A 72,089-nucleotide genomic window follows, 5' to 3' on the forward strand; every position below is an offset into this window, starting at 1 on the left:
TGCCGACACCGTCAAGAATTAGTTGCACGTATACACTTATGCAGTTAATCACGTCTTGATTAGCATACTGGCTTAACATCCATGTCGGCCTTTTTCCGGCCACGTGGAGAGCTGCTTCAGGCCACGTAGGCCCCTGCTGCCTACAAGGTCGGTCTGCCACCTATGTTGATAGGTGGCACCAGCTTGGTTATCTTCCTATAAATACCCAAGCATATTTTCATTATAAGGTACAATCTCTCTCTCTCTCTCTCTCTCTCTCTCTCTCTCTCTCTCTTTATCTTTATCTCTATCTCTTTCTCTCTTCAGAAATATTGTCTTACCTTCTCATTTATTCTTCTCATCAAATTGCTAACTTTAGCATCGGAGCGGTTATTCCCGGATAACCCCCGGGTTAGCTAATTATGCTGACTGTGCAGGGGCTGAATTGGACGATAAACCTTTACCAACCCTCAAGGATTTACGGTACCGGAGCTCACCCGGAACACTTTATATATTAAATCATCTGTTAAGTCAGTAGATTTGGTTGCATATAGTACGTCTTTGCAATTTCAGAGCAATTGAAAAGTAAATAAGTACTTTTTTAGGATTTTTTTTTTTAACAATTTGTTTTGATCTTGAAGGTTTGAAACACCCTTCTTTGCATATAAGCTCTTCCAAATCGTTGTTTTCTTTCCCGATAGCATATATCCATTTAGACAACAATCAATCTTACGATGCGGAATTTTAAGTCTATCGAGCAATTTTCAAGTCTTATAGAAATTATCGGTCATCCTATATTTTCTTTTTTTTAATGGTAAAGAGAAAGACTCTGACCGTACCTCAACCCTCACGGTTTTTTTTGATCCGGTATTTGCGGGTCAGACACTTTGAGAGTGAGGGGGAAGGATAAGAGATCCGCACCCTCAAAATGTTCCTAGTAGGGATTGAACCCCGCCTCAAGGTTAGAAGGTGAAAATCTTACCACTAGACCAAGCTTAGCTTGGTATCGTATATTTTCTTTTGGACACATATTTTTCATTAAGGAGGTGACACTATGCTCTGTGAGGTATGTTATATTCACACTTAATATATGTTATTATCCCTGCCTGATAACAAAGACAAGGTTAAACCTTGGTCTCTCAGTTGCAGCTAAACTATCAAAGAACTTCTTTTGCTCATAACATTAACCATAACATATTTAGGTCCAAGTGCATCAATTACCATATTCGTATAGGGGTTAGACTCATCTCGTGTAGAGGTGGACTCTATACTTAGAAATTCATTTAAAATGTAGTAGTCTTTCCCATAGCAGGTCCATTGGTAATAATGTGCTCGAAAACCATTCTTATAAAATGGTATTTGACGGTGTCTACATTTCGGTATGGAATATTTTCACACTTCGAACAAGTACATTTGATTAACCTGTCAATCAAAACATTTTCTTGCCCATTAACAAGATTAAGGAATTCTTCAACTTTATTAGCAAAGATTGAGCAAAGAAACTTTCCATCAAGCCTATTATACATTCACTCTCTATTTGAGCTCATAGTACTGCAAATCAATAGATCTTTTAGTTTGTTCCAATTACTTGAAAAAGAAAAAAAGAAAAAAAAAGACTTGTATATGAAAATAAATTATTCATATAACAAATTTATTGAATTTAAAAGTGTCAATTAGGAATCAGGAGACATGGTTTATTTGATAAGTAAATAAAAGTGATGAAACTTTTTTAAAACTTTAAACATAATGGATAATAAATTAATAATTACAAGTAGTATTTGTACTTCGACACAACATATCGTTACTTGTTATCTAGTTATACTTCCTCCGTTTCTATTTAGTTGACGCATTTGATTTAGGCACATATATTAAGGAGATGAGAGAGAGTGAGAGAGAATGAAAAAGCAAGTGGGGTAGCTTGTAAATGCAAGGTAAAAAAGTTACCTTAAAAGGAAACATGTCAACTAAAAAAAACTTCCTAAAAAGGAATACGTGTCAACTAAAAAGAAACGGAGGTAATATGATTTTATTTTCCAGAAAGTATTCCCTTATGTTATAGCTACATGATTTTTTATGCTCCTTCTATCCTTCAACCCGACCCCAAATTTAATATAAGGGCCAATTCTCATTGACTAACTGAATTGAACTTATTAGAGCTGAACTGAACTGAAATGAATATTTTATGAGAGAAGGAAATTAGGAGCTGAATTGAACTGAACTTATGAAAGCTGAACTAAATTGAACCGAACTGAAAATAATCTGATGAGAACAAGGTCTAAGTCTTATTTTTCCCAAAAATTTGTTTCTAAATAAATAGTCTTATTTCACTTTTATCATTATTCTTATTTACTTCAATTTTAATCAACCATACCCCTCTTATATTTTTCTTTTGTATTCATATTCAATCAATTTGTATTCACTCTCAATCAATCATGCCCCTACTTTGACTTGTCTCATAAAATTAAATATTCATATATATGAGAAGAACAAAATTAAAGGAAATTTGATTTTTTATTCTATGTAAATAACCTACAAATAAAAATTTAATTAAGCTTTGATGTTTCAATGACAAAATTTGCTTAAACTAAAGAGTGGTAGAATGTATTAACCAATTTGCTTAGAATATTTATACAGTCGTTTAAAAATTACAGAGTATCATGCAATTTTAATTATTTTCGGCCTTAATCAATTCACCTTAAAAAAATGTATTCAATAAAAAATAAATTTCATTTCACTAACATAATTTCATTTCAGCAAATAATTTCAGTTCATCAAAAATAAGTTCAGTTCATTTAAAATAATTTTAGTTCAGTAAAAAAATCAGTAACTTTAAAAAAGAAATATATTAGAGAATCAGTAAAAATAATTTCAGTCCTGTAAAAGAAATTTCAATTCAATAAAAAATAATTTAAGTTCAACAAAAATAATTTCTATTCGGTAAAATTAATAAACTTCAGTTAGACAAAAATATGGTAAAGTGTACAGGGCCTTACGGGATACATTAGTTAAATACTTAAATGTGTACGTTTTTTAACCACTAATTTAATGCCCTTGACATTGTTTTTTTTTTCTCGCTTTCAAATCTCACGAAAATAACGCCTTTGTATATATTATAGGAAAATTTGCCAAAAATAACACCACCTTTGGGCGGTCTTCCCATAATAGCACCACCTTTTGATTATTCCTGAATAACACCACCTTTCACATGGATTTGCCAAAAAATGAAACAAAACCGGTTGGTAACCTGTAAAACAGGGTACTTGTGCACGTGTCACAATGTCATTGGTCAATTTTATTTATTTAATTTTTTTAAAAAACCTAAGTAATTAAAAAACAAAGTTTAAATTAAAAAATAAAAAGAACCCACCACCAAACCGGCTAGCCCCCCTGCCAACCTCTCCCTGCCCAGCCCCCACCCCGTACCCACCCTCGCCGCCGCCCCTCCCCCTCCCCATCCTCGCCCCCGATCAACCTCCCCAGCCTTCCCCCTCCCCTAAACGACACCCCTCCACCCATTCCCCCGCCCTAAACACCCCTACACCCATTCTCCCTTCCCTTATCCATTTCTGGTGCCCCCTTCCCTTCCCCATTTTCGATGCCCCTACCCATCCCTTCTCCATTTTCGATACCCCCTCCCTTTCCCTTCCCAATTTCCGGCCCCTACCACCTATCTTCTTCCCCCGAAACCATAACCAGTCGAAAATGTTGGTTTTGTAAAGGGAAAAGGCTCAAAATTGGGGACGATGAAGGGAGGGGGGATTGAATCTGCTACGGGGAGGAGAGGTGGGGGCTGAAATCGAGAACGGGGAAGGGAGGAGCCCGAAATCAAGGTGGTGGTTCTCGGTGAAAGGGGGGGGTTTTAATTTTTTTGGTTTCAGGTGATTGGTCTTGGTGGGGGTGGTGGATGCCGGTGAAAGGGGGTGGGCAAAGAGGCTGGGAAAGTGGGAAGGGGGGGTTTAATTTTTTTTTTTTTAAGTTTTTTCAAAATTAAAAATAAAAATAATAAATTAACCATTCAAATTAGAACACGTGTCCCAAGGTTACCTGAAAAACAAGTTACCGGTTTTTTGTTTCATTTTTGGCAAATACACGTGAAATGTGGTGTTATTGTGGAATAATCAAAAGGTGATGTTAGTATGGGAATACCGCCGAAAGGTGGTGTTATTTTTGGCAAATTTTCCTATATTATATACAATTAACATTTACTATTCAATCATAATAATAAATATTAATACAAAGTACCACTATTTTTTTTAAAAAAAAAAACTTTTCTTTGTGTGGGATTGTCATTAAATGAGTTTATATATGGTTGAACAAAATTAAATCAATTAATTCTTGAAGAAAAAATACAAAGAAAATAAAATATGGAAAACTATATGTATATGTTTAACTAGAATTTTTTCAAATTGTGTACATAATAAAAATAAATCACCTTAATCACTTTAGTCGCTAATTATTCTAGTTTAATTTATTATTAAGTTACATAAACTCACACCCTGATCAAGTTTTAAAAATGTTTCTTTCTGTTGGATTGACATTAAATGGGTGTATATAGGATTGAAATAATTTTAAATTTAAAGTGGTGATAAATTTTTATCATTAGATATGATAAACAATATAATCTTTTAGACAAATAAATGATAAATGATCAAAATTTTTTTCAAAATAAAGAATTTTTTTTTTCAAAGATTTTTATTATTTTTGTATCTTATCCAAAATTGATAGGTTTTTTTTTATTCAACATAGTTTCCTTTTTTTATTAGTTAATTTTTATATATATATTTTTTATTATAATCACTTCTCATATTTCATTATTTTCTTTACCTAATTCATTTTTCTTAAATTTATCAATTGAACGTCATTCATTTTTTATGTTTAACATTTTTTTGAACGTGTTTAACTTTTTTTTAATTAAATATATGATGTAATTATCTTTTTTTTTATCTAATCAAAAATTGAACATTTTTTTAATTTTAATTATATTGATCGTGGTTTTCATAACTTTCAATTTAATAGTTTCTTTAAAAAAAAATAAAAAAAATGTATATAGTGACATGGAAATTCTAGGTTTGTATATATATTTCTTATGGTCTCTTAATTTCTTAAATTTTTTATTTTATTTAAATTTTTTATCATAAATTTCTTATTGTATTATAATTTAAAAATAATACAAAATATCATCTCATTCATTTGAAATTTTTTTCTTGTATTATAAGTTATAAATTATTTTTATAAAAATATCATCTCATTCATTTGATATTTAAATAAAAAACCATTAATATCAAAAGATAATATTTAGTTTTTTTTTAACAATTTTAATCCTAATATCAAAATATAATTTTTAGTTTTTTTTAAATAATTTAAATCCTAAAATCTAAAGATAATTTTTCTTTAAAAAAGTGGATAATTATTATGTTTTTAAATAATTTAAATCCTAATAAATCACTATTCGTTGTTTTTACATACGTGGAAAAATTCTTAAATATCATTCGTCAATTTTGCTTAGGTGGCAAGCGAATTTTTTATTTCTAAAATAAAATACAAATCTAAATTTTAATTGGTCGAAATAATACCTTTACCTATGTGGCGCCGAATGCTCTCGAAAAATGCCTATTTTATTTGAATATATATATTAGATTATATTAAGGAATTGTAATTAAGTTTTCTCTATATTATTATTGAGCCACATCCAAGAAAATAGTCGTGCAAATTCAAATAAAAGTTCTCCTAGATCCAAAATCCTAAATTTACCCTTTCGTTGAAAAAAAAAATTAATTCACCCTTATTGCTCAATGATATTCAACTTTCAGCCCGTCTTGTGTGTGACTGGCCACGCCTTATAGCCACTTATAAAAGAACAAAGTAATACATATAACCCTGACTGAGTAACCCCTATAGCACTGACTGAATAACCCCTATAACACTAACTGAGTAACCCTATAACACTGACGAAGTAACTTGTTTAACACTAATCAAGTACCCCCTATTAAACTAACGAAGTAATCCCTGCCACACGGTGTAGCCAGCCACATATAAGACTTTGTGTTCAACCTTTTCGTCCTCCCTCATCCCGTCATATAATGGAAAGCCAATAAAGCACGCATATATTATTTAGTTGATTCTCTATAATTTGAATACCAACTTGTACAAGTTGATTTTTTTTATTAAATTTTTCCTTGAGCTTGCTTTTTGTTTACATGAAAAATTATGATCCATTGACGAGTTATTAACGCTCCTTATGCATTGACAAAAAATTATTCTTGAGAGAGTGAGAGATAGTTTAAGTGGTTAGAGATGCTTACCATATTTATATTGGATAATCTCTATTAGGTATTTAGATAAGTTCCCGTCAAAAAAAAAAAAATGTATTTAGGTAAGTTTTGTATCCTAATTTTGATCTGACCAAAATTTTGTTAATCTATAAGATAAGTAGTATACAAGAATGACCTAAAGTACATTAAGAACTACAGGTATATCTATATTCTAGCATCTAATCGATCAATTGATAATTAGTTTAATAAGTCTTGTATAAGACGGACTTATGTTGATTTTATTATAAGGCGGTCAACTTAAGGGTAACTTGAACAATTTTTATGGTAACTCTAATTCATTTAAGGGTAACTTTTAATTTATAATGAGTTTGATTGTATTTTAATGTGTAATTTTCCAATGGATACATGCTACGAAGGCTAGCATGATTAATCCAAATTATAAGTGTGTTTTAAGGGTACAACTTATGTTAGTAACATAGTAACTTTTGTAGTATAGAAGGGTAATTTTAAATGTTTTTAGGGTAACTTTAACCCGTCTTACAATAACTTAATGGAAGTCCGTCTTAATCAAGAATTTATATACACTACCACAAAAACAAGAATAAGTAACACACAATACACAACGGTCAAGTCGCATTGGCGATCTCTAGAATTATATAGAGAGCCTATCTATGATAAGCGCCTTGTATGTTTAGCCTATAGAGCGCCTGTCAAAGGTAACCGCTCTTTTTGATACATACAAATTTTACAGTAGACTATATAGAGCGCCTCTCTTAGTTAGGCGTTCTATAAGTATTACAAAAAAAAAAAAAAAAAAAAAAAAAGAAAAATCGCATATACGATATACCACTAACCCTAACGCAAGAGCTAGCCGTCACTTATCTAATTTCATACTTGTAATTTGTTCCCCATCTCCCTCCTCTAAACCCTTACCCTCCTTCTCTCTCTTCTAAATTCTAACTTCCATCCCTCAATTAACCATGAATCTGTAGCCATCTCCACCACTCCAAGGCTCCAACTCGCAGTAGATTAAAGTCAACCCCCAAACTCTCGTTAGTTAGGATTCTGGTGCTGAAACTACTGGATTTTTGTCTTTCCTTGGTGTGACTACTAGGAATGATGCGTTTTCTGCTGCTCCTGCTGTTGCCGCTTCCCGTGTTTGATCTCGGTTCGAATCGGATTGGATTTGGGTAATTTCTTGATCGTCTTTGGGAATTTCATATCAGATCGATGTTATTTTTTATGTTATTTTTTGTTTGTTTTATAATTGAGATCTTAGAATAGGGAAATTTTCCTTAATTTGTATCAACCTAATTACGGATCTGTTATAGTAGTACATATGAATATGAATTTTTTTTGTTGGATGTTCATATTACCTGGTTTAGTAATCTGTTGAATGATATTTACACGTTTAGGTGATTTACTGATTTTAATTTAATTTGTTTCATGAAATTATTGATTTTCGTTGAACGAATTCATTGCATTGATTATATGTGTGCGAATTGTTAATTGTGAAGAATCAAGAAACATAATCAAGAAACATAATCGAGAATTGGAATAAAGTGCATTAGGAATTTGGAATCTCAAGTTTGTATTTCTATTAATCAAATTGAGGGTGCAGTTTTCTCCTCTTCTGATCTAACTAGTACTCGTAGTTCTTCAACTAATTGGTTTAATTTGTTGGTTTTAATACTCATTTATTTCTAAGTTCTTTATGTTAATTTTTTTTTTCTTTAGGATATGGATACTTGAAAGATGATGTTCACAAGGCGTATTAAGCTCGTTGAGTACAGAGTTTGTTTTTTTTTTTTTTTGTCGATGACGGTGATGATTTTAGCTTTATTGTATCAAATTCAAAATTAATGTAATCAAATATTTCATATATTTTTTTTTGGAATGATTGTAATCAAATGTAATTCTATCATACAAGTATATATTGGTGTTTATGTATCACGAAATTATTATTATTATTATTATTATTATTATTATTATTATTATTATTATTATATCTCAAAAACAAAAGTCATACAACCTACAATAAATTAGTGGGAAGCCGAGATACAATCTGGGCCCCCACTCCTCTAGCTATAGCAAAACCTACCCTAGATTATTATTATTATTATTATTATTATTATTATTATAACAAAACCTACAGAGTCAATAAATTTACAAGAAATTGGTAGGGAGCCGAGATACAATCTGGGCCCCCACCCCTCTAGCTATAGCGAACCCGATCCTACTGAAGATGTGAGCAGCTGCACGAGCACCAATATCCTGAGACTTAGCGAACGCCTGAACCCGCTTCAGCAACGCAATAGCATCCTTGTCTAATTCCCCTAATGAAGAAAAGGAGAAAGGAATAAAACCATAGCCAATAGCCCTACAACGTGCCCCATACTTGTCCCGCTTTCGCTGAGCCGCCGCCGACACAACACGACCAGGAACGAAGTCAGACAACCCCGAATGTGTCAAAGGTGAAGACCCCGTCAAGTCGACACATACATCACGACCTCTATCCCAGGAATAAAGCAACACATCTGCTGGTCGTAGCGCCCCCTCGTTCCCACCAGTCAACCCAACGTTAACCTCCTTTCGAGCAGAAATCCCAAACCGAAAACAAATATCAACAAGGGTGTCACGAACAACGTTGTGCCGATGTTTAATACCTACTATCCCAGCACAAGATACTGCATGATCCCCATAAATATCTCCATCAAAAACCCTTGAGCAAGTAGAACACGGTGCTGAAACGGAGAACAATGGAACACCCAATCGATAGCAAAGAACACTACGGTAAGTCTTACCATTCATAGTCTGACCTAAACCCGATATCGGGACCGTTCGCAACCAGGCCGAAGAGTGATTCCCCTGTTGGGACTTCCATAAGGCAACCTAACGCGGAGATAAGGAGAAAGTGGAATCCACAGATGCAGTGACCTTCGTGAAATATATATCTGCCAATTTTTTCATGAGTCTGGGGGCAGCGATCTCACTAGGGTTACTCAAAAGGTCAGTCTCCACAGTCCTGTTAAAAAGACTAAGAGCACCATCAAAGGCCGATCCCGGACCAACAATACCAGAATCGCGAAGAAGCGTAGCCTGAAGACCAGAAGACTGGAGACGCGACGCAAGGAAAACGTAATGCCGAACATCACCCGCCGAATAGACACCCAAACCACCATAAGAAAAAGGTAAGGTGGCAAGTCGCCATTGCCAATCACCAAAACCAGGCCCCGAAGCAGTTACAATACGTTCCAAAGAAGCTCGAAGGGCCACGTCAAATGAAACCTGCGCCGTTTCAAAAAGACGAGGAGGACAAGTGCGCATAGCAAAGTAGAGTTTTGAAACCCCAGTGCACGCACGAAGAAGTAACAACTCGCATTGGGGATCATCGAGCTTAGTAACAGCATCCATTAGCACAATGGTCTTCGACACTCTCTGCGAAACAAGCTCACCACAGAAAGAGGAAACAGCACTGACAGGACCACCCAATAACTTAACACCATGCACAGGACGACCGACGAGACGGCTACGAGGGTCCTCCGAGGGCCAGAATACTTCCGTTTTCTCAACGTTGACATGGAGTCCGAGACGAGGTCCCTCCGCCAAAATCAACTCCAAAACTTTCCCTACCACTAAGGTATCACCAATAATAGTACCATCATCTAAATACCAAGCTTGCAAACATAAGTCAAAAGAATCCCTGATTTGGCACACTAACGGGTGAAGAACCAAAGCAAAAAGCAAAGGACCTAGAGGGTCACCTTGTTGCACCCCCTGACATGACCATAAGATATGCTCCCCGTAAAACAACCTGGCTGGAGTAGAGTAACAGAATTCAACCCAACGAGAGAGAGAAGGACATCGGAGACGAACCTCACGCAACAATGCCGACCGGTCTACCAAATTAAAGGCATTCTGGAAATCCACTAACAACATGGAGAGGCCAGCATCACCACCACGCGCCTCAACCAAACGATTAACTGCATGAAGAATAGCCTCACCACCCGCCGGCACCCCAACACCAAATTGAAGACCTCCTAGATAACTTCCCAGATGCGGACCAATCAAAGCAGCACCAACCTTTGAAACCAGACGCCTCCAAACAGTACCCACAGCAATAGGCCGAATACCACCACCAGGCTTAACAAGTGGCGTAAGCGAAGCACTCGCAATGTATTCTCCCAACACAGCAGGACATTTCCCAGCGAGAAAAAGATTAACCACTTGAGTAATAGAGTCCACCAACTCATCCGAAATAGCAACTGCAGCACCACTCAAACAATCCATAAGGTGTTGAGCACGCAAGCCGTCTCTACCGCATGACGTACCTCGCGGAAAACCCCTAATCTAATCCAAAACAACAGCAGGAGTAGCAATAAGGTGCTGATCAACGGGAATATCCGGGAAGATAGGAGCCGGAAAAGAAGGGTGCTTAGCTTGTAAATCAGCAAGAGTAGCGTCATTGTAAGGGGCAAGACCAGAAGACGAAAGAACCCTAACCGCAGCAGTGTAATGTCCGTCAGAAATCTTTCTCTTACACTGCTTAATATTACGCTCAGACAAATCATGGTCCTCATCAGCATCCAACAAAGGTGGAGACACATCAGCCAATGTGTCACGCACAAGCTGCACAGAACCACCAGGCTCACACCAAGAAAGAATAGCAGAGGTGATACTCTCTTCCTGTCGCTGACGCCTGACACCCGAAGAACACTCTCGACTACTCCTTGGGAAAAGGTTTTAAGGACACAGAGAGGCAACACAAGCAATTGAACCCAACAAGAGATGTCATCAGGCTTGCAAATCACCTTATCAAGGGCCCCTTTGAGAACCCGAGAAAAACCCAAGCGACACTTAGGAGGGATAGATTTCACTGAACGAAACCGCTTAGATAGCAAACTATCAAGAAGAGCAACATCAAAAGCAAAATGAGGCTCAAGAGGCCCTCCAGGAGATACCACCGAAGGAACCTGCGGTTTAGGAAAACCGAAAAGAACAAACCGAACAACACCATCTCCCAAGTCAGGAGGGGCCACAAAATCATCTGGACCAGGACCATGCCGACACTTCATACGAAGAGAATGCGTCTTGAAACACTCCCCACAAAGCCAAATGCCCATACGACGGAAGGTCGTCTCGGCCTCCAGGAAAATAGCCAAATCCGAAGTAAGAGAGTGTCGGGTCAAATCCCGCGCATCTTCACAACAATGACGGTCACGAAGATGAGTGATCAAAGGGGTTTTAGTGAGCCCATTACCCCTGCCATCTTGACACCCATTAAGACCCACAAACGGGCAATGAAAGAGAACAGAAGGAGCCATAATATCAACCACAACTTGCCACAAGAGAACCGCAACACAACACAACGCAAAGTGCACCCAAAATAGCACCCAAAACAGCACCCAAAACAGCAACAAATACAGCAACAAATGCACCCAAAACAGCACTAAAAACGTCCCAAAACAGCACCAAATTAACACCAAAATTGCACCCAATACTGCACCCAAAACAGCAACAAATGCACACCAAAACTGCACCAAAACCACACCAAAACTGCACCCAAAACAGCAGCAATTGAACACCAAGACAGCACTAAAAACAGCACCAAATGTACTCCAAAACTGCACCGAAAACAACCCGCAAAACTGCACTAAAAACAACCAGAAAATGCAGCAGAAAAACCCCCAGAAAATGCAGCAACACGGCACCCAGAAACTGCCCAGAAATCGCAACAGAAAAAGGACCCAAACAACCCTTAAAACAGCAAGAACAAACAACCGAAAAACCTACCAAAATCACGCTGAAAACAAAGCAGAACACCACGAGCAAAAAACTGAATGAACAACGACCGGAACCTCGACCAGAAACACGCCCGAAACACCTCTAGATGAAGCCTAAAAACAACCTGAGATCGGAGCCGGAAAACCTGAGCACTAATGCAACCAATCTGCCTTGGAAAACCAACGGAAAACCACCCTCGAGGACTGCACTAGAGGAGCCCGATTCCACCCGGAATTCGCCCAAAAAGAAGCACCTAAGACGCCTGAAACCACCGAACCTGAATGCACAGCCACCGAGACACTGAAGCCACCGGAAAATACGCCGAAAAATGACGTGGAACCCTACCCAACCCTGCCCTAATCGCCTTAAAAAACTTGATGAAGAGCGTAAGTGACAAAAAATATGTCTAGCGATCCTTATTATTATTATTATTACTATTATTATTAAAATAATAGTAATAATAATAATAATATTTTTTTATTAAAAAAGGTGAGGAATAGAGAGCGCCTATCTATGATAGGCGTTCTGTTTTTATGTAGCTAGAGAGCGCCTATGCGAAGATGGGCGCTCTATTTTCCTAGTTTTTTAGTTACTTTTTATATAAAATATGAAGCGCCTATCTTAGATAGGCTCTGTATGAAGTTAGATATAGATCGCCTCAAAGAGGCGTTCTATAGACTTTATAGGGCACCCCTCAAAGGAGCGCCCTACAGGCGATCTATATTGCTTGTTTTAGGCGATCTCTATTCCTTATTTTGTGGTAGTGATAATTAGTTAGGTAGATCGCATTTTATAAATACTTGTTTAAAAGTTTTCAAATTACATTGTAATAAGTTGAAAATACAATTCACTCACTTCAAAAATTCAAACATGTATCACTGCGTGCTTGCATGTAAAATTAGTAAAAATAACATACTAACCTAGATTCACATGCATCAATGCATCTTGTGCCAAAAAAAAAAAAAAAAAAAATTCACTCACACTCAAACTCCTACTTTGTGGTGGACTATGTTAGTTACAAAAATTCAAACTCTTAGTCACGTTTTTTTGCCAATACATTTCAATATACTCTGTCTATCCACAGATAATCTTTTTGTGTATTAAGTTTGATTCAAAAATGTAAATTAAGAAATTATATAATTAAGGTGGATAAAAATGTGGAAAAGAAGGATAGTGAAAGGATCCATATCATATAATACAAAATATTATTTGTGAATTATTTATGGACAGAGGAAGTATGGCAGAAATGCCATGCGGCTAGCAATACGACTATGCCTAATCATGTGGTTGGGTCGTATAAAGTTATAAACCATAGAATAGCTCCCCTCCACTCGATACATCGGCTGCTATGATAGATATGATGAGCTTTGATACATATATTAAACAAATTATAAACACCCATTTGCATGGCTGATGAATTACACATGTGACAGCAACATATACCACCCGTTACAAAGTACACCAATTCAACAAATAAACAACACCAATTTTATGACATCAATTTGGTCATCAAATATAAAGACTACTATGACTATAATTTATGTATGGTATGTATCCAAGTTCTCTGCATCATCATTCAATCTCTAAGAAAATCTCTATTTAATTTGTCTGGACTTGGAGTTTTGAGCGTGGGGCTTCATCAGCCAGTTAAGGAATAATTTTGAAATTTCTATGCGAATGAAAACAACTTGAATCAAGATCAGAGAACATGAACGAACAAAATTTACAACTGGCGCAAAAGTTGGAGAATGAATGCATTATGCATACATCTATTGTCCAAATATCTTTTAATCTTGTGTTTATTATCTTATAATCTCGTATTTTATAGAGAATATTACGTGAATATTCTACATATAGGTATAGGATGTATTATACGGATCAGAGTATGTACAGATTATTGTATTTTGACAGATTTCCTAACAAAGTTAAATAAAGAATGTCGACTTGTCGTGCATATTATTGCAACCTCTATAAATATTGTAAATGATATACATTTTGATAATCATGGAGTTAATTTTACAAATAAGTGTATCTAAAAGTGTGTACACTACTCAAAGCTATTTTTTTACTCATTTGATTTACCATATACATACCGAGTTACAAATTTAAATGTATGGATCTCGTCTATTATTATTTATAAAATTATATCGAGAACTGATCTTGTTACGATGACACCACAAACAATGTAATCCTAACATATATCACGTACATGGAAGAGCTGATTGTTCGCATTTTATGTCGATATTACAGCAATATTACGAGGAATTTTAAAGGGAGGAATGTTAGGCATGTAGAAATGCATAACAAGGGGTATTCATGTAATTATACATATGCACAAGTGAATGCATATTCTGGTATTATTGGATGATCAAATGGTACCATTGAATATACAGTGATACTATATATGCACATAATGGTATTATATATGCATTCAGTTGTACTAAATTTATACATAAATAGTACCACTGAGAATTCAATGGTACTATATTAACTTTCAGTGGACAATCAACATGTGGTCCCCCATCACGCCTAAAAACCGACCAAAAAATAGGTGGGGTCCACCTATAAACCTCTCTCTTCCTATCTCTCTCCTCTTTTCTCTCTCTACCATGTGTTTTTAAAATATTTTAATCAATGTTATGTATTTACAATTGCATAACATTCCTCCATTTCCACTTCCTCGCAATGTTACATCATATGTATTAAAGTGAGAAAATTAATAGGCCGATTTAGATTGAGATCTACTTAAATATATCCTCCATCCAACCAAAGCCATCCAAATCACATTAATTCTATGATGGAATTTATGAAAACTTCATTCGAATAACTTAAATTCATTCTACGTACACACAAGTTTATCTAAAAGTATGTACACTACTCAAAGCAATTTTCTTAGTAATTTAATAAATTGAGTTATAAATTTGAATGTATGAATCTCATCTATTATATATATATTAGTATTAATAAACTATACTGAGTATTGATCTTGTTGTGATGAAACCAGAAACAATGTAACCCCAACACATTTCTATAGTACATGAAGGATTTAGGTTGGTTTTACCGCAACGTTACATCATATGTATTAAAATGAGAAAAGCTAGAGGCCGGTTTGAACCAAAATCAACTTGTTGAATCTATCCTCCATTCAACCAAAGCCATCCAAATCACATTAATTCTACGATGGGATTAATGAAACTTCATTCACACAACTTAAATTCATTTTACACACAAGTGTATCTAAAAGTATGTACACTGCTCCAAGCAACTTTCTTACTCATTTGATATGTTGAGTTACAAATTTGAATGTACAAATCTCATTTACTATGTATATATTATTGTATAATTTACTCATATAAACTATATTGAGTGTTGATCTTGTTGCGATGACATCACAAACAATGTATCCCTCACAAAGAGCTGGTTAATTATTTACATACGAAGTCGAGTTTATAACAACGTTACATCATCTGTATTAATGTGAGAAAATTTATAGGTCGGTTCGTGCTTGATATTTCCTCCATTCAATCAAAGTCATCAAAATCACATTAATTCTACGATGGCATTAAATTCCAAATGTACCCTTCACAAAATCAAATCCTAAAACCCTATTGGAACAATAGCCTCTAAAAATCAATCCCCACTTGACTTAGCTTAACCAACAACCGTACCCCCCTCAATACTAAAATCAACATCAACCTCACAATCCCTCCAAAAATCCCATGCAAAGCAACCCCATTTGCTTAACACCTCTCTTTTTTTTTCTTTTTCTTATTTATATTTATATTTATTAATTTCAATTATTTTTCAAATTTCCCTTTATTTTGGGCCCTTTTAGTTTTGTAAAACTTGAACTAAACCACACAAATTAGAATCCCACAAATCTAAAAGAAGACACGTAAAAATGTCACTTGCCATACAAAAAAGAAACAATATTTTGGAATGACGTGTAAACTAACACCCCCACTTATATTTACTCCTTTCTCTCCTCTCAATTCCTTTTATTCTCCCCGACTCCCCGTCAAAAAAAAAAAAAAAAAATTCCTTTTATTCTCCCTCACACTTTCATATTTCTCCTCTATTCCATACAAAATAAAAAATCTGATCATAAAAACACAGGAATCCTTAGTATAAAAACATAGCATCCCAAATTTATGAAATCAATGGAAGAATTAAAACCCACAATGCAAATTCAAGAATCTCATCAAATACCCACCTCCTCATTAGTCCAAGAAAAACCCGGGCTCGCCTCGCCCGAGCTTGATGATCAACTACCACAACAACAACCACAACAGCAGCAGCAACAACAACAACAACAACAACAACAGCAGCAGCAACAAAAGCGGCCGAATGAAGGCAATAGTGATGAAGAAGAGGGGAAATCGACGAATACCCGCGACTGCGAAAGTGGCGGGAAACATGAGGAAGAACAAAAGGAGAATACAACGGGTGATCATGGTAATAATGAGGGTGTTACAGGGCCAAGAGAGAGATTGAAGAGGCATAGAAGAGAGGTAGCAGGGCAAGTATGGATACCAGATATGTGGGGCCAAGAAGATTTCATGAAAGATTGGATTGATTGTTCAGCATTTGATGCATCATTGGTTCCTCAAGGTATTATGTTAGCTCGAGCTTCTTTAATGGAGGAAGGAAGAAGATCTAATTCTAATACTCTCAGAGTAGAAAATAGCTGTTAGAAAACTTTTATTTTACTGCCCTTTTTTTTTTTTTTTAATTTTATTTTATTTTTCCCTTTTTATTTTGGGGGTTTATGTGAGATGTTCATATTAAAATTGTTTACAATGAGGCCAAAGAAGAAAAAAAAATATATATATAAAATTTAAAAACTATTGTTAGTATTTATGTGTATTAGATGTTGATAGTTAGAGGAACAAGAAGCAAAGGCCTAGTTTACAACAACATTTTCTTATTTCAGTGGTTCAATAATAATTAATCTCTTTGTGGAGGCAATTACTTCTCTTTCCTTGTTAGTTATTATTATTGTTATTATTATTATTTTTTATTTTTTTTTTGGTGCAATGGAGGGGCAAACCCCTATTGTTATTATTATTATTGTTTGTAAATAATTAAATCGGCTATATAATTAAAGAATATATAAAGATCTAAATTTTTTTTCGAAAAATTAAAAAAAAATAATGTAGATTTATATCTAATAAGGTTTAGATGTGATGTAGGTTTAATTATGTTAACTAGGTCAAACAACTTGATCGTCCTCTCTCTTCTCAATACTTATTTCCTTCTTTTCTTGTCTATTCGATTTCTATTACATATTTTTATGGACCATGACTCTTAAGGAATAATGTGGGCATGATCCAACTTCATCATCTTCGATAGGCATCTTTGTGTAATACATAATTGACTTTGTACTAAATTCTAGCTAGTTCAATTTTCTCTAGTGAGATAATTAGTACTTTCTCGTGGAAAAGTTCGATTGGTCAAGTAAAGTTTTGTTAAAAGGATTGAATGCTATAATCTCGCAGTTTGGGTACGATTTAGACCGCATTTTGAACAGCCCGGTGACCACCACGCAACCCCCTTATTGGCGACCCACCACCTAATCGCGGATGGGGAGGTTTTTTTTTTTTTTTTTTTTTTTTTGGGTGGCCCAGTCAATTAACCTGCGGCCAAAATAGGTTGTATTGGTGGCCAAAATCGGTCTAGTCGGTGGCTAAACCGATACCGACTAGACTGATTTTCGGTACCAGCTCAACCACTGATTAGTTTTCATTACAACCTGTATTGGCCTCCGGTTGCCTAGGACGCCCAAAATAAAAATAAAAAAACTGACCACCTCCTCGTCAATGTTTGGAGGTGGTGGGTTGCAGTGAGGGGTAGCGTGGGGGGGGGGGTCGTCAATAAGGGAGAGGTGGTAGGATGGTGGTGAGAAGGATTATTGGTAGGTCATTGGTGAGGGGGAAGTGTTGGCAAGGTGGTGGTGAAGTAGTTAGGGCATGATAGCCGTCCATATACACCAAATGGCGGCGTTAATGATAAAAAAAATATGTTGCCGGTGTTTAACAATTCCCTTTCTTGATTGTATAACTCAGACTCCTATCACGAGATCCCAAAATGATTTAGAGTCGGCTAATATGAATCGTCATAAGAAATCGTACGATATAAAGAGAGGGGCATATCAAGATATCAGTTGAAATAGTTTGAAAAAAGATGAATAGAGTAAGCAAACGAAATAATGTGTAGAATATAATAATATTAAAGGGAATAATACAATGTCTGCAAATATAATTGTTGTTGATCAACTCAAATGAATTTTTATTGCGAAAAATACGTTTGTGCATTTTAGATTATTCAATATTGTTTTGCCTTTCATTTTTACCATATTGTTTGAGTTAAGGTCAAACTTGTAGATTTTTTACAACAAATTCTCAACAAAATAAACATCAAAATGTTATGACTTGGGGTCTGTTCTCTTCAACTTAATTTCAGTTCAGTTCAACTCCAATCACTTTAGTTTAGTTTAGTTCAATTCAGTTCTTAATTTCCTTCTCTTATAAACAATTCAATTCAGCTCTATTCAGTTCAGTTCAGTTCAGCTCCAATAAGTTCAGCTCAGTTCAGTGAATCAAAACATGCCCTTAGATGTTGAAATTCCATCTCAATATAAATTTTAATAACCTATCTCTAATAAATTCCAACCAATTCATTTACTAAATTAAAGAAAGAATATGGGGATCGGAATCAACAAAGACGAAGGTTAGATCTATTGAAGCTTGATTCATTTAAAAGGCAATATTGTTAGTGATGGACTAATTTATCAATCTAATTGAGTTTATAAAACTCAACCTAATATGAATCCAAGTTAAACCTGATATAACCTAGTTAGACCATATTTATATCTAATTACTTGACCAATATCAACAAGAACTAGATATGTCCGACCTTCGTTACAACCCTACTTGATTATTACAATTGACCCGATATGAAAACTTTAATTTAACCCACCTAGTCTTGTTTTCATTTTTACCTATATACTTTAACTAGGGTTAGATATGTATCCCTCTAATTACAACCTGGATCGATATGAACCCCAAACCCACTTTAATCCATTTTCAACCTGGCTTATCTCAACTCATACTAATGTGACTCACCTTGATTATTCCCAACTTAATTTTAAATCGTACAAAAAATATTCTAACTGAATCATTATACTAATTGTCTTTAAAATTAATCCAAACCAACTTGCCACCCATCACCCTAACCATCTATTTCAAACCAACCCGTTTTCTACCCGAAACCAAACCATTAACCCGAATTAACACTGTTTTACGTGCCACGTCCACGTGTACACCGCCGGATGTCGGCATGATCACCCTTTACATGATGAAGTAGTTTGCCGTGACTGTCTAAAATATGGATTTAATAATTCAAACAAACGATACGCAATCAATTGATTAACTCCGTATAAAACTCTTGAAACTGCCAGCATTTACAAGGTGTCCTCTTTTCTTAACAAAGAGGAGAAACGAAGAAAACTCTCATCTTTTTTTGACTTCTTATTGTTATCTCTCCTCCTTATTTCCCCCTAAAATCCTCTCTATCTTTCAATTCAACCTATATTTTTCGATTTTTCTCCCAATTCTTCAATCAATCGATTGATTAAGCATCGTTTTTACGATTAGGGCTTGTATAATCGGCGAAAATGTCCTACGCTTACCTTTTCAAATACATCATCATCGGAGATACTGGTAATTGATTCTTCATCTGTTTGATGATTTTGCAAATTTTGTTTTCATGATTATTAATTCGCTTTTAATTGATTTTATCTGTGTGATTAAGCCCTAGCACGTTGATTGTTGGAGGAATTTCTCTAAATTTTTGTTGATGATTTAATTTTTTAATTGAAAAGTTTTTAGGGTTATTGTTGTGTTATTTGCATGGAATTAAGATTAATTGAAATTAAGCGCAGGTTTAGGTTGTTAGTAGTTTATCACTGCATGATTTGGTTATTTGATGATAATTTTTTGGGTTTAAACATTAATTCTGGTAGATCTTGGGTTATTTTGATGACCGTTTATTCAGTGAGAGGTTGGTTAAGAGGTTTATGCTGAGAATACGCACGGTTGGACGGTCCTAGTTCGGAATTTTTGAGAAAATGTAACTAAAACTGCTGCGTTAATGGTTTTCTGGGTTAATCAAATGATGCATTGATTTGGCTTTAGGTGAGAACTGTCCTAAAGATATTCATACTTGGAGAAAATTACGCTTTATATTGGCATTCGTACTAGACTGACACTCTGACAGTAACCAGTCTAGGTTCTTTTTTGATCATCTTAGTGATTGTGAGAATGAGGTGTGGAAGTGTATGGAATCTGATGTTATTTGTGTTAAAGGGAAAGGATCAAATGTAGTTACTTTCATAGGTTTAGTAATTATTTTACAGTTTGTTTGGGAAGGATGGTGGTGGAGTTTGGGGGAGTTTGGTGCATTGGAACAGGATGGATACTGGGTAGTTTGGTCTGGAATACGAAATTAGCCTATGGACAGAAAATTATTAGTTGATACTCTTTCCCCTCGATCTTTTGTTTGAATGGATGCAATGCTGCTTCATGATGACATTGATGACATTATGATTAGATGGCTTCAATCATTAATTTGTCAATTCTTCCATAGAGGTATGTGTGATTAGATCCTTTTTACTAAGGAACACATGCAACAAAAACATTCCGTTTGGTCCTTGTCTATGCTCTTCTTGATTAAAGAATGAAGAAGAAATCTTAATTTGTAATCCCAATTGATAATTTTTTGGAAGCATACTGTTTCGATCCCTTATAAATGTTCCTCATTTGGTAAACATCCTAGTCAAGCAGAACATAAATGATTTGTAATAGATTTTTATTAGAGTACAAATATCTTATTTATTCAATTCATTTAAGATGACATTTAATTTTATGATGAAATACTAAAACTAAAGATATAAAAGTTGTTCATTGAATGATGTTTAGGAACATTCGAATGTTAGTTTGGATATTTGTAAATGGTGATTTTATTCCAAGTTTGGTGGAAGTGATTATTGGTTTTCTCTTTTAACTATTTCAAGAGCTTAGGTTAACTTTTATTATCTAGCCCCGAAGAATGATGGATCACTTATGAGTTTTCCCACAACCGTGGTTTATAAGATTTGTCTATAGTCATTTTTTCTTACCATATTACATTTGTAGAGGCCCTAGAGGGCATTTAAATTCTACGTGCTCAATTTTTAGTAAGGTTATTATTGATTTTTAAAGGAGTGGGTGCTTAGGTATATATAAACTAGTTTTTGAGAATACTTTTGTATAGGTTCATTTGGAATTTTTGAAAAAAGTGATGGATGAGATTAATTTTAGGTTCGGTTTTGGTTAGAGCTGAATAAGTGCTTATTGCTGTTCCCGGTGCTTGACTAAGAGGTGGCTTGAGGCTTCTTGTGGTCCTTTCTTCTTCTTTCTTGTTCAAGTCATGTTTTGAGTTTGGGTATGCTCTTATAAGTATTGCAAAGTTAATATGTCCTCTATGTTTCTCAGTCCTTTAAGTTGCTCTCATATCTTAAGGATCTATTTGTCCAAGTTTTATTTCACCGGTAGTAAGCAGCCCATGTCAAAGATAAATTTGCTTCCTTATGGAGGTTACTATGGTATCTCTTGAAAAATCTCAATTACTTTAGTCTTCTTTTAGGGATAATCCCTTAGTAGTAGTCCTGGGAATCGGTCATTAAGAAGGTTTATAGGAGTTAGTTAGACGAAGAACTTGTGACTTTTTGAGGGGACATATGACCCTTTTTAATTTATTGTTTAATAGTAGTATTCCATGTTCTATGTTATCCCTTTTAAGTTTCTTATGGGGGTAGTTAATATGCTAGAGAGGGTTATTTTTTATGTAGCACAAAAACTGCTCGGTTCGGGAAATTGTTTGGAAAACCTCAAGTCCTAACCAATTATGTTCTTCGTGAGCACAAGATCTATAAGGTTTTGAAAACAAGGGTATCTCAGGTCCCAAAAGTTTATGTGCTTCCTAGTTTATTTGGTTATGAAATACTTTTTTTAAAGTTGAGACTTGGGTGGGTGTTTATAAGCTTCTAGAAGCTTGGTTCTGGTGTTTTCTACAAAAATATGGGGCTAGGGCATAGGATGATGATTCTACAAGAGGAATGAATTGGATGAAATAAAGGACTTGTGTTAATTTCACTAGCCTATAGAAGTTTCTTTCATATCTTAAATATTGTTCCAAGTTTTTAGGAAATTTTGGGCAAGGTAGGAAGGTTCTAGTATTCTTTTCCACCCTTATATAGATTGTCCACCATTCATTAGGCTTTTAATTTTCTTTCTTGGTGGGATTTAGTGCTACTTCATCATTGGAATATTTATCGCAGATGATCTGTATGATCAGGAGTAGGGGAGCTGACTAACTTGCTAAACATCCTTTTAGTCCACACCTCAGGTGTCATTCTTTTATAACCATATAAATTATAGATACATACTTTATATTTATATGAGAGGCATTTTGCTATGAAGGTTGTGATGATATTTTTAATTGACAAATTTATTGGGGCTTGTAACTTTCTAGCCTAACTATCCTAGTTACATAGTTAAAAGAGAAGCGTGTGTGGTAATAAAAGAGATAGTGGCTTCCTTAGTTCCTTTTTTATTAGTCTAGTTTTGTTGTTGGCTACCCATTTGTAATTCCTCAAAACACGAGAATATGCAAATTTTTAATAAGATATGAATTTTTCTCCAAAGCTTTTCGCCTAAAGTTGATAATGCATGTGTCTCCATCTCATGCCTTGTTCGGTTGTAGCTTGAATTTTGAGGACACCTTGTTGCCTTTTTTGGTTGTACCTTGGATTTTGAGGACACCTTGTTGCCTTTTTTGGTTGTACCTTGGATTTTGAGGACACCTTGTTGCCTTTTTTGGTTGTACCTTAGATTTTGAGGACACCTTGCTCCCTTGTTGGTTTTTTTTGTTCCTTTGAACACCCATTTAGAAAAATAAGGGTGAAAAAGGTGGGAGAATGGCAAAGTTGCTTTTATGATAAGTGATGCAGACATTAGTGCACGCCTTTGAACATCAATTACCTGTTCTACCCATTAATAAATTTTTAGGAAGAAATTAGCTTGTGAATGTTTTAATGCCCCTTTCTTCTTATGTGTTTTGTTTTGTTTGCTACACAGCATGAGGTTACGGCGTAGCTTTAAGGATCCTACTAACCAAACAAATTTAACTGAATTCTTTATTCTTCGTCATATTATAATGTATTTGGGTTATCTATAGCCTAAAAATAACTTGAGTTCTGAGTATGAGAATAGCCAAATTCTGTTGTCTAATGAATCAGTTGAGAGACTTTTGGTTGTAATTTATTTTGGATTTTGGCTAGATGGCTTCTGAAAAGAAGGGAGATTAGAGTCATTAGACTAGTGAATGGAACGTTTTTATTAATGAATGAAGCCTTGGAGGATATTGTGCTGTTCTTACTTGTGCTCTTAAAGATGTCATGAATTTTTGTGTTTACTAGACATGGATTCATGTATATGCCATTGTACAATGACTACAGACTATACTTGTATGTTTTACTTTTTATTTACTTGTGATAGAGGCTAGGTCGAAATTAATACTATCATCTTTTGTTCTACAGGAGTGGGGAAGTCATGTCTTCTTTTGCAATTTACAGACAAGAGGTTTCAGCCTGTGCATGACTTGACCATTGGTGTTGAATTCGGGGCCAGAATGATTACAATTGATAACAAGCCAATTAAGTTACAAATATGGGATACGGTTTGTATCAATCTCTTCAAATAGTTGGATAATTCTATCTGCATAAGTTCTGACAGTGGCTGTATTCTGCTTTAGGCTGGTCAAGAATCATTTAGGTCTATTACAAGATCCTATTATCGAGGAGCTGCAGGCGCACTTCTGGTGTATGACATCACCAGGTAACGGCGTATCCAAGATTCTCCTAATGCAGTTTTCTGGTTTTCACAGCATGTCTTTCTACCATTAGCAATTATGGTTGACTTCATTACAGTCTACAAATCATCTTATTATGGACCCAACCCCTTGCCCCCATTAAAATGTCATTTAAGCTCTCGATTAGAATCTCTAGTTTTTGAATAACAATTTAGAAAAGTTTAAAAGGAACTCATAGTATGAACATGCACTCCGAATACTGGCACAAAAAAGTTATATTCAGTGCTGGAGAGTGAATGCTATATGCTTTTGGATAGTTGCTTGAGTTTTCTGTAGAGTTAAGAGATATCAGCTCCATGCATGAAATTTTTGTTGGTGGTACAGGGTTAGTTTCCAGTGGGTTGTTATACCATCTGCCATTGTTTGTGCAGGAGGGAGACTTTTAATCACCTTGCAAGTTGGCTGGAGGATGCAAGGCAACATGCTAATGCAAATATGACAATCATGCTAATTGGTAACAAATGTGATCTTGCTCATAGGAGGGCAGTAAGTACCGAGGAAGGTGAACAGTTTGCCAAGGAACATGGATTGATATTCATGGAGTGTTCAGCAAAAACTGCTCAAAATGTCGAGGAGGTACTGGCCTTTCTCGAATGTTGTAATGAGTATGATAAGTTCACTTAAAAAATGCCCAATTCTTTATAACTTAATTTTTTTTTGTAAACCTGGTTATGTGTAGGCATTCATAAAAACTGCTGCTACAATCTACAAGAAGATTCAGGATGGAGTGTTTGATGTATCTAATGAGGTAGGTATCCTTGTATGGATCATCTTTGATTTTATGCTTAGACACTGGAAGATTCTTATGACCACTTTAGCTGATGCCTCTCCTCCCCCATCATATGTTCTTTTAGATTTTCCATTTTGAAAGTGTTAAATCTAAGTGATCTCATACATCTATTTTAGCATATAGTGTGTTGTCACCTTTCAAATACATGTCACTGTCATAAATGCTCATAACATTGGCTGGCTGATAAACTTATCTTTAACAAAAAACTTTAAGAAAAATGAGCAAAATAGGAGTTACTAATCCTCAAATCCAAGATCAATCTCTTGTAAACTGTACTTCAAGCAAGATCGGTGATAGTAACACCAGGATACCTTATACAGAAATTAATGGCAAAATTGTGATCTACCCTGCTATCACAATAATTCCAAACTCCAAAAATTTATAATACACTAAGCATATACCGCATACTTTTCTTTGCTCTTCTGCCTCTGCACACCGTCTATGCCTCAAAACCTCAATGGATGATGGATCATAGTTGGGCCTAGTGTGGTCCCTATGATTGCAACTGTATCAGGATCAGTAGGGAGGTTCAAGCTAGCAATATAAAGATCTTGAAATGAAGATCAAATACATATACAAATTACAAGTGACAAACATGTGAACAAATTACTGACGATATCTGATTAATTTATCACGTCAAAAAGGCAGGTGGGGTATAAAAAAGGAAAGTTATGTTACCAAGCTAAGATATTTTAACCAGGAAGTCATATAGGAAAAACACTGGCAGACAAAAGATGATGTGAAGTGGGGCAAGTACACTTATAAGCCTCACGAGGAGGAGGGGAGGTGGGGTTTTGGGGGAGGGTGGAAATTTGCTTTGGGCCATATGCATGTATCCTAGAATTTGGGCTTTGGTGAATATGTCATGTCACTTCTTGTTTTTTTTGGGTCCTTCACATTTTTTCTTTTTTTATTTTTGGCTTCTTATCAATAATAATTAATAATGGTCATGAGGTCATCCATAAAGTGGTGTGATATTTATTTGGTGTTAATGCATTGTAAAAGTGTGGAGTATATGATTGGAACAGAATGGCTTAATTTTTGATGGAGCTGCTGTCTTGTGTGATTTTCTCTGGGACAAAGTAAATTTGTTGGTGTTATCGTGGGCAAAGGCTGCTGGGGCTTTTAAGAATTAATGGAGTGATATAAAGGAATTGGATAAAATAATTTGTCTTTCGTTATTCTTTCCTCGTGATATGTACCTTTCTTGGTTGATTGATATGGTGTACCTTTTCTTATCCAGAATATAGTATAATATTTATAAAATTGGTGCAATATGTTTTCGTCACTTCCTCATCGCATCTATTGCTTTGACATATTGAATTTAGTCATCTTAAATGCCTTATTTCAGGCATATTTAGGAACTTATATTGACATTCCAAAATCCTAATACAATGGTCTTTGTTTAACCCTACTTGAAACCCTTTGGACTCTTGGGCTTTTCAAATAAGTTGTAGCTTTCAAAGTATCGGTATTGCTTACATTGCAAACTTATTTTGGCATGTAACTAAATTGATTTCCTGAGATATATGCATTTTTCTTTATTCTTCTCTAAATCCAATTTTGAAAGTTAAGACTTAACGTCCCTGCTGTAGCAACTTTGCATCGTAGCAGAATTGATATGTTTATATAAAGTTGGATTCTTGACATGTTTTTAGATAAAAGTTGCTTACGATGCCTCTCTCCCTAATTGTTAGTTGTGTTTCTAGTTTCTATTAGTTTTTATTGTAAATGTCTTATATCTGATTTCTCTTCTAAATATCCTCATTCCTTTTGTCCCACAAGTTGAATGTTTGGTAGTCCAATTGTTGGGCAAGTGATTTTATCGACCAGTAGCTGGTACACATACTTAGCATCTTATGCTAGTTTCCTTGTACATTGTCACCAAACTCCAACATACGCATGACACCCTTGCTCTTCAGGAAAAGAGTTACATGTTACTCGTATTGTTTATATCTTTATTTTGGGGTCTCTGTATATGATACGTACTTGCATCACGCCAAGATCCAATGTGGAAGCTGAATAAAATAATCATTGGTGTAATCTAATGTGATTTTGGATTCGTATCAAGTACAATATCATTTAGGATCCTGTGTAGAGTACTACTTCGTATTTGTTTAAATCCTTGGCTTTTGGTTTGTATGCTCTTACCAAGTTACCATTAATTGTACTAGAGTTTGCCACTAAGTTTTTTTTTGTCTGTGTAGTCTTATGGCATCAAAGTTGGATATGGAGGTATACAAGGAAATGCTGCTGGTAGAGATGCATCAACTTCTCAAAGCGGGGCCTGCTGTGGTTAAAGTTCCATCTAATGTTGGCGCTGGAATTCTGCTCTTCTTCAGTGGTTTGATAGTGGGGTTTGTTTGTTAATTTAGTTCGACATTTGTGATTACTTATGCACATATTCCTGTTTCACCATCTCTATGTAAAATCTCGCTTCCTTGAAATTTAGCCGTAGGAGACCTAATATATTATAATTTGTTATTTCTTTCAATGATTTATGTTCATTTGCCCGTGCAAGGCATGGATTGCTAAGCTTTGTGATTCTGTATTTGTTTGATATTATATAATACTCCCACTATTCGTTGTATCCACTTTACAAATTTTTAGTGACAATTGTTTTTTGATGAATATGAGGAGCAAGCCCCAAAGACGAAGAAACTACAAGCCACAAACTAGAAAGAAAACCGACAGATTAGTTGCTTGTATTATTCTACGGCACCATCCTGAGTCTCAATAAGAGCGGCTTGAAGATCCTTTATGACAGCTTCAAAGTGGACCAATTTCTTAGCTGACGAGATGCCATAGTTACATTTGTTGCTTCCAATTGATTTTGCGGTGTTTGATTAGGAGAGGTTTGGGGCAAAAGAGAGGTTAACTAATTCAAATCTCTAACGTGCCTGCTTGGTTGAGAGAGGGCTTAAGAGGAGGGCTTAAGATATAAAAAAACGGAAGGATTTGTTTTGACATGAAATGGATATATCCATATATCGTTGACTTATTTTTATGAGATGAAAAAATATGGCAAAACCTATACCCAAAATTGGTTCACGTAGAAATGGACGTATTAATTCGCGTAAAAGTGCAAGTAAAATACCAAAGGGAATTATTCATGTTCAAGCAAGTTTCAATAATACCATTGTGACTGTTACAGATGTACGGGGTCGAGTAGTTTCTTGGTCTTCTTCCAGTACTTGTGGATTCAGGGGTACAAAAAGAGGGACACCGTTTGCGGCTCAAACTGCAGTAGGAAATGCTATTCCAGTATTGGAACAAGGTATGCAACGTGCCGAAGTCATGAAAAAGGGTGTTGAATACAATAAGCTAATATTGAAAAGGCTTAATGATCTTATACAATAAACAAACTTAATACATCTAAAGTACTCTACAAAGACAACTCACAATGTTTTGTACTGAATATGATTTTAGTCTTATACAAGAAACAAACTTCAATGTTTTGTACTGTATATGATTTTAGACACGCATTTATAAATCAATCAATAATAATAAAAATAATAATAGTAATAATAATAGTAATAATAAGCATAATCTATCTATTTATACATATACTAAAACAGAGGGCACTCGAAGCTCTACTCTAACTATACTTTGACACGTGTTGAGTTATTGTTAAAAATTTTCCCACTTCATTTTTCACTCCTAAATCTATTAACTAATACTAAAACAAAACTTTGCTGACATCATGCCTTTCCCAAATTGTACACATGTCACTTTGACATAAATTTTTTTCCCGCCAATTTGCTTTGATAATGTCATTATTTTCTATTTTTATATTTTTTTACTTTTGCCTATTTTTTTTATTTTTTATTATTATCTAATATAGTTTACCTTTCATATGTTTTATCCTTTGTCCTCATCGACTCCCTTTTTTTTTAAGTATATTAATATTTCAATGTTCAAAAGTGTTCATTGTGATTTTTTTTAATTTTATAAATAACTAGATTAAACTCGTGCGCTGCACGATTTAAATAATTTTATTATTGTGCATAAAAAAATTATTATTTATGTAAAAGAGTGATTATTATTTTTTGTTTGAAAATTAATGTATAATGTAGATTAAAGAAAAAGTTAATAATTGATGACAACATTCATAGAAATTTTTCAGAAATTTTTTAATGTGAGAATGACACGTAAAATAGATTAGAGGTTGGTGATGTCAGCAATATTTTGTTTTAGTAATAGTTAATAGATATACTACAGTGTACACAAAAAATTAACGGAGTAGAAAACTTTCTTTCTCCCCATTATAAACAAATGTCATAATATGTTTGTTTAAAATCGTGCATCGCACGGGAACTAAACTAGTATAGCAACTAAATCAAAGTTTATATGTTATAAAATAATATAAATATTTTATACTCATTTACCTATTACCATAATCTACCTACTTCCTTCTTATGATAATGCATGTAAAATCACAATATAATCTCTGATTATACTTATAATATTATACATCTAAATATTTTTATTATCTTGATCTTAATATTTAATCTTAAGATTTTTTTTTTTTTTTGAATAGCAATATTTGATATTTGAATGGTTTAAGTGTACTACGAGCATGTATTTTTTAACAATGGGTCATGGGTTTGCACTTCATCGTTATTATTTTTAAAATATACTCCCTCTGTTTTTAAATACTTGCTCCATTTCTCCATGCATGGAGTTTTAGGAGAATTGGAGAAAGTAATAAAATATAGTGGGGTGGGTGAAAGAATAAAAAACTGTATAAAGTAAAAATAGTGAAGAGAATTGAAGGTGAGAGAATATGAAATTAATAAAATATGATTTATGTTGGGTCCACTAGGTGAGAGAAATTAACTAAATATTGTAAAAGCTTTCCAAAAAAGGAAATGGAGCAAGTATTTCAAAAAGACCGAAAAAGCAAAATGGAGCAAGTAGTTAAAAACGGAGGGAGTATACATTATAAGAATTTTTAAAACAGTGCAATTTATTTTTCTAAAACTGTGAAAATTATATTAGATATATTTTTCTAAAACATTGTGGTCTGGGATAACGAGTAAGTGTTTTAATGTTGATTAAACCTAAACTACACATTTTAAAGGTAATCATAAACTTTCATATGTTAGGTGCTATAAAATCAGTTAAGCCACATTTTTATCAACTCAATCAATATTTAAACTGAACATTACTTGTATCAATTATAGTATGATTAAGTTGGAGAAGAAATGAAGAATGGAGGAAATAATTATTTTAATTTTACTTTTTATTTATTTATTTATTTTTTTTGGCTTTTTTTTTACCTGGTTTATTTTCACCCTCGTTACTTATCATAAGCACAAATTTAGTTTTATACAAAGTATTTTATTAGATTCGTATCAATATTTAATTTCAAAATAATAATTTTAAATTGGCATAAGTACTTTCTTTTATACAATTGACAACATAATCAATTTTAAAATTGGGCCTAAATATTGGACCTGAAATCCATAAACACGTTCATATTCTAACATTCAATATTCATCCGCTGAAACAAATTTCTGTTTTTCTCATCCACATTCCATTTCCCAGAAACTCCAATTTCGCTGGTTTTTGTTCAACTCCGTCTATGTCACCTTCGTCATCGCCGGCGCTTTCGTCGGTGAACGAGTATGCTTTCTTCGACAATCTTTGATTTCAATTTTCTTTCCTGATTTTCTGATCTGATTTGATTTGTTGTTTTTCCATGTTTGTGCTTTTCAATTGTTGCGATTTTTTGCTTTTTTTGTTTGTAATTTGCAATTCAATTTGATGATTTATGAGTTCCTGGATCTGATTGAACTGATTGTATAACGATGTGAGGATCGATTTTTGATTTTTGGCAAAAATTCCTCAACTCTTTTTTTTTTTTTTTTGATTTTTGATTTTTGATTCTTAACCATAGGAGGTATAATTAATTAATCAAAGGCACCTTGTCAGAACCAACAAGGGGATTAACAGAAGCAGGGCAATCCGAGATAGAGAAAGATTAGCCATGGAGTGTGCCACTTTGTTACATAATCTAGGACAAAAACAAATCCAAACAAAATCAAAACTACGAGAATATCTGTTACAATCAGTTGAGTAGGAGAATTCTGATGCTTAGAATCATCAAACGCTGTTCTTATGCCGAAAAGGAGAGCTACAGCCTCGGTTTCACTAATGCTGCCACTGCCATTGAGTGATTTACCCCCTGTCATCATTACATCACCAATGCTGTCCCTGACCACCATACCCTTCCGTCCTTCGAAACCGATGCATCTCAGATGCCGGGGGAATCCAGTGGGCTCCCTTAAGTTCGGAGCAACATATTAGCCAAAAAAGTTCAGAGTTTTTGAATGGATCAACTCTCACCTTCTCAAATAACCATTTGTTCCTCAACTTAATTTGGCTTTTATCAGGTTATGGATTATTATCTATTCAGATAAATCTAGATAGTATTTATGGAATATATTTATGTTAAGATATACAAGTATTATGTAAAATAGGATATATTATTTCCTAATAATCTTCTATCTCTAGGATTTCCACAAGATACAATTTCTATAGAGTTAGGAATCGTAGAATATTTGTAATATATATATCAGGCCTTTGCTGCTAAACTGATCAGAATATTCAGCATTCATCTAAACTTTACATCATCTCTCCTCCTTATTTCCCCCTAAAATGTCATACACTTACCTTTTCAAATACATCATCATCGGAGATACCTGTAATTGATTCTTCATTTGTTTTCATGATTATGAATTCTCTTTATATTGATTTTTTTTTGTCTGTTTGATTACGCCCTATCATGTTGATTGTTGGAGAAATTTCTCTTGATTTTTGTTGTTAATTTAATTTTATAATTGGAACTTTTTTAATTAATGAGTGAAACCTTGGGGGATATTGTGCTGTTTTTACTTGTGCTCTTAAAGATGTCATGAATGTTCGTGTTACTAGACATGAATTTATGTATGCCATTGTACAATGATTACAGACTATACTTGTATAGTTTACTTAGTATTTACTTGTGATAGAGTCTAAGTCAAAATTAATACTGTCATCTTTTGTTCTACAGGAGTGGGGAAGTCATGTCTTCTTTTGCAATTTACAGACAAGAGGTTTCAGCCTGTGCATGACTTGACCATTGGTGTTGAATTTGGGGCCAGAATGATTACAATTGATAACAAGCCAATTAAGCTTCAAATATGGGATACGGTTTGTATCAATCTCTTCAAATAGTTGGATAACTATATGTGCATAAGTTCTGACATTGGCTGTATTCTGCTTTAGGCTGGTCAAGAAACATTTAGGTCTATAACAAGATCCTACTATCGAGGAGCTGCAGGCGCGCTTCTGGTTTACGACATCACCAGGTAATGGCGTAACCAAGATTCTCCTAATGCAGTTTTCTGGTTTTCACAGCATGTCTTACTATCATTAGCAATTATGGAGACTTCATTACAGTCTCTACAAATCATCTTATTATGGACCCAACCCTTGCCCCCATTAAATGTCATTAAAGCTCTCTGATTAGAATCTCTAGTTTTTGAATAACAATTCTAGAAAAGTTTTAAAAGGAACTCATAGTATGAACATGTACTCCGAATACTGTCACAAAAAAAGTACTATCCAGTGCTGGAGAGTGAATGCTATTTGTTTTATTTTTATTTTCTTTTGGATGGTTGCTTGAGTTTTCTGTAGAGTTAAGAGATATCAGCTCCATGCATGAAATTTTTGTTGGTGGTACAGGGTTGGTTTCCAGTGGGTTATAATACCATCTGCCATTGTTTTGTGCAGGAGGGAGACTTTTAATCACCTTGCAAGTTGGCTGGAGGATGCAAGGCAACGTGCCAATGCAAATATGGTTATCATGCTAATTGGTAACAAATGTGATCTTGCTCACAGGAGGGCAGTGAGTACTGAGGAAGGTGAACAGTTCGCCAAGGAACATGGATTGATATTCATGGAGTGTTCAGCAATAACTGCTCAAAATGTCAAGGAGGTACTGGCCTTTCTTGAATGTTGTAATGATTATGATAAGTTCATTTAAATAAATGCCTAATTCTTTATAACCTATTTTTTTGAAAACTCGGTTATGTGTAGGCATTCATAAAAATTGCTGCTACAATCTACAAGAAGATTCAGGATGGAGTGTTTGATATATCTAATGAGGTAAGGTTTTCCTTGCATGTTCGACACTGGAAGATTCTTATGACCACTTTAGCTGATGCCATTTTGAACGTGTTAATTCTAAGTGATCTTATACATCTATTTTAGCATGTATTGTTTAGTCACCTTTCAAATACATGTCACTCTCATAAATGCTCATAACATTGGCTGGTTGTTTAACTTACCTTCAACAATAAAAATCAAGAAATATGAGAAAATAGAAGTCACTAATCCTCAAATCCATGATCAATCTCTTGTAAACTGTACTTCAAGCAAGATTGGTGATACTAACACCAAGATACCTTGTAAAGAAATTAATGGTAAAATTGTGATCTACCCTAGTATGAGTTTGCTAATACAACAATTCAGAACTCCAAAAATTTACTAATACGCTAACGTATACCGTATACCTTTTGTTTTTTTTTTGCTCTTCTGCCTCTGCACACTGTCCATGCCTCAAAAACTCAATGGATCATAGTTTGGCACTTGGGCCTAGTGTGGTCCCTATGTTTGCAACTGTACTCTTTTATAATCAGGATCAGTAGGGAGGTTCAAGCTAGTAACATAAATATCTTGAAAGGAAGATCAATTGAACATTTACAAGTAACAAATATGTGAACAAATTACTAAAGATTGTATCTGATTAATTTATCATTTCAAAAAGGCAGGTGGGGTATTAAAAAGGGAAGTTATGTTATCAAGCTAAGGTATTTTCACCAGGAAGTCATATAAGAAAAACACAGGCACAGAAAAGATGATGTGAGGTGGGGCAAGCACCCTTATAAGCCTCATGAGGGGGAGGGGAGGTGAGGTTGGGGGAGAGGGTGGAAATTTGCTTTGGGCCATATGCATGAATCTTAGAATTTGGACTTTTGTGAATTATGTTATGTCACTTCTCCTTGTTTTTCTTGGGTTCTTCACATTTTTTCTTTCTTTTCTTTCTTTCTTTCTTTCTTTCTTTCTTTATTTCTTTTTTTATTTCTTCTAATTTTTGGCTTCTTATCTATAATAATTAATAAAGGTCATGAGGTCATCCATAAAGTGGTGTGATATTTTATTTGGTGTCGATGCATTGTGAAAGTGTGGAGTATATGACTGGAACCGAATGGATTAATTTTTATAGGAGCTGCTGTCTTGTGTGATTTTCTCTGGGACAAAGTAATTTGTTGGTGTTTATCATGGGCAAAGGCTGCTAGGGCTTTTAAGAATTAATGGAGTGATATAAAGGAATTGGATTAATTTGTAATTTGTCTTTCGTTGCTCTTTCCTCATAAAAATGGTACTTTTTCTTATCCAAAAATATTAATGTAATACTAATTTAAATGGTGCAATATGTTTTCATCACTTCCTCATTGCATCTATTGCTTTGACTTATTGAATTTAGTCATCTTAAATGCCTTGTTTGAGGCATAATTATGAACTGAGATTGACATTCCAAGATCCTAATGCAATGGTCTTTGGACTCTGGGGCTTTTCAAATAAGGTGTAGCTTTCAAAGTATAGGTATTGCTTTCATTGCAAATTTATTTGGCATGCAACTAAATTGATTTCCTGGGATATGTGCATCTTTCTTCATTCTTGTCTAAATCCAATTTTTAAACTGAAGACTTAATGTCCCTGCAGTGGCAATTTTGTATTGCAGCAGACTTGACATGGTTATATAAAGTTGGATGCTCGACATGTTTTTAGGATAAAAGTTACATACTATGTCTCCCTCCCTAATTGTTAGTTGCGTTTCTAGTTTCTATTAGTTTTGATTGTAAATGTCTAATATCTTATTTCTCTTCTACATATCCTCCTTTCCTTTTGTCCCATAAGTTGAATATTTTGAAGTCCAATTGTTGGGCAAATGATTTTATTAATCAGTATCTGGTACATACTTAGCATCTTATGTTAGTTTCCTTGTACATTGTACTCGAAACTCCAACATACACATGAGTACATGACTATATGAGCTTGGTACTCATCATCCTTGCTCCTCAGGAAGGGGAAAATTGGTTTTGGGGAGGGTTTCAAGTGCATCTGGTCTCTGCTGCATGCTGAATGTTCGTTGGGTTTATCTATTCACCTGGCATGGTCTATTCATTTATTTTTATAGTTTCAACTGATCAGCAGTTTGGAAACTTTTTACTTGTACACTGTTGTATATTACTCGTATTGTTTATTTCTTTATTTTTGAGTCTCTGTATATGATACATACTTGCATCATGCCAAGTTTTACTGTGGAAGCTGAATAAAATAATCATTTGTGACTTGGTATAACTGTGATTTTGAATTCGTGTCAAGTATATCATTAGGATCTTGTGTAGAGTACTTTGGTTTGTATGCTCTTACCATTAATTGTAGGTAGAGTTTGCTACTAAGATTTTCTTGTCTACTATGGCATTAAAATTGGATATGGAAGTATACAAGGAAATGCCGCTGGTAGAGATGCATCGACTTCTCAAGGCGGGGCCTGCTGTGGTTGAAGTTGCATCTATTGCTCACGCTGGAATGCTGCTCCTCTTCAGTGGTTTGATAGTGGGGTTTGTTTGTTAATTTAGTTCGACATTTGTGATTACTTATGCACATATTCCTGTTTCACCATCTCTATGTAAAATCTCGCTTCCTTGAAATTTAGCCGTGGGAGACATAATATATGTTAATTTGTTATTTCTTTCAATGATTTATGTTCATATGCCCTGGAAGGCATGGATTTCTGTAATTGTTTGATATTATATAATACTCCCGCTATTTGTTGTAAGCTTGTAACCAATTTACCATTTTTTAGTAACAATTGTTTTTTTGGTGAATTTTGAAAAAGCTTAATGATTTAAGGCCTGTTTCGATTCACTAAAAACAACTGAACTAAACTGATTGGAGCTGAACTGAATAGAGTTGAAATGAATTATTTATGAGAGAAGCAAATTAGGAGCTGAATGAACTGAAATTAAGCTGAACAGAATAGGCCCTTAGTATTTTACTACGAGTATGTAAAATGTTCAAGGTTTGTATAGGATTTTAGACACGTTTAAATTTAGCACAAAAACAAACAATTTCAAATCAGAAATTTAGTACAACGAAATTATATCGACTCAATCAGCATTTAAAATTAACCATTACTCGTATTGATTATAGTATGATTACTAGGTTAGAACCTGTGCGATGCACAGTTTATATAAAACCTATTTTTAATTTGTATATTTTAAAAATAAATCGCTATTATACATGAATATAAATAAGAATTACGTATTTTGTAATTTTAAATTTTTTTATAATCATCAAAATTATGATATAATATCTGTTCAACGTTGTCTAATTCATAGTTCAATGTAGGAGGTCATTTATTAGTGTGCTATTTAAAAATTTTTCAATTTCCTAAGATAAATTGATAGGTTTTAGTTGTAAAGTAGAACCTTCCAATATTTAAATTTCAAAAATGTTAAATATGATAACTCTACCAAAAAAAAAAAAAATGACATCATCATTGCAATTAGGCGGAAATTTTTTTTATGAAGAAAGCGACACGTGAGCAATGGTGATGTCAGCAATTTCTGTTTTAGTACTCCCTCCGTCCCATAATTACAAGCAAATAACTCTAAAAAGTACGGTTTTTAAGGAGGATGGAAAAAGTAGAGGAATATTTTATGAAAAAGATAAAAAGTGAAGAATGTTGTATGGGGATAATAAAAAGTAGGGAATATTGTATGGAAAAGTTAAAAAGTAAATAATGATTTTTTGGGTATGTGTGTATTTTGTATGAAAAAGAGAAAAAGTAAGTAATGATTTTTTAGATATGTGTGTAATTTGTATGAAAAAGCTAAAAAGTAAGTAATGATTAGGTGAGGTGTTATTTTTAGTAGTAGGAGGAACATTTTGGGACACCCAAAATAGTATATTTTCCTGTAATTATGGGATGGAGGGAGTAATAGTTAATAGAAGTTGGAAAAGAAATGAAGAATGGAGGAAGTACTGGTTTGAATTTTACATACTGTAATATTATTTTTATTTTTATTTTTATTTTTGGCATTGTTTACCTACTTCATTTTCACCATCATTTTTTTTTTTTTTTTTTTTTTTTGACAGGCATTTTCACCATCATTGGTTTTTCACATATAAAGAAAAACATAATTGTGCTGTACACTTACTTGTACGAAGTATCTTATTAGACTCATATGATCATATCATTGTTTAGTTTCAATTTAACAATTTTAAATTTTTTTCTTTTATAATTGACAATTAACAATATTATGGTCAATGTTATACATTCACAAACTTATACAATTTAATAAGGAAATTTTGTCAAATAACACCTTTTAAAACCAAATTGTAAAACACCTTATAAAATTTTTCTTGTTAAAACACACCTAATACCAGATTTTTTTTTGCGAGAACACACCTTAGGGCGGTTTTAGGGAGATTGACTCGGTTTCCCGGCGTTGATTATCACGTGAAGGTCACATGCCGACACCCTTCCTTTCTTTTTCCCCCCTTTTTCTCCAATTACTTTCTCTCTCCTCAAGACCACCAAACCACAAGCTAGCCAACCCAGCCGCCGACGCCGACACCACCGCCTAGCCAACCCAACCGCCGACACCACCATCACCAGCCACCCAAATCTTTCTAAACCCACCACGTACACCATACATCACTCTCCAAAACCACTAGACCCACCATGAAAACTACCCAAAAAACCCTAAGTATCTCCATAAACACCCCTAACCACCTCATACATCTTGACAAAAACCCTAAACACCCTAAAACAAAATAATAGAGTGAGAAGAGGGTTGGTAGTGGTTTTTCCCCCTTTCATACCTCTAATCGAAAACCCTAAGCTAAGGTAAATAAAAAAATGACGAAATTAACAATCAATTTCATTAATTTTTAACAACTTACCTGCCTCAAAAGTAGGTTAATTAAGGTTCTTTGTAGCAATTTTAAAAAATGACGAAATTAACAATCAATTTCATTAATTTTAACAACTTACCCCTTCAATTGATAGAATTTGAAGGTTTGTTGCTAGGAAAAAAAGAGGAGAGAGAAAGTCTAATTAGAGGGGAAAGGGGAAAAAAGAAAGGAAGGGGTTTTTTCAAGTGGAGTGTGATGGACTACTGATGGCGGCTAGGTTGGTGGGTGTTGGTGTCGACGGTTGGGTTGGCTAGCTAGGCGGCGGTGTCGGTGTCGGTGGCTAGATTGTGTTTTGGTGGTTTTGAGGAGAGAGAAAGTAATTGGAGAAAAAAGGGGAAAAAGAAAGAAAGGGTGTCGGCACGTGACATTCACGTATGGTCAACGCCGGGAAACTGGTTCAATCCCCCTAAAACCGTCCTAAGGTGTGTTCTTGCAAAAAAATTCTAGTTTTAGGTATGTTTTAAAAAAAAATAAATTATAAGGTGTTTTTTCACAACAAAAGGGTTATAAAAGGTGTTTTTTGACAAATTTTCCATCTAATAATCTTTCTTTAAAAAATACAATCAACTATTAATCATGAAAAGCAAATAAATTCATATCACTAATTACAAATCACTCATTTTTTTTTTATTTTATTTTGCACCAAAACAAAGCTCAAATAAACGTATCCTCCATCCGTAAATTTTATTTCTTTCTACAAAATAAAATTATATTGAGACAAACCCCATCCAGTCACGAGAAAATATGTGTTTATCTTCATAGTTAACAAAAAAATGTTTTTCTAGTGGCTTTTTTGTAAATAAGTTAACAATTTTAATTAAATGTGGGTCCCACTAATGTTGATTTATTTACAAAAATATCAGTATAATTGGGATTATTTGTTGATTTACTGATATAAACGCCACTAAATAAACAATTTTTCTTTATTATTATGAAGATAAATTGGAACTCCCTCGCCAATCTCGAACAATTTTTTTTAGAGACAGAGGAGGTACTAAGAATGGGCTGATTTTTAAAGCGGGCCTAAATATTGGACCTGAAACACATAAACACATTCATATTCTACTAAATATTCTCTTTCTCAAATTCCATTTCCCCAATTAACTCCCCAGAAATTCCAATTTCAGTAGTTTTTGTTCAACCCTAGACAGTCAAAGGAGAGAGAAAGAGAGAACAAAATCGCCATGGAAGCAGCTGCAAGGAAATCTGGTGGAGGTCTATGGGAGGGCCTTTACCGTGTCGTCATGCGCAGAAACTCCGTCTATGTCACCTTCGTTATCGCCGGCGCTTTCGTTGGTGAACGGGTACGCTTTTTATCGATTCTTTGATTTCAATTTTCTTTCCTGATTTTCTGATCTGATTTGATTTGTTGTTTATCCATGTTTGTGCTTTTCAATTGTTGCAATTTCTTGCTTTTTTGTTTGTAATTTGCAATCCAATTGTTGATTTATGAGTTTCTGGATCTAATTGAACTGATTGTATAACGATGTGAGGATCAATATTTGAATTTGGGTCATTAAGAGTTATAACTGTTGATGTTGATTTATGAACTATTGATGATTGCAATTTGCTAATGTGAAAATCAAAATATTGTTGAAAGGAAGTTAAGCGAGAAATACCAGAAAACGGGGATATTTTTTAATTTTATTTGGGGAAAATAATGTGCAGAATTATGGATTGATCTAGTCAAGTGATGAATTATATCCAAAACAATAGGTTTATGCTTTCCCGGTGCTAATTATTCTATTATTAACAAACATCTAATATGATTTTTAGCTGTAAATTCCCTGCATTTAATATATGTGTGTGTGTGCAAGTGAGCCCTTTTTATGAGAGAAAGAGGAGGGGGAGGGGGTATCGTCGATTTTCTCAACATTTAAGACTTGATATTTACTCTTATGTTTATTCGCGTGAGCACCATGTGAACAAAATCACTTCGCTCCACCTCTTAGGAATGCAATTCTTGTAATTTGACGTATCTTGGTTGTTTAATGATGTTGTGCATTTGTTGACATTTTGGAACCCTTCCCACTTCCCATGTGTCATTGTTGATGATGAAATGTGTTGTATCGAAAGTATTTGTGATTTAGCTTTATGCTATTGCAGGCTGTGGACTACGGAGTTCATAAACTATGGGAGTACAACAACCAGGGGGTATGTTGTCTATCTCATGCTTGTTTGTCTAGTTCTATGTTCTTTTTTTTGCGGATTTTCTAGATTATGCCTCTATTTTTATTGCAAACATTGATGTACCACATTAATTGGAAATGCATGTAATATCACTGCAAAAAATTGACGAATCATCAGTTGTGAAATACATTTGATGAATATGTGAGTTGTGTTCTCTGTAGTTATTCCTTTTACTGCTCTGATCTTCCCCCTAGGGTATCTCTAATTTAACGAGGGAGAAAAACAATTCGGTTTTTTAGTTGGGTGATTAAGAAGGTATTGCTGTACTAACTACTAAGTTTTGCCTCTGAGCCCCATCACCTTGATGCTTTTACTTTTATGTGTCCTTTCCTTTGTTGTTTTTGATCCCAATACGTACTCTGCAAAAGGATATCTGTTCCCCTTCTTTCTAGTGTTATTTAATATTTGAGGCTCAGCATTTGCCTCTTGTTGACCTGTGATCAACTAACAGTCAAAGAAGAATAACCCAGATAGGTGATATTAGTGCTTTATATCTGAAATTATCTTACATTTTGGTCTGAGTAGTTTTGGCATGAAGTGTGATGGGGAAAGAGTGAAAAGAATTGGGAACACATGCTATTGCTAGTAAATTGCAGATAGTGTCTTCTGTAGCTTTAAGACCCATATAGGTTTTTGTCGTACTTGTGAGTTTGAGAGAAAAGAAGGATGTTAGATTGACTAAAAAGGATTTGACCTGTTAGGGTAGGGCAGGTTAACTTTTGTATGTTTTTAATGTTTGTGGTGAGATTGGTGATGTCTGGTGCTAAGCCATGTCACTTCGACTTTCCATTTTGTTTTCCATACTCATGATGAACACTTGACACTTTGACTAGGGTGTGGACTCCTAATTGATACATTAATGCTCACCTAGACACTTCATTTATCTTGAATCACATAATTTTAGAAGAAAATGTAAAATAGAAGGTAGGAAAAGAATATTGCGTAAGAAATGTACTTACAAATGGGTTTGAGATAAGTTTTCAACAAGAATTAACAATAAAGTTCGTGTGAGATGACATTGGAACTCTTGCTAAAAGTCATCTAAAAACAGGAATTTGTTCCGTTTTTGCCATGTCCTCGTTCTCATGTTCACTTTAAGGATAGTGTCCCTGCATTATCAGCCTTGATACGTCTAAGCTAAACTATATGCCCTAACTTGACAGTGGTGACACGAATATCCCATGTTTGAGTAACATAGCTGTTAATTTAACACTCATATCCCATGTCTGGATCGTAGTCTAGATTAAATGCGTCAAAGTAGATGTAACATGGTGATGAGAGGTGGGAGTTTGATTGGTTTGAAAGTTGTTGGGGATCGTAATAATCTAATAATCATGGTTTCATTTTATTTTGGAAAATGTTATACATAGCCCTTAGGGCTACATATAAGCAGTAAATTTACACTTGAAAATCGTAAAAAGTTAAGAAATTAAAAAAAATTAAACACTAATTACACTGATTTACGCGTGTTTATGTCATGAATTCATAATTTTATACAATTTCCAAGAGAATATTTAATGCTTATATATAACCCTTATTGCTACATATAACATTACCCTTTTATTTTCTATATTATTCTGTATTTAGAAAATTCATGGGTATGATTTGACTGAATCATTCAATACTAGTTTTGTACTGGGACTATATTAGTACTGTTGCTTGTCTATTAATAAATGTTAATTGTATGATACTTGGTTTCAGGTTTAGAGTATTGTACTTTTAAATAGATCTCTTGAGTAGATCACTTTATGTCAATGCCCTAGTTTGCCCTTCATTCTACTGGAGGTTAGAGGTTGGCATGAGGGATGTAAACAGGAAGGCATAGAATTTTGATAATCTGTAAGTGAAGCATTCTTTGTTAGAGAGGAAGAGGAATGAAAATTATGCAATTCAGACACTTGAAAACTGAATTTTCTGATGACACCTCTTTCTTTCATATCTGTATGTGAAGCATTATAAATTCCGAATGCCTCCCTCAGTCAACCAGACAGTATTATACACTTTGTTACTTCTAGTGGTTTTAAGATGGGGATTGTGAACTTGTGATGGGTTTTTACTTGAAATTAGTTTATTGTTTCTTGAATGAGGGATAATGTTGTTGCTGGCTTTAGCAAAACGAGTAGGGGCTAGTGTGGATTTATGACATTTATCTGTCGATAAAGCAGAATCATCTTGGTACATCAAGAATATCTGGCATTACCTAGGTGCAGTAGCTATACTTTGATATAACTTGATCCTCAATTGTGAGTGAAGGGTGGTTATATTTGAGATCCATGAGGATGCTGAAGTATGCTTGGGGAAGTTTGAAACCTATTATTAGCATAGTTATTGGCTTGAACCGAAATATTTTTCTTTATCAATAAAGGCTAGTAGGCCAGTTTGTAGTATATATATATACATATTCTTGTGAAACTTGTATGCCTAGAGTCTCTATGTGCCATAGGATTAGTGCCTTGGGGAAGAAGTTAATTTGCTCAAAATCCCCCTCCCCTCTAATAATTGCTGTAGATTTTTGTTTTCTTGGACCTAATTTATAATTCCTTTTGCTAATTATGCAGAAACGATATGAGGACATCTCTGTGCTTGGTCAAAGACAATCAGAATAACTGATCTTTCATTTCTCTGGTGTCACCTTTTGAAAGTTTGTTGCATTTTGGAATTTAGATGGGATATTGAATGGCCAGTTGGCTGTATTGATTTTGTAATAATGAACGAGGTTTCAATTTTGATTTTGACCAACCAAAGCTAGTCGATGGTTCGGATTGCTACTTAATATAATGGGAAATTTGAATATTTTCATGTACTAGCATATACTACCTCTGTTATATATTAGTTGTAACTTTTGCCATTTAGGGGTGTTACACATTAGTTGCGACTTTTCTTTTTTTCTTTTTCCTTTTTAAGTAAGTTTTTTTCAATGAAAGTACAAAAATACCCTTACTAAAGAGCTCATAAACTCAATTAACCACATAAGTTATTCCTAATCAAAAGATTAAATTCCTAATCTAACTTATTTCACATAAGTTATGTCACCCAATTAAATCAAAAATCATTATCTCCCATCTTCATCTCCCACGAACAAATCAGACCACCGCAACACCCACCTTTATCGTTGCCGTTGCTACATCTAACCACCATAAATCATACCGCCGCAACACCCATCTTCAACGTTGTCGATGCTCATCACCACCGTCAAAGTCGCCTCCTCCTCCTGTGTTCCTATTTATATCTCTCTTCTTTTTTTTTGAAAAAAAAAAAATCGTTTAGATCTGATGGTTTGAGGGGTGGGTGGGCTAGTTTGGGGTGGCTTGAGGCGATTTGTGGGTGGATTAGGGTGATTAAGGGTGGTTTCGTTGTGGTTCAGGGTCAGTAGGGGTAGTCTTCGAGCGATTTAGGGTGATTATGGGTGGTTCTGGGGTTGAGTGAGGGTGTACGATTTCGAGGTGGTTTGAGTTGAGAAAGGGTAGTTTTAAGGTGGTTTGAGCTAAAAGGGGGTTGTTATGGGGTTTTTCGAGCTAAGAGAGGGTGGAAATCGGGGTTGTTCAGATGGAGAGGGAGTGGTTTTACGGTTGTTCGTGTGTGTGTGGGTGGTTTCAGGCTATTTTGGGTTGAGATTCGGTGGTTTAAGGCTGTGACGTGGGTGGTTTCAAGGTGGCTGTTGCAGGCGACGGTGGTGCGGTGGGTGCTGTTGGCCGACGGTTGTGTGGTGGGTGCTATTGGTGGTGGTGGTTAAATAATTAATTACCTTTACTTTCTCTCTCCTACCTTGTTTAATTATTGATCTTTAATTCATTAATCAACTATTATGAAATTTTGTCTTAAAATCCGTGTTGAGCTCAAAGTAGCAATTAATAAGAAACGGAGGTAGTACTTCCAGTGATGTGAACCTCTGTTCCAAATTCACTTGTTACTGTTACTCTCTCCAAATAACCAGTGAATTAGAAATTCTGTATGAGATTTGTATGGTATTAACCGTCATATTCATGAAAAATTGACAATCTATATGTTCACAATCTATATGTTTACCTGTGAAAAGTTGAATCTAGTAGTAAAAATGATCTGCTTTACACCAGGGTCCAGGAGGCAAGTTTGTTATTAATGGTATGAAGTCTGCTATTCATTCTCGGTTTTGTGCCTTTGTGGCCACCTTTACTGTTAAGTCAATGAGCCTAGCCTTAAAAGCTTGCCATGCAAACAACAAAATATTTCAACCAAAAGTATTAAGAGCATGATTCACAGAAATAACGTGTGACCACTTGGTAAAATTTACTTATTTCAGAGATGTTATTACATACAATACAAATCGTTCACCCAAAAAAAAAAAATTAAAAGATACAAATCAGAGGTTTATATTCATCAAAACTTTGCTATCACATGAATATAAATACAAAAGGTAGCAACAGTCGATAGCAGTGGGAATAATCCTCGACATCAACTATTCAACTTGCATTACAGTCTAAGTTACATCATGATACTGGGCATTAATTTCAACCCAATGGTAAGCTTATCAGTATTAAGGATTCACAAAAGTTTATAGCTGAGCCAAAAAGAATCGGAATTTTCCATGACCATATGTAAGTATACTGTATGAAGTTTGAACTACTGCTTCACCATGAATGAACTTTTACAACTGCATCCACCTACAGCGCTTGGATTTTCAACGACCTGCATGTTAAACACACTCAGGCATTTAGCTAAGTAATACATCAAAAACAGAGCCAAGGAGCAGAAAAGATATCCACAAACAGGCATGACAGGCACACAAATAACAGCAAAATAAATTTTCGCCAACCTCATAGATAGGGGGAAAAACCGAGGAACTTAGCCTACCAGCACAAGAAATTTTACCATAGATGATTTTATTCAAGGAAAGGTTATCTACTTATCTTAGAGCTCTAGAAGACATTTACAAATTACTGAGGATCTTACTTAAAAATCAGAATTCTCATAATTCCTGAAAACCCTACAATCTCATTCTATGAATCCCATGATTAAGCTAGCAGCATGCAAACAAATTTCAAGATGGGATAGTACAGAGCAGTAATGCAGTACTTTTCCACCAACTGGAATTGCAAGAAATGAGCATCTTTTTAGAAAATAGACCTGGACTGTACAAACTTCTATAGCACATAAATCTAAGCTTGTGTGCCTTGACTGCCTTCCAAATTTTACAGCATTATTAAAACCTACTGCCTCCATACCATACTTCATTTCTCACCTCTAAGCAGGCATAAATAGATTAAGAAAAAAGAAAAAAAAAAAAAGCGAAAGTGGAAGATATAATTAGAGGCAAGAGTAACTATGGGACACAGTGAGATTTAGTTTCTTCTTTAATCTTAATTATTAATAAATTCAGAGAGCAACAGAGATCAATATTCAGACAAAAATCAAGTGAAACTGATATTGCTAATCAATCCTAAAACTCTTATCATTCAACAGATTTGGCCTTGTTAAATATGGTATTACTTCATCATCAGATGGCAGAATTGACAGGAGGTGAATCATACAGCTTCAAACAAGCAGAACCTCACTTGGTTTGCATACAATAATAACAATCCTCTAACTCAATCAAATGTCTCAATAGATAGCAGTATAATTACAAGAAGCACCAATGGGAAAAGAAGCATGGAAAAGTAAAGAGCAAAAATTTTCAAAAGAATAAGGACAACAATTATGGCTTGAGACATCCAAATTGAGATGTGAATTTAGATTGTTCTGCAACCTTTACATTGAATATGAGTATCTTAACAAATTGTACAGTATGCAATATAGTCTTAGGATTGGAATCTTGGATTAATAATAAACAGTAGTCATTAATCATTTACAACTTCATAGTAAATACAATTTGAGATGTTGAATGTAATATATTCTCAGTCCTTCCACCTCACAAAAAATGCGCGATTTTATGGGATGTCCTCTAATGATAGTATTCACTGATTACAATTAGTTTATAACAAATAATAATATCTTTCTCACTTAACTTTCCCTCACACCATTCAGTCAATCAATCAATCAATCAATCAATCAAAGCCTTAATCCCAAAAGTGGGGTCGGCTAACATGAACCAAGTTTGATTATTCCGTGTAGTCATCAACATAAATCTTTCTCCTCCATCCCTTACGATCCAAAACTTCATCCTCACGTAAATCCATGCACTTCATATCCTTCCTCACTCCTTCCAACCAAGTCATCTTTGGTCTCCCTCTTCCTCGTTTAATCCCTCCATGGTCCCACTCTTCCACTCTTCGCACCGGTGCACCCTCGGGTCTCCGTCTTACATGTCCAAACCAACGCAGACGATTTTCCCTTAGTTTATCTACAATGCCCGCCACACCTACTTTCTTGCGAATAACCTCATTTCTGATTCTATCTCTTAAAGTGTTTCCACACATCCACCTTAACATGCGCATTTCCGTAACCTCCATCTTTTTAATATGCTCTTTCTTAGAAGCCCAACATTCTGTACCATAGAGCAACACTGGTCGTATGGCAGTCCTGTAGAATTTTCCCTTCAACTTTAAGGGAATGCTGCGGTCGCATAACACTCCCGTGGCCGCTCTCCATTTAAGCCACCCTGACTTAATCCTGTGGGTCACGTCTTGATCAATGTCACCATTCTTCTGGATGATCGACCCTAGGTACTTAAAACATTCACTCATGGTCAAATCCTTTCCATCCAAACTCACCACTTCATTGCGTGTCCCCCTCTGAGTGCCAAAACGACATACCAAATATTCAGTCTTACTCCGACTTAGCTTAAACCCTCTAGATTCCAACCTTTGCCTCCATTGCTCCAACTTGACATTAACCCCATCCTTAGTCTCATCCACCAAAACGATATCATCTGCGAACAGCATACACCATGGAACCTCATCTTGAATTGGTCTAGTTAATTCATCTAGAACCGTTGCAAAAAGAAAAGGGCTTAATGCAGACCCTTGATGCAATCCGATTGTAATAGGAAAATCTTTTGTCAACCCTCCGCATGTCCTCACATTTGTTGACACATCCCGATACATATCCTTAACTAGGTCTACATACCTTCGTGGGATACCTTTCTTCAACATTGCCCACCAAAGTATCTCTCTTGGCACCTTGTCATATGCCTTCTCTAAATCAATAAAGACCATATGAAGATCTTTCTTCTTTACCCTATAAAACTCCATCATTTGTCTTATCAAATGGATTGCCTCCATAGTAGATCTCCCAGGCATAAAACCAAATTGGTTATCTGAAATGCTTGTGCATGCCCTCAACCTTTGTTCAATCACCCTTTCCCACAACTTCATAGTATGGCTCATAAGCTTAATTCCTCGATAGTTAGAACAATCTTGAGCGTCTCCTTTGTTTTTATAAACCGGGACCAAGGTGCTCTTCCTCCAATCTTGTGGGATCCTTGTAGCCGTCCATATCTTGTTGAAAAGGTTTGTTAACCAATCAATACCAATCTTACCCAAACACCTCCACACCTCTATCGGTACCCCATCAGGGCCAACCGCCTTCTTAGGTTTCATCTTCCTCAGTGCAATCTCCACCTCTACTCTCCTAATCCTTCGCACATACTCCATGTTGATTTCTTCATCACTCATAGAGGTATCTCCTATCACAACTCCATTACTTCCATTAAATAATTCATCGAAGTACCCCTTCCACCTGTCCTTGATGCCCTCCTCTTGCACTAGGACCATTTGGTTCTTATCTTTGACACACTTCACCATGCCAATATCCTTCCTTGCCTCTTGTCTTCTCTTTGCCATCTTATAAATGATCCTTTCTCCCTCCTTGGAATCAAGCTTTTCATAAACCTCCTGATATGCCTTTTCTTTTGCTTGGCGAACAGCTGCCTTTGCCTTGCTCTTAGCCTCCTTATACGCTGCCAAGGTTTCATCACTCCTACATTTTCCTAAGGCTTGATAGCATTCCCTTTTTTGCTTAATTACTGCTTTCACCTCTTCATTCCACCACGAAGTATCTCTCTGTACCGAAGTTCTTCCCCTTACTTCCCCTAAGACCTCTTTGGCCACTCTTAGGAAACAGTTCTTCATTCGTAACCAAGTCATGTCCGGATCCACCTCTCCATCCCAATCCGCTTCTTCAATTACCTTTTCTGTAAAAACCTTAGCTTTTGCATCCCTTAGGGTCCACCATCTTATCCTTGGTTCTTCTTGTCTAACTTTTTTCTTCGCCTTCTCTTTCAGACGAATAGTCATTACCAATAGCCGGTGTTGGGTGACCACACTCTCCCCTGGGATAACCTTACAGTTTATGCAACTTTGTCTATCTATGCTCCTTGTGAGCAGGAAGTCTATTTGAGTTGCATTTGCTCCATTCCGAAAAGTTATCAAGTGTGAATCCCTCTTCTTAAACCAAGTATTAGCCAAAATTAAATCATATGATTGGGCAAAATCCATAATAGCTTCCCCACCGGCGTCCCTCTGCCCATACCCAAAGCCTCCATGGACACTCTCATAGCCATCTCGGCTCGCCCCAACGTGCCCATTTAGATCCCCTCCAATATATAACTTCTCTGAGTGGTGGACACCCTGCACCACCTCGTCTAGGTCCTCCCAAAATTGTCGTTTCTCTTCTGCATCTAAACCCACTTGGGGAGCATAAGCACTGATAACATTCACAATCTCCTTGCCACATAGCAACTTCAGCCTTATCAACCTATCGTTCTTCCGATAGACCTCGATCACCTCTTTTGCCAACCTCTCATCGAGAACCACACCAACCCCGTTCCTAGCTCCACCATTCCTTGTTCTGTGGCTCGTTTCTTGCCCAACATACCATACCTTATACCCCAAAACCAAGCCTCGAGCTCCTTCTCCTGTCCATCTTGTCTCTTGGAGGCACATGATGTTCACGCGTCGTCTTTTCATTACTTCTACCAATTCTGCTGATTTTCCCGTAAGAGACCCCACATTCCAAGAACCAATCCGCAAACTAAATTCTTTTCTCCCACGCTCCCTCCTGATCCCAACTCCAAGCCCTTGATTATTTGACACCACAATTGGGCAATATGGCGCGTCGCTTCTGGGCGACGACCTAGCAACCCTTACATACTTATCACTGCACCCGGGTCTGGGAAGTGCAGCGCGTCGCTCAGTAGGGAACGCCCCAATGGCACGCCCTTGCTCATTTGACACCACACTCGGGCAATGTGGCGCGTCGCTTCTGGGCGACGACCTAGCAACCCTTGCATACTTATCACTACACCCGGGTCTAGGAAGTGCAGCGCGTCGCTGAGTAGGGAACGCCCCCACGAAAATATCTGTTTGGCTCATGTCATGGGATGTGACGAAGTTTTATACTGGCTGTCACTGGCCTACCGTAACCCTCCTCCTTTATCCAGGCTTGGGACTGGCAGCGGGAAACCCACTGGCGGAGTTCCTCACACCATTCAGTCTAAACATAAAATGTAAAGAAAATGGACTACAATTAGCATAAGACAACAAAGTAAATTGTAATCATATTAGCAACACATCAAGTTTTGCAGCCACGAAACAGGAAAAGGTGGGGATATGTATCGTCCAACATAATCATAGGCTAACACACCCAAACTCACTGTGGATCCAACCATTAGCAATACAGAGTTATATATGTCTACAACCTTATGTCAAACAACACTTTGTAATCATAGGTTATGTCCTTAGGCCTCAAAAACAATATAAGCCAGAATAACAGTCACATTAAAAGCATCTGTTTTTCTTTTTTTTTTTTTAAAATTATAAAACCAATATCAACTAAGCCCTCAAGTTTAAAATTAATATGAATTCAAGCAACAATAATCTGTGATTTTCTTTTCATAAACCTTTAGTCATTGTATTCATTTATTTCTTACAGTGAAAAGGGTTGTCCCATGAATCAGTAGTAGGCAATTTTAACCATGGAACCATTCCTAGTGCTAACCCTTGTTTCACTTTCTCCTTGACTCTGAATAAACAAGGCCCATTCTTCACCCTCTACTCCCCTAGTGAAGAAAACAAGTCCCATTCTTCCACCCTCTAGTAAAAATTGTAAGTTCAGGACTTCTCTTCTTAGGAGGTTTGAAGGATATCAACAATGAACCACACTATTGCAGCAACAATATTTACCAATTTTAAGTTACGTTAAAGTGATTGCTAGTCAAATTGAATTACTTTTTACATAGAGAGGATATAATAAAAAATAAAAAATAAAAAAAAAAGACATTACAGGGAGTTTAAGCCAAAGATAGCATCTATAGTTCTTGAATTCACAATACATCAATACCATATATGATATACTCCATACCAAACTTCTCAAGAAAAGAAAACTGACCTGAAAAGCTGAACGAATAAGCTCCTCGACATAATCAATACTCGAACCTTTAACAAAGTCATAAGAAATTTTATCGATCACCAACTTGACACCATCCTTCTCAAAAATTCTACAAAAATCATATTTCCACATAAATATTGTAATTGTCAGCCAGTTACACATCAAAACAATAAACAAACTTCTCCTAGATTAGACCAAACAAATCCACAGAAAAGTCATAGGCATGAAAGATATAAAACAAAGCTAATCACATGGAAAACCACCTAAAAAACGAGTTTTAAATGAGAACGACAAACAAAAGAAGCATATTATCATTCTCATGCAACAAAAAAGCAAATAAAGAAATATCCCACTACCTGTCATCATTGGTTTTGTTGTCATCAAGCGCAAAAGCATATTGGAAACCAGAACATCCACCAGCTTCTACACTAAGACGAAGCATCTTTTTTCCATTCTCACTAGCTTGCAATTCTTTCATCCTCTGAAATGCATCATCCTTAAAGTCAATCAAAATATCCTTAAAAGAACATAGTACCCTGCAATTCACTATGACAACTATGCACGACCACAGATTAACCTAGCAATCCAATGATACAGTCTTAAATAATACTTCACGACAAGATATAGCTCCTCTCCCCTGAACAAAATTGATCGATAAATAGGAAAGTGACATTCCTGTTCCTACTGACCTACTGTCTGGAAAGGCTGTTTTTGCAGGTTCTATAGATCCAATATTTGAGTATATATTTTGAGCATTGTTGGTAATATGGAGTTAATGATCTTGATTAATTGAGAAGCAGGGGCACTCACTCCACTTCAAGTCATGATGAGCAACTAACAAATCTTAGGGAGTTAACTATGGCTTCTTATTGTTATTCAATCCTTGTACAAAGATAATGCGATTCAATTTAATTTAATGATGAAATTGTTTTCCCTCACTCATCTAACAACTGGTTTAGCACTTAACAAATCAGTGATTATATATGTAATCAATGCCATATGTAATCAATGGGGTGAAGGTGAAGACGTGTCTGAATGAAACACACATTATTGGGGAGGGGGGACATTAGGCAAACTCAGAATAAAAAGATAAATAAAAGGTATATCTAGCCAACCCCCCCCCCCCCCCCCCCCACACACACACACACTTCAGGTCACTTAGAAGCTTACAAGCTGTCCGTCAGAGTAGCGCTCACTGCCCCACAATTGCTGAAATTAGCTCATCCAACACAACAGCTCTATTGGTATTCCACTTCTCCATTAACATATCCTCAATATCTGCAACTCCAACCATACTCTAAGTGTCCTCATTTTGAAAACTACCATCAGGTGAACCCAAAAATTCATCTCAATTTTCAAAATAAGGATCTGTGATATGCTCACATCCATCTCAATTCTTAACATACACATCTATTTTATCTATACTCAAAGTCTGACATTTCTACCATATTGCTGGTTAAATATTTCCAATTAGCCTCACAAATAAACTACGATTGAAGTTGCTGCTCTCCATTTGAGTCTCCTCGACTATGAATTGCATCTTGGCCAATACATTAATTTATTTGTAAAATGGACCCAAGGCACTTAAACGCACTTAGGGATAAATTTTACTATCGAAAAATATTGTGTCCTCCCTTAGCTCCCCCCAATACGCACTCCATATACTTGGTTTTACTCCAACTTTAGCTTCGATTGCTACAGCTTAGCATTTACCTTAATTCAATGAGAATTTAATCTCATCCACCAATTTGATATCATCCGCAAGTGACAGACACCATGAAATGCCATGTTAATTCATCTAGAACTTCTGAAGAGAAAAAGACATAATGCATGGCCTTGGAGAAGTCCAATAGAAATAGGGAAATTCTCTTTTACTCTTCCACAAGTCCATATCTTTTAACTAGGGAACTAGCTCAAAAGGTCAAAATATATATGGTGCAATTAAAAGTTGATAAATGATAATATATCATTGAAAACTTGTATTAACACAAGATCAATCCTTTATGAGCGCCACTCCATACCTCATCTTCACCTTTCACCAAGTAACAATCTTATTTTTCCCACACAAACTATGTGGTTAGCTTGATTATCTACTTCAATACCCTTAAAAAGAGTTTTTGTTATCATCCCAACCTTACCTCCAAAATCCAATCCCAACATTAAATTTTAACATTATCCAAAATTCAAAATTTCCCATCAAAATCTACACATAAAATTCCATAAAAATAACAACAAAATCGGAGGTTCCGAATGCGGTTGAAGATTCTACAGATTCAAACTTTTCAAAACCCTAAATCAATGCCAACTTCTTTGACAATCAACACATCCACTAACCATTTGGTAATTTCACCAATCGATAGAAAATAAAACTTAGGATGGAAATATTCATCACCTGTAGCGTATACATAAAAAATAAAATAAAAATATGGCAATTCAAAGCAGTAATTTTAAATTCCAATTTCAAAAGAGTACTACAATTAATCGAATCACTCTATTGTAACTCGATTACCACAAAATAAAAGAGAATTGAATACTATAATCAAGCAAAAAATTAAAAATGAAATTTTAAGATAGAAATTACAACAATAAGAGCAATAAGGAGAGAGAAAGATTACTCGAACACAATTATCAGTAATATGAATGTCATCTTCAGGAGAAGAATTCGAAACAGCAGCAGAAGTAGATGATGAAAATGAATTGGAATTTGAGGTGAGAATCCTGTGATTATGGCGGATTCGAAGAGCGAAATTTGAAGAAAATCGAGCTAAAATTGATCTCTTCGCCATGCCTCTTGAGTCTTGAGTTCGTTCCTCTCCTGTCTTCTTCTTCCCTCTCGATGTCTTTCGCTGTGTTAAAATCTAAACCCCCAACGCCTACTTCACGTGTGGAGTTATTAATCGCCGGTGTTTTGATCGGGTTAGTGTGGGTCAAGTCAACTCGGGTTGGGTCGAGTAAAGTTGATAGAGTTGTCTATGCAGGTTAGGTTCAGATTGGTTTATGTTCGGGTTCGGTCATATCAGGTTAAAATAGGTTTGGATCATTTTCGGGTTCAAATCAAGTGCATTTCAAGTAAATAGTTTGCGGGTTATATTCAGGTCGAGTCATTTTCAAGTCGAGTCATGTTCAAATTCGAGTCTCAAATCCTAGATTAACTCGGGTCTCAGATTGGTTTCAGGTGAGGTCATATCAAATTTAGGTCACCATATTTTCGGGTTCAAACATACGGGAGTCATACCAGGTTCATGTCACCATTTATTCGGGTTCAAATAGGTTGGATCATGATTGTTATGAATCGAATTCAAGTCAAATCAAGTATGAAAAATTTTACGGTTTTTTCACCGATTGCCCTTAACCTTTTAAAAAATTCACCAAATACCTTAGTATTTTCCAAAATTCACCAAATATCCTTTATCTTTTCAAAAATACCTCAAAGTACTTTTAAAAACTAATGGTCTCAGTTAGTCATTAGAGATAATAATGACACGTTTCATTATATGATTTTCTTTTTTTTCACTATTTTGCCTTTTTTTTTTTTAGAAACACCTTATTTTAATTAATTATAAGTAAAATAACATTTTTCCCTTAATTTGATTGTCGAAAAATGTTTCGTTAATCTTTTGGGGTCTTTTTGACCTTTATGATTCTAAATTAAACTCGAAATTGACAAAAAAATTATGTAAATGCATCATTTTGCGTGCTTATTGAGGAGTGTCTCGATTGACATGTCTTTATTAATTTAGCTGCAAAAATTGCTCGATTAAGGTATTTGGAGTCATTTTAATCTTTATTAAATTCAAATATAGATTAAAATCGAGAAAAAAATAACGTAATTGTATCATTGTTCTTGTCAAGATAAGTCTTGATTTGTGTGATGTTACTTTTTAGCCTAAAAAATTACTCGAATAAGGTTTAGGGTCATTTGGCTCTTTATGGGTCCAAGTTAAGTTGGGATTGACAATAAAATAACATAACTGTCTCGTTTTAGTCAAAATAACACCACCTTTCACCGGTCTTCCATAAATGAAACGACCTTTAGATTATTCCAAAATAAAACGACCTTTGATACACATTTGCCAAAAATGAAACGTGACCGGTTGGTAACCTATTTAATAGGTTACATGTGACACATGTCACAATATCATTGGTCAATTTTTTTTAACAATTTTGTTTCTTTTTTTTTTAAAAAAAAAAACTTTAAAATAAAAAATACTTAAAAAAAACTGAAAAAAAAAGGCAAACCCCCTTAGCCTGCAGCAACCCCACCACCACCTACCACCGGCCTGCACCCAAATCCACACCCTGTCTCGGAAAACCCATTTTGCCCCTCTGTCGGCCATCTCCACCCCTTCCCCCCTTGAACCACCACCAAAAAGTCAAAAACCCCTAAAACCACCACTCGAATTTGAGGTTTTAGGATTTCAGGTGGTGGTTCAAGGGGGAAGTGGTTGGAGACGGCCGGTGGAGAGGGTAAACGAGTTCGCCGGCACAGCAGGAAGTGAGTTTGGTCGTTTTCCGGTGAGGAAAGGAGTATTTTCGAGGGGAAAGAGAGGGAATTTAGGGTGGGGGGGGGGGGAGGTGGTTCAGGGGAAGGGGACGGAGGGGTTGGATAGCCGGGCACTAGGTCAAGAGAGGGTATCACCGGCGCCGGTAAGGGGCTTAGGTTGTTGGCGGTGATGTCGGGCGGTGGTGGGCTGGTGGGGTTGCTGCCGGTAAGGGGGAGGGTTTTTTCTTTTTTAATTTCAGTTTTGTTTTTAGTTTTTAATTTGTTTAAAGTTATTTTAATTTAAGTTTTTTTTTAATCATTATTATTAAATAAAAATTAAAAATATTTTAACCAAACACCAAGTGACACATGTCAAATGTAACCTATAAAACAGGTTACAAGTTTTACGTTTCATTTTTGGCAGATGTGTATCAAAGGTCGTTTTATTTTGGAATAATCTAAAGGTCGTTTCATTTATGTAAGACCAGTAAAAGGGAGTGTTATTTTTGACAAATTTTCCTAAAGCAATTGATGCATAAAATAAGGCAGTTAAATTATTATTTGCTGATATCGAGCTCTATTTGAGACATAACGTACTAATATGACCCCAAAAATCTTATTAAGCAATCAAATTTGGCAGTCCCTAAAAGACGAATCTTCATTTATCCGAATAATATTCCTCGACGGAAAATTAGCAAGCCCTCAATTAGATTTAAGGTTGAATTTCTTGAGGTTAAATCATCAACTATTATAAGAACCCTAAATTGTGGCAATTAATCAATTACAAAAAGCGAATCTAAGGGGGACAATATTGTAAAAAAATTCCCACCAAATTACTTTCTAAAAAATATCATTGTTTTGTAGTATAAAAAAAAGGTTTGTATCTAGATTATTTCCAAAAAAAAAAAAAAAAAAAAAGTTTGCATCTAGATTATGACGTTTATTTTGTACTTTCTCCGTTTTTATTTAGTTGACTCCTTTCTCTTTTCACGATTGCCAACGCACTATTTTGATGATTAATATCTCTAATTCTCGACATTGTAAAATTATAAAAAGTGGATATTCATAAAATATACATTGAGACAATTTAAATTAAATAAGATCCCACTTGACTATGTTTTTTCTTAACTATAAATCACAAATCATCAATCAATAACAATATACTAAAAGACACACCAGCAATGACATGTATCACCTTCTGGTGTGTCCTTAGTGTATTTTATTTTTTTAAAAAAAACTTTTTAAAAATTGATAGAAAATATACGCAAAATATTTACTTCCAAAATTTAGGAAAAAAAATCGTAAAATAATATATTTATAAATTAAACTTAAATATCTAACCATATCTTTGTATAAATAAATTCCTATATTAAAAATTACTTTTTAATATATAATGACTATTTATAGTAAAAATAAATCATAAATATATATTTTTCAACTTAACATAGTTGGTGAATGAAAAATTATCATATTTGAAAAAAAAATGCCATCAAAATTCAAAATAGAAGAAAGCTATATAATATGTATCAAAAAAGATAAAAAAAAAAAATTAAGTAGCTTGTTTGAGATTAATATATATATATATATATATATATATATATATATATATATATATATATATATAGATTTTAAATTGATATTCCGTGGCAAAGATTGAAAAACCTTGCATGACACGGGATTTATCCTAGTGCTAGTAAAAATATAGTTTGTGAATAGTGTAAAAGTCAAACGGTGTCAACTAAAAAAAACGGAGGTAGTATAATTCTAAAGTAAACTTCCTAAAAAATCAACTTGCACTATATAACTACTACATATTATTTAGATATTTTTTATCCTATGTTTGCGGTGTTTTAATATATTTCAAGCGTTTTAATAGTTGGTCAATCGATTCATTAATATTTTTATATAATTATTACTCCTTATATGTTTATTATAAGGAAAAATGCACTTTAATAATCCCAACTTTGCCCAATTTACTTTAAATAATCCCAATTTTTGATTATTCTGCAATGATCCCAACTTTCACATGCATTTTCTTTCTTCAAGCCAAATTACCGGTTACCTAAAGAAAGGGTTAAAAAAAATTTAAAACCATTTATTTGACACGTGTTGCATGCTAATTGCTTCACCAAAATAAAAATAAATTAATTAGAATTAAAAACAAAAAAATAAAAAAACCAAAGACCACCAGCCACCAATGTTGGTGGCCGCCCTTCCCAAACCGGCGACCTCGATCCCCCAACCCCAATTTTCCGACCGACCTCCCTCCCTCTCCGCAACGAAACCCTCCCCTCACTCCGTTTATTTGCGTTTTACGGCAATTGGAGGAGAGAGAAAGTGAGGGGGTTGCGTTTTTGGTGGTTTTGCGGGTTGGAGGAGCGATTTTAAGGGTTAGGGTTGTTGTTACAGTTGGTTTCGGGGGTTGTGGGTGGCGGTTTCAAGGTCTTCGACTTTGGTTATGGTGGTTTCGGGAGTTATGGGTGGCGGTTTTAAGGTCGTCAGCTAGGTTATGGTGGATTCGGGTTATATGGGTGGCAGGTTCAAGGCAAGGGTTTCGGCTTTGGCTAGTTCCGGGGGTGGGGGAAGGCTGAGTGGGCCGGTTTCACGGTGGTAGGGCGATTTCTGGGGAGGTTTTGGGGGTTGGGGCTACGGATATGGTGGTTAGGGGTGAGTGACCACCGCCAGCGGTTGTGAGCTGGTGGTGGCTTGGCTTGGCTGGTTTTTTTTTTTTTTTTTTTTTTTTTTTTTTTAAGTTTTTGAACCAATTACAACTTGACGCGTTAAAAAAATACAATCATTTTCTTATGGAAAGAGAAATATGGGAAAATCTAGTTGGTCCGGTTCAATGGGTGGAAAGAGAAATAAGGAAAATTTGACATTTGCTACCACTTAAACCTACTGGCTTCAGATTTGCTACCTATTTAAATTTTTTTTTTACTTTGCTACCACCCTAAACTGATCATGTTAAAAATAACTACCATTTAACGTTTTCTGTGACAAAAGTTGTTAGTGGGCCCCACCTCACCTAACTAACTCCCTTTTTTCTCTTTCTCTCTCCCCGTGTCTTCTTCTTCTCTTTCTACCATTTCTCATTGAATGCTCTGAGCTCCATTTTTACCCACGAATTTCACCAATTTTTTTACCCAAATTAACCTAAATTCTCTCTTTCTCTCTCTGTCGGTGTGTTTCTTTGCTTCTCTCTCTAACTTATCCTTAGATCTGGGCTTGTGGTTTGCGTGGAAGCAGTTCATTGGAGGAGGAGTTCCAACTGGGTGAAGTGTTCATCATTACCATTACTGAAGTGGAAGTGGAATCTTCTTCTGACAGGTAAGAGCTTCTTTTGTACTACATGGGGACCAACAATGGTGGTGGATTTGCAAATAATTGATGGAATGTAGGGCAATTTTGGCAAAAAAGTAGTAGTAAACCCTAGAATATCGAGCTTTGCTTAATTTAAGCCTAATTATTCAATAATTCTGCAATTAAATATGAATGTGTGTAAACAGTCTTGTTATGTGCTTTATTTGGTTGCAATTGGTAGTTTATGCACATGGGTACTTGTGTTCTATTTATAATTGCTTATTGTGTTATGTTTTTATGTGCTTAATTGTAGAATAATGGATGGTGATAATGAGAATGTGGACATTAAGGTTAGATTGTTTGGTGGGTTTGTTGCAAAATATAGAAAAGGCAAAGAGTATTGGGTGTATGAAGCTGGCTTCACTTATTGGAAGCATGATGTCCCACTGTCTTCTATTGATGTAGCATTCCTTAGGTATGTTTGTGTACAAGGGTTTGTTGAAATGGGTTGGGATGTCCCTAGCATTTTCAGTATATGGTATAAGGAGAAGGGATTGACATGGACTAATGGGAAAAGGAGGATTTTGACTGAAGAAGATGTTAGGGAATTCATAGAGGCCAAACATAGGGATGGGTATTTAGAGCTCTTTCAAACTGTGGGGGTAAAGGAGTGGGACATGTTTCATCCTACAACTGGGGCTACAAGAGTGGAGCAGGACCTTTCCAACCCACCCATTTCTAATCCAAGTGGATCAGCCTACCCATCACATTCAGCCCAAACTGGCATTGGATCACAGCCATCCCAATCAAACCCATCACAACCCCACCCATCTCAAAATAGACAATGCTCAAATCTGAAAACCACTCCATTGACTAAATCAGGCCCAGACCTTAGTATTGTGCCAGTTGTTAGGAGAAGTCCTAGGGTTAGCAAAGCTTCTAAAAGTCAACCCCCCATTAATAAGCTACCTCTGTCAGAAATTCAACCTTCCAACCAAATTAAGCCAGTTCTTAGGAGAAGCCCTAGAATTTTGAGCAAATCTGGAGTTGGGGAAGGCTTAGCTGCTGTGAATGAAACTGGAAAGGCTGTTTCTGGTGTGAGTGAGAAGGGGAAGGCCAGGAGGAAGCTGTTTAAGGGAGAAGAGTTGGGATCTGGGTCAGGTTCATCCAGTTCTGATGTGAGTGGCTTAGAGATAGATTGGGAAGCTGGAGAAGAAGATTTAGGCAACAGTGAGCAGGAGGATGAAGAGTGTTTTAGACAAACAGGCAATGGTTTGTTAGGGGAGCTACAACAGTTAACTTAGTACAAGGATCAGAATCAAGACAAGGGTGGGGAGCTAGATCAACTAGTGAAGGATATAGGCTGCAAGGATCTTGTGCTGCAGGAGGAGGGAAGTGATTCAGATGAGCTGAGAAGTCTGCATGGATCTGATGAAGATGTAGATGAAAGCCCCTGGTTCAGAGAGGAATTTCACTTTAAGAAGCCTGTTGTTCTTCAACAGAAGCAAAGGTTTACAGTAGTAGGGTGCTAAGAAAGGCATTGAGAGTGCATGCTATTGAGAATAGATATGAGTTTTATTATCTACACAATGGAGGGGAAAGGATAACTATTTTTTGCAGGAAAAGGTGCAACTGTGTGTGGAACCCAAAGAGAAGCAGTCTTGGGTTGTGTAACTGTACTGAAGAGGTTAGGAAGTGTAACTTCAAGGTATCTGCAAGGAGGATTTATGAGAGTTCAGCTTGGCAAATTAAGGAGCTCAAATTGAAGCATAACTGTATGAGGTCTAAGATGAATGCATGTGTGACATCTGAGTTTTTGGCAGAGAAGTATGTTGAAGAATGGAGAAGCAATCCAAACTGGAAAATCAACAATTTTAGGGCAAGGGTTCTTAGTGACTTAGGAGTGAGTGTAGGGTACTCTCAAGCATGGTTGGCTAGGGCTAGAGCTAAGCTTATGATATATGGTTCTGCCTCAGAGAAATATAGTAGAGTGTGGGATTATGGTAAGGCATTATTGAAGCATAATCCAGGGAGTAGTGTGTATGCTGTAGTTGAGGGAATTGACAGACCAGAACCTCCCCTGTTTCTGAGAATGTATGTGTGTTTACATGCATTGAAGACTGGTTTTAATAGAGGGTGTAGGCCCCTCATAGGATTGGATGGATGCCATTTAAAAGGGGCATATCCAGGGCAAATTTTGGTTGCAGTTGCCAAAGATGGCAATAACCAGATTTACCCTTTTGCTTGGGCCACAGTGGAAGTTGAAAACAAAGAAACCTGGGGCTGGTTTCTTGAATGCTTGAAGAAAGATGTTGGTGACTGCCATGGTGGATTAGGGCTGACTTTCATGTCAGACAGACAGAAGGTGAACAATTGAACTTAAATTTGCTTCAATTCTCACTTGAGTGTGCATTTAATAACACATCTGATTTGTGTTTACTTTTTTGACAGGGATTACTTGAAGCCTTCCAAGATGTCATGCCCTTAGCTGAGAAGAGGTATTGTGTTAGGCACATTTGGGCCAATTTCAAGCTTCAATTCACTGGCTCAACTTTCAAAGAGTTGTTTTGGAATGCAGCAAGGGCAAAAACCTTGGTATGGACCTTCTACAAATCTGTCTTGGCTTTGATGTGAACTAGTTTAGCTAGATTAGGCAGTGAAGTATGTTTTGGTTGTGATGTCAACTTTACTTTTGTTACAAAAATCATAAAACTGTGTCCTTTGCCTGTGATGTGTGTTATTTTTGCTACATATAACTATTTGGAACTTTTACTTGTGATTTTGTTTATTTTTTGTTACAACCTTGTGTTTATGTGTCCTTTTTTTTCACATGTGCTAGTTTGATTTTGAGGTTGCAATGGAGTCCATACATTTTCTGTCTGAAGATGCTTATGATTACTTAGCCAATATCCCAGCCCAACACTAGTCTAGACATGCATTTTCAGACTTCTGTAAATCAAACATGATTTTAAACAACCTATGTGAAACCTTCAATGCTGTCATCAAGGATGCCAGGGACAAACCTATACTTACTCAGATGGAATGGTTGAGGAAGTATATGATGAAGAGAAATAGTGAAAAATGGAAGACAGTCCAGAAGCTTGAATGTAAGAACATGCCATATGTGACTAAAACATTTGAGAGGATGGAACCTGTAGCCAGACACTGTATTGTCCAACTGTCTAGGGATGATTGTTATGAGGTTGAGCTCAATGGTGACCAGGTGGAAGTGCACTTGGGGTTGAGGAAATGCTCCTGCTACCATTGGGAGTTGACTGGGCTTCCATGTGTACATGCATTTGCATGTATTTTGGACAAGAGAGCTGACCCAGATGACTATGTGGATGCCTATTACAGTAGGGCAACCTATTTGCTGGCTTATGGTGATGCCATAAAGCCTATGCCTGGGCCAAGACATTGGGAAAGGGTAGACCTTAGGAGACCCCTGCCACCTCCAGTAAGGGTTATGCCAGGTAGGCCAAAGTCAAAAAAGAGGAAGCTAGACAAGGGAGAGAGAGCTGACAGCAAAGAGCCACCACAAAAGAAGCAAAAGAGGTGTCCCAAGTGTGGCCAGCTAGGTCATTATGCCAAGACATGCAAAAACTCACCAAAGCCAGGACCATCTGTTGCTGCTGAGCCTAAGAAAGCTGCTAAGCCTGTTCTGAACACTCCATGGCTGCAGGAACAAAGGAGAAAGAAGGCAGAAAGGGCATTGAGAAATGTAAGGGCATGTTTTTCTTCTTTTTAAATATGTGTGTGCATGTTGTGTATTTTGATGCTAATACACATGTTGTGAGTGCAGACTGCAGCTGGGGCTGGACCTTGGAGCATTGCCAATAGGACCTTTCCCCAAGAACAGATGCAGGCCCAAGGACAGAGCTCTCAACCTGTTACCTGCAGCTAAACCACTCAGGCTTCTGCTACTACAACAGCCCCCCCTAAAGAAGCAGTCAAAAGCTAAGGGCAAAAACAAGATTGTCTGACATTTCAGTGTTGAAGACTTATGTAATAGTTTTAGGTGTTTGGCTTCACTGAATTATGAACTTAAGTTGCCACTATTGTCTGTAATAGTTGAACATGCTTCAAGTATGCCTTAGGTACTTGAACAACTCATCTTTTGTATGATTGAACATGATTGAACAAGGTTTAAGTTTGTATTAAACATGACTTTTTGCATGAGTTTAGATTATGTTTATTGTGAAATGTCAGCAATGAAACTTGTGTTTTCCAAAACAATTGACTTTTCCATTAAACTTATATTTTTTCATTCATAATTAACCACCTTACAATATCATAGTGTCCACTTCAAGTGAGTAGACTATTACAACATAATAACAGCAAATTGAACAAAACACAAAATATGCCAACACCTACAACAACTACCCCAAATCCAACATTGCTTTGATGGCCTTCCTTGGAGTATTTCTTCCTGTCACCACTCAAGGCTTTGCACTTGACTCTGAGGTTCTCATTCTCAGTGAGCAAGCACCTTCTTTGCCCAATCAGATCCTCAACTTCCCTCTGCAATGAGCTCATCTCACCCTTCATCAGCTTTTTGTCAAGAACCAACTGATTAATCACATCTCTTTGCCAATCTGTGCCATCATCTTCATCCAACCACTGAAAGCACTTGCAGCCCCTAGTCTTGTTTTGGGATCATAGAACTTGCAAGTCAAGAACTTCATGCCTGGATTCTCTCTAGTCCACGAGGTCAACCTAGCCATGGGAATGCCATAGTCACACTTCTTGTATTTTGAGGGGGATGATCTAATCAAAGACATAATTCCCTGCAAATATAACATCAACAACTATTGTAAACACCAACAAACAACTTCAATTTCATGAACATCAACCTTATACAAAAACCCCCAATTCGATTTTTGTCAAGAACCCTACATTCTGCTCATCAATTAAACCTCAATTTAACTACAAATTAATCCCTGTTTACATACTAAAATCAGTAATACATGCTTCTAGCAGTATAATTACTAAGTTAAACAACATTAATTGCATAAATTCAAGCAAATTGTTCGACAAATTACCTGATTTTCGCCAACAATTGCTTCGCAAAAATTCCCAGCCAACCCTAAACTCTTACCAATTGAACACCCTCACTTGATAAATTTTAGTGTTTCACAGCCTTTGTGTTTTTAATTGATGCAATTTCAACAAAAAAAATTTAAGAAAAAAAATATCAGAGCAAAGAATTAGAGAGAGAAGTTCATAAATTGGGGAATTCGTGTTTAAATTGGGGAAAAGTTCATATAGCCGTTCGAGTGGGCCCCACATAGTGGGAAAACTAACAGAAGTTGTTAAATGGTAGTTATTTTTAACATGATCAGTTTAGGGTGGTAGCAAAGTAAAAAAAAAATTTTAATAGGTAGCAAATCTGAAGCCAGTAGGTTTAAGTGGTAGCAAATGTCAAATTTTCCGAGAAATAATGGAGAGAGATAGAATAACGTTAGAAGCTTCAGTTAGATTTTATCCGGGAATCTTAACAAACAAACAGATTAAAATCATTAAACTTATTTCAAAACAAAAATTAAAAAGATAAGGTCAAAGGAGTATATTTTTGGTAAGTCATATATTTTTGGTAAGTCCGTTACTCGATAGGAGTAGGATTGTATCAGGCACGCCTATAAATATATGTACATGCTCTTTGTTTTATTTTTATTTTATAATTAGATACGTATTGTTTATTTGTTTACCTCACTTTCATCATGATGATTGATGAAGAATCAAATTTTACAACCCTTACTAAGATGAATTGTCTTTTACTCATATTATCAATATTTTTTGTATCTTTACTACTTACCGTATTTGTTTCCCTCATCTTCTTACTCGACGGTCCTGAATTTAGATTCGAGGTTGATTCTCTTGAGGTGAAATCATCAACGAATAAAAATGATAGTGTAGGTTTGGATCTCAATGTAACCCTTTCCCTAATTAACAAGCAACCAATATTGTTCGAGTCATTCATGATATTACTTGCTTACAACAATGATGAATCTGTCCTCTCCTCGATTACACTTGATACTTTTTACGAAAAGAGTCATAACCAGAAGAAAAAAATGCAAATTGGGATGGCAGTTCAGAATTTTACAAATAAAGAACAAAACTTCCAGTTGGAGTTCACTTTAAAAATTGCAGGTCGTTATCAAAGCATTAGAGACCAACGAGAAACTAGTGTAGACCGTTTCAAGATTGTTTGCAAAGGCATTAAAGTTGTGCTAATTACATCCTCGTCTAATATCACATCAGGAACAATGCTCGGTGGGCCACTCCTTTGCAAATGAGTCGTCATGTATTAGGATACCAAAATTGTTTATTCTTGAATTATTCAATAAAAATTGTTGGATTGTATTAGAAATTTGATTAATCTATGTCATGTTTTTTAACCAAGTCATATTTATCTTTTTTTTTTGAACGGTAATTCAACAATACTTTGTTGAAGATATTTTAGCTGTTTTTGCTTTTCGTACTTATCTAGTCAATATGACTTCCATCAAGTCAAATTGTTTTTTCCTATTTTCTAACCTAGATTAAGCTTGTTTGTTATGGCTTCTGTACACCACTACTTGCTTATAAATATTGGTATTCTAATTCTAAATAAAATCATTAAGAATTTTTTTACTCACAAATACGCAGTAGTTCGTTTTAATATATTTATATACTACAGATTTTATAATTTTCATTTTAAATATTCAATATTAGCGATCACTTTGTGGACCGATATTATCATATTACTCTTAATATAAACCAAAAGTTACTTCTACTGAATTAGTCTTACGAAGTTTTGTGGAAACATAAATATAATTTGGTTAATTAATCTAGTCAGATCAACGTATTAATAGAAAGCCCAAAATATTCCTACACAATTATAAATTGCTAATTAATGACAAATTAACCCCTCCTACATAGGAGGGTTTAATATTCCTACAATTTTTGCATTTCTGCTGTGGTGGAGTTTTCCTCATTGCATCTTGCTGCTTTCTTGAACCCTGCAGTGGCCACCCTTGTTTGCATAACATAAGATGGTAGGAACAAGTAGCCACCCTTGTCATACCTGGACAATAATAATATACAAGATGCCAATTATAGTATGCAAATATAATCAATGGTATAAAAGGTTCACATATAATCTCCATACATACAAATAAAAGGTTCACATATAATCTATTGCCAGAAAGGCCCTAATACAGATAAAAGGTTCACATATAATCTCTATACATACCGATTACCAAAACTGTAATCATTAGTCAGCCAAAAAAATAGCCTCTAATCATTCCTACAATTAAGGATCCAAACACTAGGCATCCTCTAATCCAACGCAGCAACTCTATTGATATTCCACTTCTCCCTTAACATATCCTCAATATCTGCAACTCCAACCATACTCTAAGGGTCCTCATTGTGAAAACTACCATCAGGTGAACCCATTCATGATACATCCATCTCCATTTTCAGTATAAGGATCTGTGTTATGCTCACATCCATCTTAATACTAAACATAGGCATCTATTTTATCTTTACTTAAAGTCTGACATTTCTACCATATAATGCTGGTTAAATGTTTTTCCAATTAGCCTCACAAGTAAACTACGGTTGCAGTTGCCGCTCTCCGTTTGAGCCTTTGGGGACTGGTAAATTGCATATTGGCCAATACATTAATTAATTTGTAAAATGGACCCAAGGCACTTAAAACTTGCTTAGGGGTAGAACTTTACCACCTAAAAATATTGTGTCCTCCCTTAGCTCCCTCTAATACTTTGCACTCCTTGTACTTGAATTTACTCCAACCTTAGCTTCAATTGCTTTAGCATTTACCTAAATTCTAATGAGAATATAATCTCATCCACCAATTTGATATCACCCGCAAGTGACATGCACCACGAAATTCCATCCTAGATAGAGGATAGACCGTGTTATTTCACCTAAAACTTCTGAAGAGGAAAAGACATAACACATGGCCTTGGTAAAGTACAATAAAAAATACTGTAAAGAAATTCTCTTTTACTCTTCTACAAATCCTAAAATTTGTTTATATCTTTAGCAAGGTCAAAATATATATGGTGTGATCAAAATTTAATTATATACCACTGAAAACCTGTATAACTATATTAACAAAGGATAAGTCCTTTATAAGCACCACTCCATACCTCCATCCTCACCTTTCACCAAGTAAAAATTTTATTTATCCCACACAAACTATGCAGTTAGCTTGATTATCTACTTCATTGAAAATTGTTGATTATCATCCTAACCTTACCTCCAAAATCCAATCCCAACCTATAAATTTCAACCCCATCCCATGTTCAAAATTTCCCAAAAAAATCATAAAATTCCATAAAAGTCAAAGTTTCCGAATGCGGTCAAAGATTCTACAGTTTCAAACATTTCAAAACCCTAATTCAATGCCAACATCTTTGATAATTAACATCCTTAACACAGGTCTCCACTAACCATTTGGTAATTTCACCAATCGATAAAAATTAAACTTAGGATGTATAATATTCATCACCTATAACATATATAAAAAAAGGGTAAAAAAAATTCTCGCAATTCAAAGCAGAAATTTAAAGTTCCAATTTCATATGAGTACAACAATTAATCGAATTACTCTATTGTTATTCAATTACCACAAAATAAAAGAGAATTAAATACTTTAAGTCTATAATCAAGCAAAAAAAATTTGAAAATGAAAAATTAAGATAGAATTTGCAACCACAGCCACAACAAAATTGAGGAGAGAGAAAGATTACTCGAACACAATTATCAGTAATATGAATGTCATCGTGAGGCGAAGAGGAAGAACCCAAAACAGCAGCAGAAGTAGATGAAGAAAAGGAATTGGAATTTGAGGTGAGAATCCTGTGATTATGGCGGATTTGAAGAGCGAAATTTGAAGAAAATCGAGCTAATATTGATCTTGTCGCCATGCCTCTTGAGTTCGTTCCTCTTCTGTCTTCTTCCCTCTCGATATCTTTCACTATATTAAATCATAACCCCCAACGCCTACTTCACGTGCGGAGCTATTAATCACTGGTGTTTGGGTCGGGTTAGTGTGGGTTAAGTCAACTCAGGTCGGGTCAAGTAAAGTTAATAGAGTTGTCTGATACTGCTAATCAATCCTAAAACTCCCATCATTCGACAGATTTGGCCTTGTTAAAAATGGTTTTACTGCATCATCACATGGCATTATTGACAGGAGGTGAAGCATACAGCTTCAAACAAACAAAACCTCACTTGGTTTGCATACAATAATAACAATCTTCCAACTCAATCAAATGTCTCAATAGATAGCAGTATAATTACAAGAAGCACCAATGGGAAAAAAAGCATGGAAAAGTAAAGAGCAAAATGTCATTTTCAAAAGAATAAGGCAACAATTATGGCCTGAGACATCTAAATTGAGATGTGAATTTAGATTTTTCTGCAACCTTTACATTGAATATGAGTACCTTAACAAATTGTACAGTATGCAATGTACTCTTAGGATTGGAATCTTGGATTAATAATAAACAGTAGTCATTAATCATTTAACACTTCGTAGTGAATACGACTTGAGATGTTGAATAGAATATATTCTCAGTCCTTCCACCTCACAAAAAATGCGCAATTTTATGGGATGCCCTCTAATGATAGTATTCACTGATTACAATTAGTTTATAACAAATAATAATATCTTTTCTGACTTAAATTTCCCTCACACCATTCAGTCAAAACATACAATGTAAAGGAAATTGGACTACAATTAGCATAAGACAACAAAGTAAATTGTAAGCATATTAGCAATACACGTCAAGTTTTGTAGCCACGAAACATGAAAAGGAGGGGATATGTATCGTCCAACATAATCATAGGCTAACACACCCAAACTCACCGTGTTTCCAACCATTAGCAATATATACAGAGTTATATATGTCTACAACCTTATGTCAAACAACACTTTGTAATCATAGGTTATGTCCTTAGGCCTCAAAAACAATATAAGCCAGAATAACAGTTACATTAAAAGCAAAACCATAATCAAATAAGCCCTAACTCATAACAAAGTTTAAATTTAACATGAATTCAAGCAACAATATCTGTAAATTTCTTTTCGTAAAGCTTTAGTCATTATTTATTTCTTATAGTGAAAAGGTTTATCCCATGAATCAATAGTAGGCAATTTAATCCACAGTAGCATTCCTAGTTCTAACCCTTGTTTCACTTTCTCCTTTACCCTGAGTAGGGCTCATTCTTTCACCCCTCACTAGAGTAAACAAGGCCCATTCTTTCACCCTCTAGTAAAAATTGCAAAGCTTCAACTTTTTTTCTTATGAGGTTTGAAGGATACCAACAATGAACCACACTATTGTAGCACAAGAAGGCGGAGATTGATCAGAAAAAACAACAATATTTACCAATTTTTAGTAAGTAAAAGTGATTTCTAGTCAAATAAAATTACTTTCTACATAGGAAGGATTAAAAAAAAATAAAAAATAAAGATGACATTACTGGGAGTTTAAGCCAGTGACAGCATCTATAGTTCATGAATTCACTATACATTATTACATCCATACCGCATATGATATACTTTGTACCAAACTTCTCAAGGAAAGACGACTGACTTGGAAAGCTGAACGGATAAGCTCCTCGACATAATCAATACTTGAACCTTTAACAAAGTCATAAGAAATTTTATCAATCACCAACTTGACACCATCCTTCTTGAAAATTCTACAAAATCAAATTGACCATTGTAATACTCACCCACTTACACAACCAAACAATAAATAAACTTCTGATTAACAAAACCATAGAGAAATCACAGGCACGAAAGATATAAAACAAAGCTAATCACATGGAAAACCACTTAACAAACAAGTTTTAAATGAGAACGACAAACAAAAGAAGCAACTATCATTCTCATGCAACCAAAAAACCAAATGAAGAAATACCCCAGTACCTGTCATCATTGTTTTTGTTATCATCCAGCGCAAACGCATATTGAAAACCAGAACATCCACCAGCTTCTACACTAAGCCGAAGCATCTTTTTCCTATTTTCACTAGCTTGCAATTCTTTCATCCTCTGAAATGCATCACCCTTAAGTCAATCAAAATATCCATAAAAGAACATAGAACCCTGCAATTAAACATACTGTGACAATTATGCACGACCCACAGTTTAACCTAGCAATCCAATGATACAGAGTCTCAACTCTCAAATGGTACTTCACAACAAGATAAAGCTCCTCTCCCCTGAACAAAATTGATCCATGCAATAGGAATCAAACATTTCTGTTCCTACTTACCTACTATCTGGAAAGGCTGTTTCTGAAGGATCAAGAGTTCCAAATTTCGAGTATATATGTTATGCACTATTGGGAAATTGTAGCTAATAAGCATATGATTATTTAAGAAGTAGGGGCACTCAATGTGAAAAAGAATTGTTGTTTTCACTCCGCTTCAAGTCATGATGAGCAATAGGGACTTAACTTTGGCTCATTTTGTTATTCAACCCTTGTACAAAGGTAATGAGATTGTTTAATTTTGAAATTGTTTTTCCTCACTCATCTAATAACCGGTTTAGCAAATAACAAATCAGTGATTATATGTAATCAATATTCTTAATCAATTCATATGTATTGCAAACACACGTTATTTTTTGAGGGGGAGGGGAGGTGGGGAAAGGGGATGCACAGATAAAAGGTTCACAATTAAACTCTATACATACAGAGACTAATCACTAGTCCGCTAAAAATAATAGCCTCTTACCATTCCTCATTTTAGAAGAAGCAAACCCAGAACAAAAAGATAAATATATAGAAATAAAATAAAAAGATGCAAGAATATCTAGCTAAAGAAAACCCCACTTCAGGAGTTCAGATCACTTAGTTTCAGAATCACAAACTATCCATCAGAGTATCGCGCAATGCCCTAAAATTGCTGAAATTAGCCATTCAATACAAAAGCTCTACTTGTTTTTCCTTAGCATATCCTCAATATCAACAACTCCAACCATACTCTAAATATTATCATTTTGAAAACTACTATCAGGTGTTTCTACATGTCCATCTCAATTTTCAAAATACGCAGCTGTTGTTATGCTCACATTCATCTTTTATTCTCAACATACGCATCTGTTTTATCTTTTCTTAGTTTAACATTTCTACCATATAATGCTAGTTAAAATTTATCCTATAGAATTTTCCAAATTAGCCTCACAAGCATGGAAAAAAACTCGATTGCGGTCGCGTTTGCGGTAACGGTCGCGTTGTCGCGGAAACGGCTTGTAACGGTTAAATAGAACGGATCGCGGATTTCGCGGTGTGAATTTCTTTTAAAAAAACACATCAGTAGAATTTTAGCTTGTTTACTAATTATTTATACCATATTATGCTAAAGCTATGACAATTACACGTAGTATTAATTTTTTTTTTGAAGCACTTATTTATTTGGTTTTGATTTCTTACTAATTTGGGTTTTTTTTTAAAAAAAAAGGAAAAAGGGTAAAGATGACTACTTAATAAGTAAGTTAGTAACTTACCAGTTACCACAAAGGATAAGTAAAAGGGGTAAAAAAGTGATGGGACACAACTGTTACAATAAAAAGGATTTAAAAAAAAGAACCAGTAAAAGGGGGGAAAGGGAGACAGCTATAAAGCATCATGTGACTTTTATTACTTTCAGTTTCTTTTTGTACTTCCTTCTTCAACCTCCCGTCAAAAAAAAAAATTTGACTTCTCCATAGCCATGGCAACACTGGTTCACAGAGATCTCAGCATGCCCAAAATAATTACTCGCGAATGTAACGGATACAGAACGGCGTTCTACCGTTACGTAACGGCCAACTCGGCGATTTGGGTGTGAATTTCAATTCGACGTTATATAACGACCTTTTTCGGATCGGCAACTTTGAAACCCGTTACAAAGCGGCCGTTATACAACGGAACGGCCGAGTTTTTTTTCCATGCTCACAAGTAAACTATGGTTACAAACTTGCAGATGCAACTCTCCATTTGAGCCTCCTCAATTATGAATTGCATCTTGGTCAATACATTAATTAATTTGTAAAATGGACCCAAGGCACTTAAATTTGCTTAGGGGTGAAACTTTACCATCTAAAAATACTGTGTCCTCCCTTAGCTCCCTCCAATACTTTGCACTCCATGTACTTGGTTTTACTCTAACCTTAGCTTCAATTGCTATAGCTTAGCATTTACCTTAATCCTAATGAGAATATAATCTCAACCACCAATTTAATATCATTTGCAAGTGACATGCAACACGAAATGCCATCCTAGATAGACCATGTTATTTCATCTAAAACTTTTGAAGATGAAAACACACAACACATGGCCTTGGTGAAGTCCAATAGAAATAAAGAAATTTTCTTTTACTCTTCCACAAGTCTTAAAATTTGTTTATATCTTTAGCAAGGTCAAAATATATATGGTACGATCAAATTTTAATTATATACTACCATTGAACACTTGTATTAACACAAGATAAATAATTTATGAGCACAAATCCATACCTCCATGCTCACCTTTAGAAAATTGTATTGTTCCCAAACAAACTATGCAGTTAGCTTGATTATCTACTTCATCGACTAGTAACCCTTTAGAAAATTGTTGATTATCATCCTTAGCTTACCTCCAAAATCAAATCCCAACCTATAAAGTTCAACACCATCCCATATTCAAAATGATAGAGTATAAAAACATATTCTTGGGCCTAAAACATACTCCTGGGCATCAACCATCAGCTTAAGCTTTTGGTTGAGTTGGTCCTTTAACATGGTATCGGAGCCAACGTGACACAAAGGTCACGGGTTCGAATCTCATCCGCCCCTCCTTCAAAGTGGAATTAATTCGCACCAGGTATGGGTGGGCCTGTTTTGCATCCACATTTCAAGCCCAAATGGCCTTTCATGTAAGGGGGAGTGATAGAGTATAAAACACATTCCTGGGCCTCAACCATCAGCTTAAGCT

The 72,089-nt window shown here is 35.3% G+C and overlaps 3 protein-coding genes and 1 pseudogene across 5 annotated transcripts; 2 read left to right on the forward strand and 2 right to left on the reverse strand.

Moving 5' to 3' along the window:
* The first annotated feature begins 19,500 nt into the window (after window positions 1–19,500).
* Window positions 19,501–27,402, forward strand: LOC145572540 (ras-related protein RABB1c-like). Its single transcript, XM_081631505.1, has 6 exons — window positions 19,501–19,756; window positions 23,674–23,813; window positions 23,889–23,971; window positions 24,377–24,581; window positions 24,685–24,753; window positions 27,003–27,402. The coding sequence occupies exons 1-6, from the start codon at window positions 19,711–19,713 to the stop codon at window positions 27,093–27,095; spliced, it is 636 nt and encodes a 211-aa protein (XP_081487631.1). The 5' UTR covers window positions 19,501–19,710; the 3' UTR covers window positions 27,096–27,402.
* Window positions 27,403–29,994: 2,592 nt separating this feature from the next.
* On the forward strand, window positions 29,995–35,689 carry LOC145570592 (ras-related protein RABB1c-like). 3 transcript variants are annotated; one of them, XM_081629715.1, is made up of 6 exons: window positions 29,995–30,423; window positions 31,853–31,992; window positions 32,068–32,150; window positions 32,575–32,779; window positions 32,881–32,954; window positions 35,327–35,689. In XM_081629715.1, exons 2-6 carry the CDS (start codon window positions 31,945–31,947, stop codon window positions 35,412–35,414), a joined length of 498 nt encoding a protein of 165 aa, XP_081485841.1. In that variant the 5' UTR covers window positions 29,995–30,423; window positions 31,853–31,944; the 3' UTR covers window positions 35,415–35,689. The 3 variants fall into 3 exon arrangements, with proteins under 3 accessions (XP_081485841.1, XP_081485839.1, XP_081485840.1); XM_081629713.1 differs by having other exon boundaries at window positions 29,996–30,423; window positions 32,881–32,949; window positions 34,070–35,689; XM_081629714.1 differs by having other exon boundaries at window positions 29,996–30,423; window positions 32,881–32,949; window positions 35,351–35,689.
* Window positions 35,690–44,255: 8,566 nt separating this feature from the next.
* Window positions 44,256–53,178, reverse strand: LOC145570593 (iron-sulfur assembly protein IscA-like 2, mitochondrial). Its single transcript, XM_081629716.1, has 4 exons — window positions 52,941–53,178; window positions 50,682–50,806; window positions 50,326–50,434; window positions 44,256–44,688 (listed from the first exon to the last, which is right to left on the reverse strand). The coding sequence occupies exons 1-4, from the start codon at window positions 53,109–53,111 to the stop codon at window positions 44,623–44,625; spliced, it is 471 nt and encodes a 156-aa protein (XP_081485842.1). The 5' UTR covers window positions 53,112–53,178; the 3' UTR covers window positions 44,256–44,622.
* Window positions 53,179–68,527: 15,349 nt separating this feature from the next.
* The window catches only part of LOC145570594 (iron-sulfur assembly protein IscA-like 2, mitochondrial), a 4,155-nt pseudogene continuing 593 nt past the window's right edge, over window positions 68,528–72,089 (reverse strand).

This window comes from Chenopodium album, chromosome 12 (genome assembly GCF_948465745.1).
Source record: "Chenopodium album chromosome 12, dcCheAlbu1.1, whole genome shotgun sequence".
NCBI classification, from domain to species: Eukaryota; Viridiplantae; Streptophyta; class Magnoliopsida; order Caryophyllales; family Amaranthaceae; genus Chenopodium; species Chenopodium album.

Coding starts and splice junctions, on each gene's coding strand:
- LOC145572540 (XM_081631505.1), top strand. CDS start 19,711: ATGTCCTACGCTTACCTTTTCAAATACATCATCATCGGAGATACTG. Junction 23,814..23,888: donor AGTTACAAATATGGGATACG/GTTTGTATCAAT, acceptor ATTCTGCTTTAG/GCTGGTCAAGAATCATTTAG. Junction 23,972..24,376: donor CTGGTGTATGACATCACCAG/GTAACGGCGTAT, acceptor TTGTTTGTGCAG/GAGGGAGACTTTTAATCACC.
- LOC145570592 (XM_081629715.1), top strand. CDS start 31,945: ATGATTACAATTGATAACAAGCCAATTAAGCTTCAAATATGGGATACG. Junction 32,151..32,574: donor CTGGTTTACGACATCACCAG/GTAATGGCGTAA, acceptor TGTTTTGTGCAG/GAGGGAGACTTTTAATCACC. Junction 32,780..32,880: donor CTGCTCAAAATGTCAAGGAG/GTACTGGCCTTT, acceptor GGTTATGTGTAG/GCATTCATAAAAATTGCTGC.
- LOC145570593 (XM_081629716.1), bottom strand. CDS start 53,111: ATGGCGAAGAGATCAATTTTAGCTCGATTTTCTTCAAATTTCGCTCTT. Junction 50,435..50,681: donor AACAAAACCAATGATGACAG/GTAGTGGGATAT, acceptor TGATTTTTGTAG/AATTTTTGAGAAGGATGGTG. Junction 44,689..50,325: donor TTATTCGTTCAGCTTTTCAG/GTCAGTTTTCTT, acceptor TTTAACATGCAG/GTCGTTGAAAATCCAAGCGC.